This window comes from Saccostrea cucullata, unplaced genomic scaffold, assembly GCF_032062105.1.
Source record: "Saccostrea cucullata isolate Sc308-1 unplaced genomic scaffold, CSIRO_AGI_Scuc_v1 ctg3141, whole genome shotgun sequence".
NCBI lineage: Eukaryota > Metazoa > Mollusca > Bivalvia > Ostreida > Ostreidae > Saccostrea > Saccostrea cuccullata.
In genome coordinates this window covers 12,467-84,555 of record NW_026921677.1, presented here as the reverse complement: position 1 = coordinate 84,555, position 72,089 = coordinate 12,467, and the positions used below count along the sequence as shown (strand labels likewise).

Below are 72,089 nucleotides of genomic sequence, written 5' to 3'. Positions count from 1 at the left end.
TATATTACACTGAATTATGTATATAATATAAAGCAATTTAATGGCATTCAATTTGAAATTTCATCTGAAAAGTAATCCTGATATCTATATAAATAAATGTTTAATTTAATATCACTTCAAAGAAGAGGCAAAGAACACTTTTTCTGAAGGTAGTTTGGGAAAGAAGTAGGACCCTTCATTCATTATAGATCTAAACTCCAACTCAACATGTAATATTCAAACTTCAAGACATTATTATGTTGTTTACAAATGAGGCACTGATAAATTGTAATCTTATTAATGTATTGATTTTAAACCAATCAGCGTGAGAATTTGATTAGTGTCTATTGTTAAGTTTGATTTCAAGAAATAAATATTTGGCCGATTTATTCTAAAAATCCATTGATTATTATATCTATATCTTCATTTAAAGAAATTATATAGTAGGTTAGGTAATAAAACACTTATTTTATGACAACTCGGGAAACAGTCAAACTGTTCCCCTCGTAGTCATGAAATAAGTGTATACTGTGGTACAAAAATTCAAAAACTATGAATGTATAAATGCAGGGCTATCAAAAACAACACTAATATTTTTCTTGTTTCGAATGTATTTAAGTATCGAATCAAGTTCAATCTGATTTAATAGATGACACGGGATGATCGACGTTATTATAGAAATATTCTATATTAAGTATATAAGCTTTTTTTTGTACATTTCAATGATTTTTTCTAAACTAAACAATATAAAAAATATTGCAGTTTATGTGAACTTTTAGTGATATGCTTTATAACATAAATTTCATTGAAATATGATTGCTTTTAAGCTCACCTGAGCCAAAAGTTCAAGTGAGCTAATCTGATCAAAATTTGTCTGTTGTCTGTCGTCGTTGTCGTTGTTGTCTTTGTTGTCGTCGTAAACTTTTCACATTTTCATCTTCTTCTCAAGAACCACTGGGCCAATTTCAACCCAACTTGCAACAAAGTATCCTTGGGTGAAGGGGATTCACGTTTGTTCAAATGAAGGGCCAAGCCCTTTTCCAATGGGAGATAATTATGAATTAGTGAAAAATTAATGGCATGTTTTAAAAATCTTCTTCTCAAGAACCACTACGCCAGGAAAGATGAAACTCATGTGGAAGCATCCTCTGGTAGAGAAGATTCAAGTTTGTTCAAATCATGACCCTCGGGGGTAGGATGGGGCCACAATGGGGGGTCATAGTTTAACATAGGAATACATAAAGAATACCTTTAAAAATCTTCTTCTCAAGAACCACTGGGCCAGGAAAGATGAAACGCAATGTGGAAGCATCCTCTGGTAGTGTAGATTCAAGTTTGTTCAAATCATGACCCCCGGGGGTAGGATGGGGCCACAATGGGGGTCAAAGTTTAACATAGGAATACATAAGGAATATCTTTAAAAATCTTCTTTTCAAGAACCACTGGGCCAGGAAAGATGAAACGCATGTGGAAGCATCCTCTATTAGTGTAAATCTAAGTTTGTTCAAATCATGACTCTCGGGGTAAGATGAGGCCACAATGGAGGGGGGGGGGTCAAAGTTTAACACAGGAATACATAAGGAATATCTTTAAAAATCTTCTTCTCAAGAACCACTGGGCCAGGAAAGATGAAACTCATATGGAAGCATCCTCTATGAGTTTAGATTCAAGTTTGTTCAATTCATGACCCCAGTGGGTAGGATGTGGCCACAATGGGGGGTCAAAGTTTAACACAGGAATACATAAGGAATATCTTTAAAAATCTTCTTCGCAAGAACCACTGGGCCAGGAAAGATGAAACCCATGTGGAATTATCTTCAGGTAGAGTAGATTCAAGTTTGTTCAATTCATGACCCCAGGGGGTAGGGTGGGGCCAAAATGGCCAATCAAAGTTTTACATAGGAATACATGTATATAGGAAAAATCTTTAAAAATCTTCTCCTCAAGAACCACTCGGCCAGGAAAGATGAAACTCATATGAAATCATCCTCAGGTAGTGTAGATTTAGGTTTGTTCAAATCATGACCCCCGGTGGTAGGGTGGTGCCAAAATGGCCGGTCAAAGTTTTACATAAGAATATATTGGAAAAATCATCTTCTCAAGAACCATTGAGACAAGAAAGATGAAACTCATCTGAAATCATCCTCAGGTAGTGTAGATTTGGGTTTGTTCAAATCATGACCCCCGGGGGTAGGCTGGGGCCAAATGGCCGATAATAGATTTAAATAGGAATATATAGGGAAACCTTTTAAAATCTTCTTTTCAAGTACTTCTAAGCCAAGCATAGTGAAATACAAATGTATATAGGGAATCATCCTCAGGTAGTGTACATTCTAGATTGATCAAATCATGACCCCCTGGGGGGTTAAAATTCAAGCCCTCTCCCTGCCCTCAGTAAACTTTCAGTTTTGATCTGATACGTGCTTTTTTCTAGCCAATTGCTCAGGTGAGCGATGTGGCCCCTGGGCCTCTTGTTAATTCTTTTGATATGATTTTCACATCTTTCAGCTTATTTTGTTTGTGCATCCCCTAAAATGGTATTTTTCCTTCTACGAAATTGTATAATTTTTATTAATGAAAACAAAACGCGGCTAGTTTGGATGTTAAATTTCATTTGTGCTTCAGGGTTTTAAAATCAAAGTCTAATTGTAAACATCGCAGATGATAATTATGAAGAAAAAAAATGTAATGGAGAATATTCATCCATTTATTGTATTTCACAGAGAATTTTTTTTAAAATCCGGTCAATATGTATTTTCTTAAATATTTAAATGAAAGAATATTAGATGTTTGCAAATATTCGTCACAGGTAAAAGACTGCAGTTAATATTAATTCATAATAAATGAGAAAAATTTTTTGAAATCATTGACTTCTTGCAATTGAAAGTTAAGAAAACATGTCTATGATAATTGTTGTGACATACTGCATATAAAATATTTAGATAGTTAAAAACCAGTTTTAAGTGTTAGTAAATAAATGTTGTTTTACAATGATGTGTGTAATAATACATCTTAATTAAAATGTCTTTTTACGACAGAAAATTTAGCTTTGAATAAACCAGCATGGCAACAGACTGACTGGCCAGATATTCCTGTAGCCTGGGGAGCTGCGAAGGCTGTAGACGGGCAATATACAAACCGTGGAGTTGGAGGCTATCAGTGTACAATATCAGGTCCAAGTCAGTCAACAGCTGAGTGGAGAGTAGATCTACAGAGAATAGTCAGCATCAGCCACATCAACATTTTCTACAGGACGGATAATTTTCCAAGTAAGTAGAAGAAAAGGGTTTTTTGGTGCGTGATTCTTGAACATGGCTACGTAGTAGGTACAATGTAGTATGTCTGTAACCGTTCCTAACCAAATCCTAGATTGGCACAATTTAACTAAATTGCTTGAAAAAAAGATCTTAATTATATGTAAAACTGTTGACCCTGAGAAGCATAACTCTTTATCTCTTGGATGTTTTTGAGACTGTTTCATGTCCTTGTGGCTCTGCGATCTTTTTCATCTGAATTACAGCTATTTATTTTTTTTTGTTTCAAGGTCCTGGTGCTTTCTACGATCGCTTTGCTGGATTTTTTGTGTACGTTTCTAATACCACAAGAAGGGAGGAAGGCTATCTTTGTTTCCATGAATTACATCAAGTGAACGGTACACCGACAGAGAACCAGACAATTAGCTGCCCTGTACATGGCCGTTATGTTATATATTACAATGAGAGGAGACAGGGTGTTACATGTCCACGTTACTATTCACAATATTCTTATAATGATTTATGTGAATTGGAAATTTATGGTAAGTTATTTATCGACTTTTTTTCACACAAAAAAGTAGTATCATCGACCTTTTATCAAAGAGTCTTGAGCTTGAATATTGTTTGCTTTCTCGATAGAGACCTAGGGTAATTGTGATATGTAATGGTAATGCATAGTAATCATTACATTTTTTCAAAGTATTCCATGTTATGTGTATAATAGATCCATTTTTCATGAACAATTACAAGTATTACTTTACAATAACATCATTTATGACCATTAGTTTTAAATAACAGTATGTTTTAAATCTCTCTTTATTTTTGCATCTGACATAAAAAGGCCTACAAGTAAAGCAATAATTTTGTTTTGCACTTGTGCCGAAGCGATTTTTGTTTAACAGTTAGGAATATCATAAATCTCCGTCACGTGATCAACACAGTCATATGACATCACAAAAATACTTTTAAATAAAACCTGATTAAACTATTATCTCAAGTTGACTGCAATTTCAAACATGGATTACATATTTATATTAAAATCTAGCTCAAAATAAAATGTATATTTTTAAGGCATTTTAAGCCCTCGGACAGCCTTATCATAACTGCGTTCACTTCCAACTTTACTTTTACGAGCAACACATTCATGATTATTTTTCATCTATCCGTTATCAAGTAATCCCATTCCATAATTTCAGAATGTTTCGGGATTTTTCAAAACAAAAACGAACAGCAGACTTCACAAATATAGTTTACTCTAGAACAATTTCACCTGGACTTGGAGATGACACCAGTTCCAACTATAATGTATTTTTGTGTCACCTGCGGAGCAGGGCCGCACTAAGGGATCCCTTTATCCGGCAGTAGTATAAGGCGTCCCGATAGCCCGGAAGTGACGTCATAACCGGAAGTGGCCGGAAGCGGAAGTTGGCTAACCGGAAGTGGACGGAAGTGGGCTAGCGGAAGCGGAAGTGGGGTAGGCGGAAGTGGGTTGCCTAGCGGAAACGGAAGTGGGCGCGGAAATGTCCTAGCCGGAAGCGATGGCCTGGTCAATATCTAGGACATTATGCAAATGAGGTCAAAAATGGTGGATTCTGATTGGTTAAGGAGATAGGTGGGTCAAGGGAGTGCAGCCCCTGGGGGATAGCCGGGTCAAGCGAGTGCAGCCCCTGAGGGGGGATAGCCGGGTCAAGAGAGTGCAGCCCCTGGGGGATAGGGGGGTCAACTCAGTGCAGTCCTTGGGGGATAGGTGGATCAGTAGATAGCTCCTGAATACGGTGTTTACACTATACATTGGTACGTTGGTACTACGTTTTGTTTATGCTAACTGCACAGGTAAATGCGCCGTGTGCAAAACATTTCAAGAATGTCATTATGACGTCACGCTTCACAGTCTAGACAGCCTAACCAGTTCAACCTGGATTTTCTGAAAACAATAACAACCTGGATTTTTTTTACTGAAAAAAATAACAAATAACACACAATACAATAACAAGGGAATTTTATTCAGAATGAAAATACATACGTTTATATACCATTGGGTTGTTTTGGGCCGTGTGCTTCAATAGGTTGGACTTACCTATTGATCCTACTATGTACAATTTTGTACACAGTCTAGTCAGCGAGCTAACCTATGCATTATTACATCATACACTTGTAAAATTAAAGTTTCATTTTCACTTTTGTTTTTAAGAAGTGAACTTAAATTTTTAGAAAATATAGGACTATTTTTTTTTTGTTTTTTCTCTCTTTTTCTATGATGATTGTCATGCTATGAAGCTTTTCTTGTATAAAGCTCAATTTCTCTATGACCACGGAAGTAAACATCCTGATGCATTCTTGTCATGTGAATGTTGAGACCATGTTCATTTTTGAAATCTCCTTTCTGACAAACCTATTCCACAGGTAAGTTTGTCTTATTTTTATTTACATTTCCTATGAAGATCATCTTTGCATTTAATCATGATTTATATGTAAAGTTCTGTTTTGAATGTAACCACCCTTAGGAAAGTGAGACTTGGAAGGAGGAGCCATGCTTACTTCTCTTGTCTTTCAACTTGTCAATACTATGACGTCATTGAGTGAAGTTTCCCGACATCTGTCATTATGAATGAAATGACACGTGTCAATTCAATTCCTAAATGAAAACGTCATTTTCTTCTATGAAACATGTATGAAACATATATTATTATGAGTCTATATTCACATTAAAAACAATAATCCAAGTCACTTTCATACAAGAAAGTCAACATTTCATTCAAGAATTGATTTGACACGTGTCATTTCATTCATAATGACAGATGTCGGGAAACTTCACTCAATGACGTCATAGTATTAACAAGTTGAAAGACATGAGAAGTAAGCATGGCTCCTCCTTCCAAGTCTCTCTTTCCTAAGGGTGGTTACATTCAAAACAGAACTTTACATATAAATCATGATTAAATGCAAAGATGATCTTCATAGGAAATGTAAATAAAAATAAGACAAACTTACCTGTGGAATAGGTTTGTCAGAAAGGAGATTTCAAAAATGAACATGGTCTCAACATTCACATGAGAAGAATGCATCAGGATGTTTACTTCCGTGGTCATAGAGAAATTGAGCTTTATACAAGAAAAGCTTCATAGCATGACAATCATCATAGAAAAAGAGAGAAAAAAACAAAAAGAAATAGTCCTATATTTTCTGAAAATTTAAGTTCACTTCTTAGAAACAAAAGTGAAAATGAAACTTTAATTTTACAAGTGTATGATGTAATAATGCATAGGTAAGCTCGCTGACTAGACTGTGTACAAAACTGTACATAGCAGGATCAATAGGTAAGCCCAACCTATTGAAGCACACGGCCCAAAACAACCCAATGGTATATAAACGTATGTATTTTCATTCTGAATAAAATTCCCTTGTTATTGTATTGTGTGTTATTTGTTATTGTTTTCAGTAAAAAAAATCCAGGTTGTTATTGTTTTCAGAAAATCCAGGTTGAACTGGTTAGGCTGTCTAGACTGTGAAGCGTGACGTCATAATGACATTCTTGAAATGTTTTGCACACGGCGCATTTACCTGTGCAGTTAGCATAAACAAAACGTAGTACCAACGTACCAATGTATAGTGTAAACACCGTATTCAGGAGCTATCTACTGATCCACCTATCCCCCAAGGACTGCACTGAGTTGACCCCCCTATCCCCCAGGGGCTGCACTCTCTTGACCCGGTTATCCCCCCTCAGGGGCTGCACTCGCTTGACCCGGCTATCCCCCAGGGGCTGCACTCCCTTGACCCACCTATCCCCTTAACCAATCAGAATCCACCATTTTTGACCTCATTTGCATAATGTCCTAGATATTGACCAGGCCATCGCTTCCGGCTAGGACATTTCCGCGCCCACTTCCGCCTCCGCTAGGGAACCCACTTCCGCCTACCCCACTTCCGCTTCCGCTAGCCCACTTCCGGTTAGCCCACTTCCGGTTATGACATCACTTCCGGGCTATCGGGTCCCCTTATACTACTTCCGGCATCTGTCTTTCTGTCCGTCTGTCACACCTTGTAGCTCAAGAACTGTAAAAGATATGGACTTGATATTTTGCATATTTATTGCTTGGCACTATATGGAATTTGTAACACTACTGCACTAAAAAAAATGCCGAGAATCCCAAATTTAAAAGAATATAAGACCCTCAAAGGAATAATTTTCTTGAAGTCATCATAAATAATTATATGTGTATTTATCACTTTACATATAAAAATACATGTTTCAAAATATTTTGACCAGTTGTCACTCTAACCGATCCATTTTCGAATCCTGATCCCGATGTTTATAAATAATTTTTTTTAAAATATCGGATTGTATGGGTGCTGAAAATAATCATACAATTTCAAAGAATAGTATTTTGAGATCAAAAACATGTATAAATTTTAATTATCAACACCCACCACTCAAAATTAAATAGTCTTATGTAAAATTAAATTGCTCAGGGTATTCTTTGTTAAGTAGGTCAAAAGTCAAAATCAAAGGAATTGAAAAACTGTTTCTTTCTCATAATGTATTATTAAAGTCAATGTAAATGCTTAAAAGCATAGAATAACTCATTTAAAAATGTCAAAAATATGCTATATATCGGTACTTGTAACTGGTTAGTACAGATTAAAGTATTTATAAGTCTGCAATTATGAATTTATATTAGACTTTTAAAAATGTAGAGCATGTTACTAATGTACCAATTGCAGTTCACAAAGTGACATTGTTTACTGGACGGATAGAAAAGTTTGCTGTATTTCTGATCTGTAACTACAATCATATTTGCAATTTTGTGTGCATATACTGCCTGCCTTTCTTGCTATGTGAGATCAAGTAAGGTATCTATTAAAGAAATATATATAAAAAGCATTATTATAAAGTCTATTTATAGTCCCTATATAATGTATACAAACACAAACAGTTCATAACACTACATATTCACCGGATTTGAGGCCGTATTTACCGGAGGGTCAATGCGCGTGCAGTGGCATTGTGACGTCACAATCAACAACTCAAACAACATTGTAAACAATAGTTGCAACAGCCGAAGCGAGCTTCGTATCTGAGCAGGAAAAATATTATGCAGACCTAATAAAGGATTATTTTTAAACATCTGAACGTCTTTCACAGCGAAACTCGAAAAGGAAAACACGGAGATGACAAATATAATCTGCACATTTTTTTTTCAACGACGGAAGTTCTTTAATGAAAACGGTGTCGTCACTCAGCCTTAAATGTCTTATTTATTCAAAATAAAACAATTATGGACTCTTTTGGTGTTGAATATGGTTTGTTATTCACCAGAAAAATATCCATATTTACCTCGGCTTCGCCTCGGTCAATATCAATATTTTTCTGGTGAATAACAAACCATATTCAACACCAAAAGAGTCCTCAATTGTATAATATTCAAGCTCACATCCATTACACTATACAAATAGGAGCACAGCAAACACTGACCTCCAAAAGATGTGTGTTCAGGTGCCATGGAGGACGGAGCATGCCCTGCTGACCGATCACACCCGCATTGTGCTCCTTGTCAAGATCGAGAAGTAATGGACAAATACGTCCTCAATTCAGTTTATGAATAATGGACTAACAATTGTTATAAAAAAACATCTGTCAGCATTTGATTCGATGATAAAATGCATTTGCTGACAAGGTATCAATTGAACTTACGTAATGATATTTAAACGAGACTGCTGATGTAATTGTTTCATGGACTTGTTTGTCAATATTTTACCTCGTTTTAGAAATTGCACATACGTAGAGCATGCTTTTTTGTATCGAATCAACTAAGAGATATAATCTCCGTATGCAGGTGATGAAGGTATATTGTTGCAAAAGGAAAGTTGACGATTGGAAAGTTAAAGTCATCACCTTTATCATAGAGCTTGTTTGATGAATTACCATTTTCGTCTTTTTCAAGAACAATATCTAAAAAGTATACAGCTGTATCAGACTCTGTGGAATCTTTTATCTCAAGCTCACCAGGATATATCCATTTGACATAAGAATAAAAATAACCACTCTTAACTTACAAAACGTCGTCGATATAACCTTGTCTTTTCATAAAAAAGGGAAAACCTCTGGGCTCATGTCTTATAAAAAAGAAAACTAAATTAAATACACATTTTAAAAAGATTTAAGCAGGTGTTTGGTAAAATGAAAGCCTTCAGTGAATGCAAATATTACAACACAGGGGTGATCTCAACTTCAAAACAAACATATAAAATAGTAATAATAAAAAGAAATCTTAATATATATATCTTGATTTTAGAATTCAATAAAATTTTCATAGTTCGTTGTATACAGTATTTTAACCAAAAAAAGTTTGAACATTTTAAATCCATATTTCAAAAATGTACACATCATTCAAAATTGACCTCTACTTCAAAACAGAGTTAATCTGCAGAGAGAGGCTGTACATTTATTAATCTCAATGTGACAGATAAAGATAATGCTTAGGATTTTCTTCATGTAGAGGTTAAATAATCCCAAAAGACTAATTGCACAGCCAGTTTACAATGGTAACATTCTCAGCAGTTATCTCTCTTTGCCTATTTTAAACATATCGGGTTTGAGATAATTATTTTTATCATTAAAATAAGCTTATTAAAATGTACTTATGATAAGTGCACTGACCTATAATCCAATCGGGATATGAAGGTGTAATCCGTAAGAATACACAAACCTGGCAATCGGATTAAGGACAGTGTAACCTACGAGGATGTTTATGTATTTTCGGACATCGATACAGGAAAGTAACGCAACATTGTAAAAACTAGCTTTAACATTATATTAAGTTTTGCACAATACCAAGACACTTACGATGGGTTATCAAAAAGTTCGTAGACTAGCGTCGTAAAATTAAAATCGCTTTAGGCACACCAATGAATTTTAAAAATATTTAGTTAACATCATCTTTTCTATCTACGAAATAAACCACAAATCATAAATTTTATTTTTAAAAGATGTCATGTTTTTGTAAGCCATGGTTTGTCCAGGCGGCGCAACCTCGAACACGACCTATGTGTAACTGAAACAAACTCTTTTGATATGATCATTTGACATCTACAAATCCCGTTTATTCAGGTATGTGTCGGGAACCACAATTGTTCCACAAAATATGAAATTTTCACTTCATTCTGGAAGTTCTACAAAATATTATGATCGTAAATTTTACATAGAATGTCCAAACAAATGAGGCCTTAAAAATGACGTCAAAAGGGGGGAGGGGTTTCCGTTTCAAACATTCTAATAAGTTTTGCCCCTGAAAAAACTGGTATAGATCTAAAATATGTTGAAACTGTCTACAGAGAAATAATGTGCATCTAGAGTTCTTGTCTTTTAATTTTAAAATAGATTCAGAGAGAAAAGGGATGCACGTTTAATGTCGATTTGCAATCAAGGTGTGACAAATCAATCATGTCATGACGTTGATCATGTGTTTTAGATATTGAACTCCAAAAAGTAATACAGCTGTATATGCCAGCACAATCAAGCGAAGATCTCTTCCAATGTATTAATCCATTTGGAATATTATATTCATTAAAGTCCACTGACATTGTAAAGTCATATAGACAAGGTGGGTTTGGGTCCATACTTAGCTCCAGGGAATCTCATCAAAATAAGTGTATGAGGTAGAAGAAGCGGACATTGAAAAAACAATGACCTTATCGGACGTCATGAAAATAAACGACAACAGCGCCGGGTGATCATATAATGTCATTTTCATTTTATAACAATTTGGCAAATGATGAACGTGTCAGGCTAAAATTTTCAATATTTCTTGATTTTTTGTTGTTTTATGTTCAATATAAATTTTGAAAGAACAGATTAAACACTACTAATTTTATAAGCTTAAGTCCACGAAACTCCTCGTAACTAAAGCTTATGTTTAAATTACAATTTATTTTATAAAGTTCTAGGATTTTGTCCAAATTCATTGAATAACTTGTTTACTTCAATCTGATTAGTTTGTTTCATATATAAATGAGTATTATCTATTGTACATTTATAAAATTACAGTCAAATTTTACTAAGCGCCCACGAAAAAGATTTCAAATACAAATAAATGTCAAATACGAAAAAGTCTGCTTATAACGGGACACAATACGTACCCTTGGGAATTCCAAAAGATTGTTGGAAAACCTGTAATCGAAAAAACCACATAGATATTGTCAATCAGAAACTCAAGCATCTCTTTAATATCATTTTCAAATAACTTGAACGTACATTCATAATTATTTTAACCAAATAATTTTTCAACGAAAAGGTTAGTAAATGCACGCGTTCTATTTGTATTGAATAAAGAAAAAAAGATTACAATGATAATTTAAGAACATACGCAAGGTACCTCACCTACTGATAATTTTTCAAGATATTCTACATTTAAACTTCTAATACTATTAGATGTTCTTAGACAAAAAATCAGCATGTGTTACCAGGTGTTTTGAAAAGATATCAAATTATGAAAAGTTTTGCATTATTTAAAGAAAAATATACAAAAATTATAAAACATGAATTCCAGATTTTTAATAAAAATTTGCTTTAGAAGAGGTGTACAAATCCATATATAAACATTAAAAGTATTGCACATGTGTCCTTCGTTTAGAAGAACTCTTCAGGGAAGAACCCAATATAGTTCAAACTACGTTGCGTATGACCTTAACATGTATAAAAAAATCTGGACCTTTGTTAATTGTGAATAATGGTTGTATATAAAGTTGAAAAGTGATAAGTCTAAAAATAGCCAGAAATCAACGATAGAAAAAATGGATAAAGTATCAAAATCCTGATATTAAATACTAATTATGTGTAACGATCTCAAAACAAACATTTTTATTTGATTTTAAAAGACCGTATTTTAATTTTAATCTATTAAACAATACAAATTATTCGCTTTTTTCATTTTTTTTATATGTGAAATTACTCTGAAGACATTATTATAATGTGTTGTGAGTTTATGTGCAGAATAAATTTCCTCATAAGAAGGAAAGGGAAATGCACAAAATTGTTTTGATAAAATAGCTCGTGTCCATATCAGGAAATGAGCACTTTTAAACATGCTAGTTCTATACATGTTATACATGGTACTAAGTCAAATTAAGAATGATGTACATTGTACTCTTATCTCTATTAAAATATTAGATCATTTTGTTTGATAATTTCAACATTATGAGAGTACCCATTAAAAACACTAAACTGACAGAAAAACCAGAATTGTCGATTTCAAAAAATCGTGCCATGCGATATTTCTTTAAAATGTGTTAAGGACAAACTAACTGATTTGTTGTAAAATATTTTTATCTCTCAAGAATGATTGATGAATTAATTTTAAAATTTAAAACGGATTAAACAGAAAAACCAGGAGTCCTTGTTTAAGACCGATTTCAAAGAAATCATGTCCTACTAAATTTCTACATGTTGTGCAAAGGATAATTTGTAATAGCTTTATCTCAAGAATGTTTAGACACGCATTTATTAACCTTCTTTATGTGACTGTTTTATATGGGGATTAAACATTATATGCATTTTATCATTCATTATTTGCGGTACTATTTTAATTATATGAAGTAAGTTTTACGTAATATCTTGTGCAACTCCCATTGTATGCTGTAGATGATGTCATAACATCATGTACATCTATCATTATATGAAATGTTTTTAACATTATATGCGGTAGTTCTAACATTATATGCGGTAGTTCTAACATTATATGCGGTAGTTCTAACATTATATGCGGTAGTTCTAACATTATATGAGGTAGTTCTAACATTATATGCAGTAACACAGCAATATATTATGTACTTCTCACATTATATACAGTATATTCATCATTGTGTGTAATATTTCTTTATTATGATGATGCTGATCGTTAAATATTAAGTCAGGTTCAGTTAGCATTCTTTTTTGTTTCTCTGTTTTATATAAAAAGACCATTATATTACAATATAAACATTATATTATGAATTTCTAAGAATTCTATTCTTAAGCTTCATAAACCCTCTGCTTCCTTACATAAATTTTTGCTAGATCTTTGATTTTCTAAAAGAAATGTATTTCATAAGTAAAATACATACAATTAAAGCGTAGCTTGCGGAGCATAATTAGAAATGAACATTGCAAATGTATAAAGGGACAAAAAAAAAATACCCAATGATTTTTTCCGAAACTGATATATGCTGTACTAGTCATTATAAGTGACTTATAGTTAAAATATGAAGTAATTTTAATCGGATTCATTTTGAAGCTACACGCATTTCAGTACCCCCAACCTCCTTTCTAGAATATTAAGAGGCAATCCACCGAAACAACCAGGCAGTATTGATTTGATAGTCGGCACACCGAATGTGACGAATATTTGATATTTTATTGAAAACAATATCAATGTAGTCCAAATGAAATAATGTAATCGAAGATTTGTTTGAAAATTGATTATGTAGTTAAATATTCTTTTCTTTCGTGTTCTTGAGTTCCCATATATAAACCATTGGATTCAGGTCAGAAACAGTAATTTTCAATATATTTTTTTTTAACAGGACTATAAATCACGATGAAATAATAAATCTAGAATTATTTCATCTTTCTGTTTCAATAATAAAATCTGAGGGAAAACTTTTGACTCAGTTTTGAATTTCTTACAAAATATATAGACGTTTTTATGAAATTTTGCAATTCAAGAGTTATCCTCAATTGCATCGGTAAATCTTCTAAAGATTTCACAGATTTTCATATGATGGTTTGTTTTTTGGACCTTAAATATGCATAATTTGTTAAGAGACAATATAAAGGCCATATGTTTAGATAAATAAACACTTTATCTCTGAAATCTTGAAGCTGATGCTCATTTCTTATGTGATGCATAATGATTTACTTATCATCCACAGTTGTCACTTTCTTCAAACTCAGTTTTTCATCTCCAAAACATTCATTTTGTTATTTTATCAGTATATATACGTTTAAATATGTAATATATTTCTAAACCAGTGCACAGTCCTCAAAGACCTAACTCTTAATACTTTGAACACTCAGCGATGTGTCTTCTTAGTAACCTGGAACTTGTATTTGCATTATATTTTTTGAAATAAATATCTTCATCAATGAATAATCTTATTGAGCAAATTATAGTAGAATTTTAATTTAAATATTTACATTTACAAATATTTTTTCCTTCCTATTCATTGCATGTGAAAGAACACTTCAATTAATTTCCCCTGTGCATGGATGAGCGTTTTCACCATTTTGACGTCATAAGGACACACTTAACGTCAAAACTATAGATCTAGTACTGTTTTGATTAAAAAATAATCGTTGATTGGAATAACAATGCGTTGCTTCATGATATATGTTGGAGTGAAACATCTATATATGTTCATTTCCTTGTGATTTTTTAAAATTTCAATTCATTTCTCAAGTATATTCCCATAAGCATCTTGATGAGTTTATATATTTTTTATGTACAAATCCTCAGTCCCTCTCTGGACTGAAGTGTGTTGTTTTTTTTCTAATACAATGCACAAAACATTTTACAACAATAATTTACACTATATATGCGACGATGATTTAATGTTTTTATAGTCGATGTCACTGCTGAGAGTGCTCAAGATTATAGGAAAAAACAAAATCCTCTGCAATTGTTTTTTTTTTTATAAAAATATGTTTTCTTGGCATATGTGGTTTTCACCTTATCACGTATATCAAACGCGCTTTTGTTCATCAATTAAGAAATAAGATATCATTTTTAAAGTTTCATTTGGATATGACATGAAGTCGGTCGCGTGATCAAATTCTATAACGCCCAAAGGGCGTTATAGAAGATTTGATCACGTACCGACTTCATGTCATATCCAAATGAAACTTTAAAAATGATATCTTATTTCTTATATTTATATTTTACTTTTTTCCTATAACAATGAAAAATAAGCACTATTTGGAATTGAAATGCGACATAACGCACATGAACGTCATCATATGACGTCAAAGTTAAGACTTTCCAATCGTCTCCTGCATGTCATTGAAAATTTAAAGTCAAAATAATTTATATTGTCATATAAGCAAATGTAAATTTCATTTATACACGTCATTTCAATCACGCCGTCTGAATCCCTATTTGGAAAAAGTAATCTAACGTAGATGAAGAGCGTAAAAAATATCTTAAATAAAATTCTAATTTGAAAATGAGGACATAAACCTCAAGATATAGATTAGATTTATTTTTAATGTAATATATTTCAATGTGATCAGATACACATATAGCTATATTTGTCAAATCGTCAGTAAAATATGTATGTAGACAAAAAAAGTCAACGTTTACCAAAACTCTCAGTCTATCGTTACAACCTTTAATATCTTATTCTTAAACTTCTTTAAAAAAAACAAACCCTTTTGTCATGAGCGAAAACATATCACGCTTTTTAAACATTATTTTTTTTATCACCACATGACTCCATCACGTGACGCCGTGCAATCGCGTCCTTAAAAGCCGAATAAAAACATAGCTTTCTGAGTTGTAGACGTGAACTACCAAAGAAAGTAAGTATTTGTTTTCTTATTTTTGCATTCATTTTTTCTCTATAAAGACTTTGATGTTTTGAACAATAATGTTTCCTTTGTATATACTATAGTAATTCTAATTTCGACAATATTTTAAGAATCTGTCTTAGAACGTAAAAACATTATTCTTAATATACATATTTAAAGAACATTTCTATTAAGTATTGAAAACATCAAAACACCGCGCAAACGGTTACGGATAAATTTTCCATCCATTGCCAAGGTTGTTTTTCATTCTGTTTTGGGGGTTGTGTGACAATTAATCCAAATACATGTTAACGCTTCTTTGATTTTTGATAACCATAATGACAATTGTTTTGTTTAGTTGTTAAAGGTTGATATTATATACTTGTCATTAAAATGGAATATATTTTAGAAATGAATTTAATTTTTGAAGATTCATGAGGTTTTGAACTACGACACTTCACTCCGGCATATTTCATGAAGCGCGTTATGCCTGCGTGAAGCGTCGTAGTTCATGAATCTTCAAAAATTACATTCATCTCTTTTATCCCATGTTTACCCCTTTATCCCGTGGATATGACCCATTGGATAAATTTTTCATATCCCACACTTAAGTGCAGTTATGACCTCACAATGGTATTGCGTTAGCGTGAAGAAATAAAATAAAGTGGAGTGCTATATAAAACAGTGTATAACATCGGTTGTGAAGCATTAAACATGGGATAAAAAGAATCTCCCATGATTTGTAGTTGGATATGATTTTTATCCAACAAGTTGTGTGTTTTATCCCCTCGTCAAGGCTCGGGGATAAAAATCACACAACTCGTTGGATAAAAATTATATCCAACTATAAATCATGGGAGATCCTATATATATTTACATTATTTTTTCAATGACTTTCCATAAATTTACACCGTTCAATTGTTAAAACAAAGCAGTGTGCACTATATTTTTTGACTTTTTGACGTCAAGAGCGGTATTATGACGTAACAATGGAGATATTCATGTTTATCCGTGGTACATATTTAATGTAGTTCATGAGAAAATACCCCCGGTATACTGAATTTTATTTTCAAAAGAATCATATGGGAAAATTATTGGAATGAAAAAATGTTATTTGTTGTAAATAACTTTAAATAATTTTAAACCATGATCCTTATCTAATTTATGTAATGGTCTGAAGATCTCAAGATTTCAATGATTGATTTCAATATATACTGAGGACATATCGGATCACAGGAAAAACAATTAAAAAAAAAAAAAAATTGAAAATGGTTTTCTTTACAAACAAAACAGATTTGCAAATTCATAAGCATGTCCAAGCTGTGTGCCCAAGAAAGATTATCAGATTGAAGGTCGACTGACGTTCCTTTGTTGTCCGCTAACATAAGTCTTTTTAAAAAATATTTTTTGCTCTTTAGACTTTAACACAATGAATAGGCGCATTTTTTTTATAGGAAAAAAATAACTTTCCATTTCCGCTTACACCACTGAATGGAAAACAATTTTATGTTTTCCCCAGTCATCAGAGCATCCTTCCTTCTTCGCCCTTGACCCCATCTCTGGATTTTGTTTTCCAGGGGTTTGTTTTTATTTCCCCGTCAAAAATATGTATGCCGCAGAAATATGGCTGAAATATTGCCGACATGGAGTACAAAAACAATAAGCAATCTTATATATGTATTGTTTATTTTTTTTTTTAGGTCGATCACTGTTTTTTATCTTCATATTACACTAAAACAATCAATTGATCGTTCATAAAATTAGAATGTTTTTTCTACTTTAGTTGTACTTTCCTCCAGTCTCTTGATTTTGAAATCTGTCAATTGGATAATTTATGTGTAATTAGGGTAGATGGGTGGACGGGAAAAGGGGGATGTTGGGTGCGAGGTTAAATCTCCATTTAGAAATGTTTTCTTTACAAAATATACAACATACATCATTACAGTGTGTTCAATATGTACATGTACAATGAAATTTACATTCATTGATTTAACAGCTGTTTAGTGTTTAATTCCCTACTACTTATAAATATTACATCATATATAAAAACTTTTTCATTGCCCCAGCTTAATTAAACCAAATTAAAGAAGGATTTCACTCTTCTTCAAACTCCTATTTTCACATTTCACGTGTTCTACTTGGAAGCGAATTCTTAGTCCATCTGACTCGATCTCTAAGAAGACTTGGAATTTGACATAGCTTCCTTCTTGACTTCTTTGTATTTAATTTTAAAGAAAAGTCAAAATAACCCGTGCACATTCGATAGTCATTCGCTGTATTCATGGTATTCAGCAAATGCAACATATGGCATATGACCTACTTTAAACAAACTGATTTAAATCTTGTCAATGTTGAAATCATGCATTGTTGAATTCTGAAGAAGCATTATCACATCTTCTAAGGAAGCTGAATTGTATAATCTAAGCACTTATGAGCTTTGTATAAAAATATCAATAAAATACATATTTTGTAAAAAGGAACTCGATCCAGACGTCATGCTTACAAATAGTGTTTGTTTTTACCTCCTTTCACTGTTGGAACAAGAGAGTTATTCAAAGGGAGATAATATTTTTATGAAATGCCAGTTTTTTTTAATATTTCAAATGCATTTTATTTTTTAAAATAAAAAACACATATCCAAAAAAAAAAAATAATAATAAATAAATAATCAAGTATGTTTGCCTTCAAAATGTTGTTAATATTTTACAAACCTATCTTGGGATTTTTCATAAAAAGGCACTGAAATTATGGTCATTTAGCCTTTTGATTAAGGATTTAAAAGGCGAGGAAATTAAATTTCTTTAAGATATAAAAAAGGGTGTTAATGATAAAGCAAAATATTTTTTTTATCTTTGATTCACATCTTGTTTCCACATATTAATGCAATTAATCCAACCAGAGTGCATTATTTATTTTGATTTTTGATGTCAAATTAGGAGAAAACTGGCCATTTCAAACATGGGGGTAGCCACAAAATGCGTTAGGGGGTCATAACCTGGAGAATAGGTCGCATCCCAAATTTTTAAATATACCTAATTAATCTTATGCACATTTATGATTTTTTTTATATATATGTTTTATTTTATTAAAATCTGTGATATTCGCCTGAACTGCAACCGAGGTCCTTACAGAAAATGAATTATTATTTTTTAAATATATGCTTGTTCCAATAGACCTCGATGCATTCCTCATTATCTAATTACTGATCAGGTAATTATATTTTTGAAAAATTGACCTGGGAAATCCTTTACTACTACAAACTTCTTTGAATTAGTTTCAGAATAAATTAATACAGGATGAAAATTTAAGGTTAGAAAATGTCCTAATATGGGTCGGATATATGAAATAAGTTTTAAATCGCTTTATACATATACGGTTGCGAAATCGAACTTTCATACAAATATCGTTATAAACTTTGGGATTCATAACATTGTTCCAGCCATTTTTCAAAAGATTTGGGCATACCAATTTCCTAATCTATTCCTCCTTTGTTTATCAGACATGGATGAAACGACTATTTATAAAATGGAAAAGCAACAGAACAATTATAAAGATATTTATATTTATATATATCCTAAACATTTTTTTTCCGCAGAGGTGGAGTTCAAAACTAGACTGAAGATAATTTTATCATGGCAATGAGTCCAGAAGAAGGGGTTAGGAGGCTCACGTCTATCCTAACGAAAATCCACGGACTTCTTGAAATGAAAGAGTATGATGAAGGTCTGAGAGATGAGCTGTCAAAGAAAATTCCGAATTACATGGATATTCTGGAAAATAGGAAAAAAGATATTATTAAGAAGGATAGCAGCATAGTTATAACAGGTGCTTATATTTTATATACATGGTGTTTACTACAAAATTGTATATGTGTTATGCTCCGTTCAAATAGTGTAGCTTATCCTTCAGTCACCTTAATTAATTTAATAATAAAAATCATTACACCTTTAGCAAGACAATTGGTACATTGCTAAGTCATGGCTGACGGTAAGATTTTGCACTCTCAAGAAGTACTCTATAATAACAATTGTGTGTTCAGGTCCTACACTAGTTTGATGATTATCTCTCCAATGGTTCTTGAGAAGAATGTTTGCAAACAATCAGAACAATGAATTTTTTTTTTCAACATCAGAAAAACACTTGAAGGTATTAAAAAGGTATACATCTTTATCTAAAATTCATACATGAAGAAGGTTCGATTAGCCAATGTGAAAACTTGGATTAGGTATAGTCAGGCAGGTAGCAAGGGAGGAGAGGCAGAGGGCTGACTTTACTCCTAATCACTATCTATAGAAAATGTCGTTTGTATTAGAATGGTAAAGGTAACAAAGGTGGCAATTTTCCCCTTTAAAGTCAAACATTTGTTAAACATCAATATAATGTTATTTCTTTTGGAATCCGCGTATAAATAATTATTTAAAGAACATTCTAGATTCCTGTTCTTCATTCTGCAGGAGAAACAAGTGCTGGAAAAACAACATTGATAAATAGTCTGGTTGGGGAAAAGATATTTGTAGCTAGCAATGTAGCAGCTACAGGAAAAATATGTAGAATCCGTAATTCAGAAACATTAGCTTGCAAGTACTACACAAAACAAGATGAAATGAAAAAAGAAGAAAACGCAGAAGATCTAAAGGAGTTGAAGAAAATGATAAAAAGAGGCACAGACGTCGAGTCAATGACTGAGGAGGACAGAAAGGAAATCTACTTTGTCGATGTTTTGCTACCATTTCAAATACTAGAGGTAAGCATTCAACTTAAAATCGATATCACATATTTTCATATAAATCATGTTTGTTTTCAAAAATAGAAACAACATATGGAATATAAAAACTTAAGATTTTTCTAAAATATAAACACTTACATTTATGATCCTGAATTCTCTAAAGCGTATATTAAATTGGTCGTTTCGCCCTGTTTGTTAATTATTCATTAATAACATTAACACACCCAAAACAGGGTAGTGTAATCATTGTAGATACGCCAGGAATTGGAGAAAGTAAAGAACTTGACAAAATCCTGTTGGGTTTTTTACCTGATGCAGTCTCATTTATTTTTGTCGTCAATGCCAGGAATGCCGGAGGGGTTCAGGAAGGAAGGGTGAGTCTTCTTTTCAAATTTCAAAGCTGTCAGTTATACATCATCTCAGACACTTTTTAAAAGTTTTTAATATGTTTGCATTCTTTTAAATAGAATGCTACATTTGAATATTAAAGAACTAAAGAATTTATATGTGGGATCGCTTGAGAGGGAAGAAAGACTTTGGTCGTTTAAAATGTCGACATAAATTCAATAAGTGTAAAAAAAAACATTAATCATGTATATTCCAGGGCAAAGACTGATTATTTAGATCTTCTACAATTAGTTCCTAGAAATTAGTCTCAGTCTACAAAATTACAACATTGATCCAAACATAGCTTTAAATCATGTTCAGTTTTTTGCAAGTCTTATATATTTTTGCAGTTAAAAGACATTCTTAAGTCCATTCTTGATAACCGTGACAAAATGCCTTGCTTTAATTGTAAAGAAGTGCTATTTGTCACAAATCAATGGGATATTGTGGAAGAAGATATTGATGATGATGATGAGGATGAAACAGAGGGCGGGAAGGAGAAAACATGGAGAATAATCAACGAAAAGCTGACAATGTGCTGGCCTGAGATTGATGAGAAAAACATTTTCAGAGTCTCCCTCAAGCAGGTACAAGCCTTCCAAATTTAAAACATGTTTTTCATTTACGAGGACTAACATAATATTGAAAAAAAATGCATGAATGGTAAACTTATTTGACTTATACATATTTAAAAGAAATTTATGTGAACATTCGATATAAAGTTTCTTCGCTTTTTTATGCTAGGGAATTCTAATGAATGTTGAAGACGATTTAACATTATAGAGATACAACTTATTTATACATATTTTTTTTATTTTAATCTGGTCTTTTTTAAGGTAATTAACAAGACAGAAAACGAATATACAAGTGAATATACTCGATTTCGAGAAATCCTTGACAAAAATATTCGAAGGAATGTACACCATCGATTTAGAAATCATTTCAGGTACGGTAAATGTTTTATTTCCTTTCATATTTCAATGTTAAGCATTATTTGCGCTTTTCAAGGTAACAAGACACTAATAATTTTTGATCAATTATTATGCAAAGACACGAAACATATATCTCTTTTAGAGAAGAAATTCTAAACGTGGTAAAGATATAGAGAGAAAAATAAAATCAAATATAAATGTATAGGGATGTCTGGAGTCAATTTAGATACTGGTATTTTAGAGGACTTAACAAAAAAGGGAACTTTCCGTGAGCATGCTTATCAACACATTAGTCCTAATTGGCTTTCAAGAAAGTTTATTGAGTGGTTAACTTGGTGTTACATGTATAAGGACTAAAAGAGAAACGCCTTTAGGAAGATACTCCAAAGATCTAAGGAGGAATAACCTTATGAATTGATAAACAGAGAGAAAGCTTTAAAAGCCTTTTTGTGTATAAGTCGTTGACACTCGTGTGAATTAACAATAATAATAATGTAACATTATATTTTCACCTCTTCTCACATTGGTCCTACTAATCAGGTCATAATTGTATATACGGTACAAAGGACACCTTAGTGAAAGAACCGAAAAAGCATTCCAGTTTGAAAAGTCTACTAAACAGTTTATTTATTTCGTTTTATCAGTTTTTTGGAGGACTTCATGAAACATGCTGAATTAGGATGCCTTGGTCGTTTGGAATTTCTTTCAAAGAGCGAAGAAGACAAACAAAAGGAAATAGAAAATGCCACGGCTAAAACGGATGCCCTTGAGACTGATTGTAAAAAGGTTAGTATGGCTTAATTGTTAATGTTTTGTTTTTAAATTTTATGTAAAATTTTAGTAAAATTGTTAGAATGTGGCCCATAAATATGTTTTTAACTTAATTTAGAAACATAGTGGAGTATGGAAGCGCTGGACAGACATTGATTTGCTTGTTATGACTTATTTGTTATGAATTATTCGTTTTGACTTATTTGTAATAATTTTTCGTTCCTGGTTATAATTTTAAGTGTAATTTAGCTTCGAAGATTGGAGAACGTGTACCTTGGCTAATATTTATTATCAAAATGAGATGTTTTATCATAAATTAATTATTGTGTTTGATTTATTTATTGTAGTTTAAAGAAGCTGGGTAGTCGTAGCCATTTTTAGACTATTTTGATCTCCATTGGAAAAAGAGTTCAATTTAAAGATATAATAGAATGTTAATATTTTAAAGCTAAAATTTATAATAATTTTCTTTACCAAATGATAGTTGACAGTTTAAGATATCTTATCCCAATATTTAAGTTATATCTGGTGGTAAATAAAAAATTAATTAGATGGCCCCCTAGCCTCCTTAACGTCTAATACACTGTTGATCTTATACCAATGACTACTAAATTCTTATCTGTTACTACATGTACCTCCTAAATTTTTGTTATTACTTATTTCTTATTTGTTTATTCTTATTTATTGTTTCGTGATACTTAATTAATTATTAACACTTAATTCTTATTTGTTACTTCCAGTTTGCAGACTGATTGAAAACATAACTACTATATTATCTTATTGTCATTAGTAATAGATTCAAAGGCAAAATATAACATTTTTTTCTTTTCTAAAACTTCACGTAACCTCTTTCACGTTAATGATTAAATAAACGAGCGAAAAGAAATTTATATTAAAAAAGTAACAATTAAATCATAAGAACTAAGTCAAAACAAATCAGATGTAAGTCAATGTCCCTCCAGAGTTTTCGTTGTAATATCAACTACAATTAATCAATTAAAACCATAGTTAAACTACATCTAAACATATCATTTTAGGCCAAGCTACACGTTCTACATAGCTATGCTACACTGAGTTTTTACTAGCAACAGATACATGTAATTCCTAACAATTCAGTCACAACAAACAAGTTATAAAAAAGTCATAACAAGTAAGTCAATATCCCTCCAGGGCTTCCGTAGATGAGAGTTTTTCTTCAAAGGATTTTTTTCTCGAAATTTTACATATAAAAATAATGAAATCTTGCAAAAAAATCAAGAAATTGTTCTTACAGGAAAAAAGATCTACAAATGTTGAAAAATATTAATTAGTAACGGATCGAACCTCATTTTGATATTGAAACTTTAATGTACATCCTGTTAGTCAATTTGTATAGACTCAGGATAAGGTAAATTCAATATCGGAGACAAAAATACCAAAAATATATCAACTAGCATTCCTTGGGATGGGGTTATTCAAAATGTCCCTATTGCTTAGTTCTTTTGTGTATTAGATTTATTATTTAAAGCACACGTAGATAGACAGTCAATTTTCATGTCACGTCTTTAAGACTGACATTTGAAAGGAGTGAACATTGTCTAAACAAAGGAACATATAAAACAAAAACCAATGACTTGTTTTCTTTTAAAATAAAGAATCATTTTTGAAAGAATGTATATTTTTTTATATAATGAAAACACAACTGAGTATTTTGTATGCCATTGAATAAATTGAAAAACTAGTACGATTCATAGTTTGTACATGTAGTTCGTTTTATGTTACGGTTTAAGACATACTTACTCGAACTTATAATTTGTCTTAGACATGTCCAAAAAATGTGCCTAAAACATACTTATGACCCTACTTACGTCTAAAACGTCTTAAAGAGGGACATGAGAATCTACTACTCCACGCAAAGATTGTCCATGACCTAAGGGTATGTCATGACCTTGACCTAAGGTCATTTAGGGAACTTCAAGGTCACTGGAAGAAAAATTTCATAATTCGTGTCCGGTCCACATCTTTTTTATGGATTTGATGGCAGATTCTCATTTCATGCAAAGATTGCCCATGATCTAAGTGTTATGACCTTGATCCAAGTTCATTTGGGGAAGTTCAAGGTCACTGGAAGAAAAATTTCATAATTTGTGTCCGGTCCATTTTTTTCTTATGGATAAATTTGGTAGGATCTCATTTCACACAAAGATTGCCCATGACCCAAGGGTGTATCATGACCTTGACCAAAGTCATTTGAAGAACTTTAAGGTCACTGGAAAAAAAATTCATTATTCATCTTAATACATATCTTTATTTTGGAAAAACTTACCTCTGAAAAAAAAACCCAGTGGGGTGGGGGGATGGGGGTGGGGGGTGGTATTTTGTACGTTTGGACAACTAGTTTTTTTTTTTTTTTTGATTTTTGGAGATCGATCACTGTTTGTTATCTCCATCTTTTTCAATTCAAAATAAAAAAAGATAAGAATCGAAAATCTGCCACCACGAAAACAATTAATTGGCGGCCGCCAGAAAAATTCTTTGTACCTGGCACCTACCGGCTTCCGTACAAGTCTGTAACAATAAAAAATAGAAATTTAATTTGAATAAAAATTTTTGTCGATAATTTTGCAGCTGATTTACAATATGTTTTCTTTAACAGAAAAGTAAGGAATTTCTTGAGGACTGTGATAGAAAAATAGAAGAACTTGCCTTTGAACTTTGGAGTTACCTTAATTTCCATGGAAAGGAGAAGATCTTGAACCCACCTGAATTGCCTCCAATTGAACAAATTTCATATCTTAAACTAGGTACTGAAATACCGAGGAGAATAGAGGCAGGCGTGAGAAGATGGTGCATTGGTAGTGAATGCAAAGAAATAACGGCCGATGCAGAAAGCCGTATGGAATCCTTTGTAAAAGAAATGAGCTTTCGGATCCAGGAAATCAGAGCTGGAATTATTGGAGTCCAGTTATCCGACAATTTTTATGAAGTTGCAGGGGTATCTGCTGCCTTTGGGTTAATGTCATTTTTATTTCCTATAACTTTTGTAGTAAGTGCCTTGATGTCTATCGTTTTTGTTCCTACTTTATTTGTATTTAGCTACTTCTGGGGTACAGAATGGCATACGAAAAAGGTGAATGAAATATATGATAAATGCATCGCAGAAATAAGTCGAGAAGATCTAGAGGAAAAATTTGCTGCGTCCTTTGGTAAAGAGTACAAGAAATCGATCAACAAAATTTTCGGCGAAGAAATGCCGAAAGAAATACGTGCACTACGCTTGACATTGGAAAATCTGGAATCGGAGAGACAGGTATTAAAAGATAAAGAAGCTTCCTTGAGAACCCTTAAAATGGAAATTGAAAGAATCAGACAAGAAATGACTGAAATGGGTGAAAGTCTCTCAGGAATTATCTACCAAGAGGTGTAGTGTACTGAACAGTGAAACATATCCAAAATAGAAAATTTTGTGTCTTTTTCTTATGGGTTTCCGTCCCCAGCCGGAGACCCGTCTTTTATTCTTCTGTTTTTTTTTTCACTTTTATTATCATCTCCTTTTTATATATGTAAATTGTGTAGAACTGTGTTGTTTTAAGAACCATAATAAACAACATCAAAATAGTTCAATTGCTATATTTTTGTATGCGCACTGTTTGAAATAAAAGGTTACTTCCCAATTGACCTTTGACTTGCTTTGCAAATATTTGTGTTTTGAATTTTCACAGGAAGACTTTTGATAATTTAACTTCATACATGTTCATGAATTCATGATACGATACTTTTATATTGTTCGATTCAGTACCCTGAAGATTTTATCAAAAAGATGCCCCAGTTTCTGATTGTCTATTTGGTTCTCTTGGAACTCTTTCTTGTAACAATTGCGTCCCGTTTTTGTTTTGTTTTTTGTTTTTTGTTTTTTTTTGGGGGGGGGCTTCATATGAAGCAGAATTTGTTCAAAATCCTATCCATGATACTTGTTGACTTCAACTCGAAATTTCGATATGGATGACATATTGTCAATATACAATAGTTATTTAAATTCATAATAATATTTTTTATTGCACAATCAGTAATACTGTCTTTTTATTAATTTTCAATCTGCAGTTGAAAATGATAATATGACAAAGTAATACCCTTTTGTGTTTCGGAATTTGGGAAATAGCTCGGATCGTTCACCAGTGACACCCTTTTCTGTTTCCTCTTCTTGTTTTTATTTGGATTATGGACACAGACTTGGGCAGCTTCTCGACCAAATGGATAGATCTGTCTGCTGTGGCTATATACATTAAAAGAAGGCAAGAATAAGCTAACATCCGGCTGGTTATATTCAATAATGAAAAGTCACCAGCCGTTACGCACAGCCTGCTGAACTCAAAAATCTATGATTTTCTTTTTAACCAATCGAAAATAATTTAGGAGATAATGGTTGATGAAAAATTGCATAACAAAAGATCACTTGGTCATTGCTTGTCCACTTAATCTTAAGGTCTTTGTGACGCAACTAATTAAACAAACTTGGCCAGGTAAATAATTCTAGGGACTTCATTAATCCCTTAACATAGAACTTATCAATCATGGAATACATCAAATGGATGCTATAAAGATATTTACGAGGGTTGTCTGGTAAAATCGTGGACAAAGTGTTTTTCTCGAATAATAATTGGTGCACTGAACTGAAATTTTCAGAAAATGTTTATTTATCATATTTAAGTGCATCATATTTTTTTGATAAAACATAGACAATAATAAAGAGTTCATTATGCTTGAATATGCACAGGGTATGGTTCAACGGCGAAGGGTCAATAAACCGAAGGTTTTATTAGAGAATACGAGAGTATTGATTCGAAATAAAACATTTATATAGATAAGATTGGGTTATTCCACAATTATTTCTATTTTCTTTATCAACAATTCAAAGCATTAGGTTAATTTTTGGCAGTTTCCTGAGCATTCGAAATGGGAAAGTGGTAAACACAACGAACGAAAAATGGTGACGTTTGACGACGTTACGGTGCACAGGAGATCAGTTCAGTTTGATTAAGATGGTTTAATAAGACTTTAAATTAATACAGAAGAAAAAAATTAATAAATGAATCAACAGATCTTTAGTAAAGAATTGAAATGGGAGTTTTCTTAGTGAAGTCTTTCTTGATTGAGTCCCTAGGTAGTACAAAACATACGGACAAACTGTTACAGAAAAAGACGCTCTCACTGTTGACCGTCAATTAGGATTTTTTGTATAAGTTGAATGATGGTTGGAATCTTCTCCGTAACTTCATAAATCATCAGAAGATTACACGTTTGTGCCAGATTTGTACCTCAACTGTTTATGGAGACTAAATTAGGTGCATCAATGAAATTTCTAAATTTTAGTGGGACTAATCCAACTTTATTTTTATGGCAAAGATGAAACGTTACGCTGTTTTAGACACTTTGGCGCTATCATCCGTGCGCCGTAATGCGATACAATACATAAAATAAAATCTCATAATTTGTTTATTTACGCATATATCATTTTGAAATTTGCTATAATTATTCAGAAAATATGTACAAAATAGTAGTGAAAAATTCAGAACGCAATGATAATTACTTTTACGCTAGACAACTTGTCCACGATTTTACCGGACAACCCTCGTACAACAAGATTACCCACCAAAAAGCTAGCGAAACCACTGTACATTAGAAAAACGTTTTATTTATCGAACATAGAAACCTTAGTTTTGGCATAACCGATAAAGTAAATTTACATGTGTAATAAATAACATGACACTTCAGAGTTATTAAACAAAAACTTGAATTAAATTATATAAAAAATTCTGAAAACTTTTTTTAGCCAAAAAAAAAACAATTTAATATTTATTGCAATAATTAATTTTACTACGAGGTTTGATATACTAGTAATACAAAATATAAAAAAAAAAATAAAATGTTTTGAATTATTAGAATTAATTACATATTTTAGATAATAAAAAGTATAATGAAAAACAGTAAGTTTTTCTCCATGACAATACAGAACGTGAACTTTTTGCGTTGTGTTCCTTATTAAAACATATTTACAGACAGATAAAAAAAAAGAATAAAAATGATAAAATTATACATGGCATATTATCTAAGATATATACTGTATACAGGGACATTTTCGCCCCCTTACATTTTCGCCGTTTCCGTCCTCTTTATGATTAAACAGAGCTGACTGGAGGAATTTTAAATCGAGCTAAATTTTTGCAAGTGCAAAAGGGCAAAATCGCCACGAAAATAGCCCTGTATATACTTGTAGTATGTACATATTATAAAATAAGATGAGTTAAAAAGATCTCTGTGCATTAATAAGGTAAAGAAATAAAAAAAAATTTCTACAGAACACTTGTTTAAATTATAATGCTATAAATACGCTGATTTTAAAGAAGCCAGAGAATTACAGGTACTATCAAAGAGAGCAACTGATTCCAAAATAAATACTAGTATGCAGTTATAACTTTAAAAAATAGATTATATAATATTTAGTTCGTGCTTTTGGAATATATAGAATTCCAGTAACACTTCATATATCGGAACGATAAATAAAACCTGGTGAGTGAAATTGAAGATTCCAAAGAGTCTGACAAATCTTTTTCATATTTGGATATTTTTCAACGTACTAGAAAAAGGCATTTATTGGAACCTAACATCAAAGAAATGTGGTAATTGTAATGACTTCAACTTTTCAATAGCCAAATTCCCTTACTGTCGCCCACGTCCTGCAGTCTACTATCGAGTCGAGGATTACGAAGCTTATCCTTATGTCGCGTTTTCGAAGCCACTGCGGGACGTGGAGACCGATCCTTCGGATGAGACTTATAAACCAAGATCCCGTGACGCAGTAGGTGTTGTCATGAAAAAGTTCCTCACTGGTCAAAGCCGCTGAGTATCGAGTTTAGGAATAAATATGCAGTCCTCCTCCGGCAAATAGTGGCTCTGAGGTAGTCGTCTTCGCAATTGAGGAATGAATTTGGAAGAATTAATCTATGGCCGCGCGCACTTTTTGAGCGTAATAAAAATAGTTTTTTTCCAATGGGTGGCTCATTGGTCTGTCAATATAAATTTTTTTGGAGAGTTACAGTTCCGCAGCTACACAAATCCATGCTTTTAACAGTTTAATCCTTCACTCAAATATTTTAGATTCACGCAGTACGTGTTTTCAAAAGCATCGGAAAAACGCTGAATTTAAATAAAATATCACTGCGAAATAGCTCTTTAACGATTTACAACAAAAGTTAAAGCGGTGTACACAAAATATGTCATTCGTTTGAATATAAAAATGAAATTTCAATACTCTCTACATATAGATTCTACGGAAACCCTGGAGGGATACCTGTTATGACTTATTTGTTATATCTCTTTTGTTGTGATTTAATTTTAATGAATTATTTGTTGCTGGTTAAAACTAATTGTAACGTATTTATGTAGAATGTGTAGCTTGGCTTAAAATGATATGTTAAGATCTAGTTTAAGTATGGTTTTTAATTGATTAATTTTAGTTTAATATCTTATATAATTTTGGCTTCTTAATTCTCATCTGTTGATATATTTTTTGTTATAATTTAATTGTTATTTGCTAAATGTTATTTCTTGTAACTTAATACTTGTTACTTAATTCTCATTTGTAACTTCCAAATTGCATTATGATTGAACACATGAATATTACTATCATTTTATCTTGTTGTTATTGATAAATACAAAAGGCAAAATATTATTTTTTTTTCTGAAACTACACATAGTATCCATGACTCACGTCACGTTTTGATTTAAATAATCATGTGATGACAAACAGAAAATAGCTTATAGCACAAATAACAATATTATCTATTTGTCCTTGGATATATGATACAGGCAAGTTTGTGTACTGACTACAATTCATAAAAAATTAGTTCAGTTAGAATTAAATATGTCATTCAATAATAAACGTAAGCCAAACAACCACGTTCTCCATGTTAACTTTACACTTCAGCATAAAAAAACTTCCTAATGAATAAGTCATTACAAGTAAAAGTCAATGTCCCTCCAGGGCTTCTGTAGATTTCTTCTGATTTAAGAAATATTTTTAAAAATCAATTTGTAAAGTTAATGTTGTGTCTAGAGTGTAGTAAATACAAATAAAAATAACTTTTAAAATATCTACTGATAAGTTCTTTTACTCTGGTTTCAAGCTGCCAATAGCTTGGTCAAAATTGAATTGTCTTTTCTAGTTTTATATTATAAATAATTTTTATTTCTTTGGAAGCTTTTTCTTAAATAAAAAGTATTGGTTAATAGCAACTCATAATTATTCAAAGATAAATCAACAAGCCGAGGTAACGGGGATAGGGCTGTATCAATATATCGATACGTATCGATATTCAAGAAAAATATCGTATCGAAAAGTTACTTCCAATACGTATCGGACAGACATTTGTCCTTCAAATTCTGTTTAAAAGATGGGAATTTCAATCACCAAAGATTATGATTTACTTTTTTAAATTAAAACCTTCCATAATTATATAATTTCTAAGGAAGTAACACAGTTTTTATACTTATTACAAAATACAAAGATAATTTTTTTTTAACATGTTTATTTTACTGTCATTAAAAGTTTTAATTGAAATGTTATTTTTAAAGACAATGAGACAAGAACTTTAAAATGGGTAATAAAACACTTAATTGTTATAAAATGTATGCATTAAAATGATTTAGAAGCCTTTTCTGATGGACTTGTTTCAGAATCCAATATATCGCATATCGCTTTAAAAAATATTGTATCGTATCGTATCGAAATTTTAGGCTAAACGGGGATCAGGTGTCACAGAGGAGAGAGCCTCCGATGCCGACTAGTAACACCCACCGTTTCCTCCCATTCAGATCGGAATAAAACGGAATAGTCCAGGAATAATTTAGTGAGTAAATTGTGGCCTCACAATTTGTTTGAAAAACGTCAGTCTGCATTAGACTTATCGATAGATTTTAGTTGTTGACAAGATCACAGTATTGACAATAACACTTTACATTGTACAACAAGGCTAATGAAGGATGTGTAAAGGGCATAGTTCTGCTAATCAGTGACCTTTCCAAATCTTTCGGTGACGATTCAGTTGTACCAATGTCCGAATTCCTTTGCTTTAGAAATGTGTTCTTAAGAAAATTGATGTAACCTGTATTTGTGTCTAGGTATGAAAGGATGAAAATGTTTAATTAAGGATCGTTATCCTTCCAATATAGAACTACAGTATGCATGCACATAAAGCTGTATTTTCAGCAACCACAAAAATGGCGAAATTCCTAAAAGCTTTTAATATTCACTTTATACCTATGCTTTTCACTCACTTATTCGACATTATTACATCAATTATAAAATTATTATATGATGAATACATGAAATATATATATATGGTTTCATTAATAGCATGGATAGGAAGACTTTTTGTAAAACACTGAAATATAGTAATATAAAACTTTATGGAGAGTTTTCATATCCGTCGTATATATTTTCCACGAGACCATCCTGTAGTCCATCGTTGTGGTACCCTTCACCTTCGGACTTAAACGCCTTGTTGTTAAATGTATATTTTGGATGTTTGAAATTTATAGTGACGATGTTCCCAGTTTTCTTTGTAAATCTGCAAAAATTAATTCCTTTAATGATTTTTAAAAGTAACAGGAAATTCATGATTATGGAGTTTGCTTTAAGGAAAAAATGTCTTAATACAATTTTTATACTACATCAACAAATATTTAGCTTTATTTATAGAAATTATCTTTTTCATTGTCATTTTAAGGTCATATGCAACGTTTTCTCTCTGTACTGTACAGTATCACATACATCATCTCCCATATTTTCTTAAATTTTTCTTAATTTAAAGCAATAGTACTACCAGATGTCTATATTGAAAGTCTTAAAAATTTATTGTACACAATATGCTCACCTCCACACTAATAAAACCGTGAAGAACACAATATTCAAGACGATCACAGTTATAGTCAATCCAACTAAACCATATATAAAATCAACACCGAAAGGGAATCCTTTGGCTGCAAATTAAAACAAAATTATACAAAAATATTGGTTCTCTCATAAAGCAGAAGTAATGATTGATTTTTTCACATTGAATTAAAGTGATATCCATACAACTGAAACTATTGGATGTATTAACTACATTTATGCTTATATCTGTTTAGAGTTTTTGACGTTCATTCGCAATAGGAAAATCCTTCAAATAAAATCACTTCTTCATACAAATGTACCAATATTTAAAAAAAAACAAGTTCTGGCTTTATCTACATGAAAGGAATTTATTTAATTGAAAACAAGAATGCGAGATATCTTACTTTCTTCGCATGTATCTCCACGGAATCCTTTTTTACATCCGTCATGGCATTTTCCTGTCACGTGATGACAAACACGTGATCTTTTACAGAAGATCCCACACTCCTTTGTGCAATTTTGTCCGTACGTGCCGGGTTCACAGACTACAAATGAAAGGATATATAGAGGATATCTATATTGTGTGATTTGATATTGGCTTTATCCAACGAGTTGAAATGGTGTATATATTCGCGAGGCTTGCCGAGCGAATATACACCATTTCAACGAGTTGGATAAAGCCAATATCAAATCACACAATTATAGATGTTCTATTTATCTCATACGACTTTCATTTTAACAAAACTTTGAGACTTCCGCTGCGAAACTACATGAATGTTTGCTAAATTCAAATTGATGACGTACACTTGATGACGTAGCGCCGTTGATGTTGACATCCCTCGAAAGAAAGTAGATCTTGTTCAAAATTTAGAATTTTTGCTATCTGCGTCTTTGAAAACATTATGTGACAATTGCTGGAGTTTTACATCAAACGGACTTCTGACTGAAAGTTGTAAGGACCATTGGATCATGAAAATGAACTCGTTTGGACGATGACGGTACAAAACGTGATAGGCAAGGCTAGGGGCCTACTGGTAGATTCATTGTTGATCCATGGTAAGTTACGTTTCTAGGTAGGCATACGTAGTATAATATAAGAAAGCATTATTGAAGATGTTAAAGGAATCTTATAACAACAACTTAACTGCTAGGCTTTACTTTCTCCGAAAACGATTTAAAAGGGGGGGGGGGTAACATCCGTCTTCAAGTAGCCAATACAGGTTCCTTGATAAAATAAGACACTTCTTTGACATATATACTAGCCTTTTTCTTGCTTTTAACGATATTATCGCTCTTTATCATTCATTTTATTAGGGCAATAATAGGGATCACAAATAAAAGTTTCAAATAAAATTTTGAAGCGAGGGATCGTGTCAAAACCGGAAGTGCTATTGATAAAGCATCTACCAGTTGATAAAGCACAAGTTTATCCAATGACCTGTATCACCCACACGTGTGAGATAAAAGATTTATATTAACTTGAAAGCTTAGTTTATACCGGTGAGTTAAAGTTGTCATACAAAATCTGAATTAATCATAAATCATGTTAGAAAGGTCGCTATCATAATTGAAACTTGATCCTTGTTACGCATACATAAAAATTTTATCTATATATATTTCGCAAACTATTGCGCATCTCTATTTTATCAATTGGTATATTGTCAATATCAGTTAGCTTTAAAGCAATGAAATTTTAACCGGTATTCCATGCCAAATACCTACAATTTCTGTGAATATAATGCTTAAATAATGTTGATATTTATCTACTGATATTACAGTGATGGATAATGAAACTTGAGCTAAGGAAACAAGATGTGTTTGTGAAACACTGATGCCACCGTATGGCAACATGGCGAAGTTAAACTTTCTCAAAAGCAAATCAAATATGTTGGAATCTAAAATTAGGCTTCTTACAGGAAATACAAACGTTAAACATAAATCCCTAATTCCACCTGTCAAAAGTTATGATCACGGTTAACGTTTATATCAATTGGTCAATCTCCGGGGTCAAGGTCAAAGGGTCAAGGTTGTTGATTACTTAAGAAAAGCCTTATTAGAAAATATTACATATGGGACGTATAAAAGCCCTAGCCCTTACCGTTAAAAAGAAATTGCCAAAGTTAAAGTTTTAAACGTAGGTCAAATCCAAGGTCAAAGGGTCAAAGTTACTGGTATCCAATGAAAGATCTTATGTTACACGGATTACGTAAATTATAAGTATGAAAACCCTTGCCTTTAGAGTTCAAAAGTTTTTCCAAGGATATAGTTTATAAAATGAAGGTCAAGTTCCAAGGTCAATTACAAATGGTCAAAGTTGTTGGTATCAAATAAAAGACCTTGTCACAAGGACTACATATGTGTAGTATGAAATCGCTAGTCTTACATGGGCAAGTTCAAGGTCTTTTTTAAAGTAGGTCAATCTCCAAGGTCAAGGTCAAAAGTTCAAAGGTATCCACTGAAAGGTCTTTTCACGAAGAATACATATGTAAAGTACGAAAGCCCTAGTACCAACCGCTCAAAAGTTAAGGCCAAAGTTTAAGTTTAGAATTTTGGTGTAAAAGTGTGTCAAACTCCAATTTCAAGGTCAAAAGAGGTTAAATTTAGGTGGATAGTAAGAATGGTCTTGTCACAAGGAATATACCTGTGACTACTCCAGCATGCTAGAGGTTCACGGCGAGATACTTTTGACTTGGCGCCGCGTAACCTCTAGCATCCATTATAAAAATTCTCGCCGCTGAAACCCCAAGTGAAAATAAATCATTTTATTAAGAAATAAGGCTTTGTATATTAACGAATGTTACGAAATAATAAAATACTCAATATTTAGGATAAAACTTACACATAAAATACTGTTAACCTCTCGTATTAGCAATAAATCCATTATTTTTTTTAATCGAAGCAGGAATTGAAACAAGTCGTCTGTTTAAAATTCGGAAATGGAATTCAGATAATCGACGAAACGAAAATAGTGTTATGCAACGAAAATTTCGTTTTGTGACAAGCAATCCGCAAAATTAATGTGAAGTCGAATCGAAAGTACTTCTGGTGACAAATTGGAAAAATGACAATTTTCATTAATTAACAATAATGCCCACTGAATAAAATGGATTTTATTATTTCTTGTGACTTTCTTACTCCATGCAAACACGTAAGTACCTGAAAATTACTTGTTAACAGATTATTTCACGCATAATACGTTCCGCCCAAAATCTCAGGCAGAACGAGCTCGTTAGAAAATGGCCTTCGGATGTAAGAGTCCGAGGTATATAAGGAGCGTAGGGACGTTAACCGAGGCTCTTACTCGTAGGAGTAACCTGTGACATGTTAAAGCCATAGCTCCACTAGATCAAAAGTTATGGGCAAGGTTTAAGTTTTGCAGAAAAACAGATAGACAGACAGACAGACGGACGGACACGACAAGAACTATATACCCCCAAACTTAGTTTACGGGGACATAAAAATAAATTATAAAAGAAGTTAAATTCTATTCATTGCAGAACTTTTTAAGTATCAATCCAATTTAAACAAAAGGGAATTACTAAATACCCTATACAGAGGTATATCCATATTATGTTTATGTATATTCCTAAACTGAATCATTTTCTATGGCTAAAAAGTAAAATATCTTACCAAGTAAAATAACTTACCATCTGTACATTTATCTCCACGCATTCCATCTGCGCATCCATTCAGACAAAATCCCGTCACGTGATCGCAGGGTTCTCCGTCTCTACAAAATCCACATTCACCAGAACAGAGATGCCCATGACTACCAGGCCCGCAAGCTGTTTGAAATGGTATAATTGAAGTGTGTTTGACTCAGCGATAAGAAAGTGGATTAAAAGTATTTACTTTATTTCAGACATGCCTGACGTGGTTAACTAATAAAGCTTACTTTCATTGCAGTAATCACCAGTGAAGCCATGGGGACATAAGAAACAGGTGCCCGTTGTTACATTGCAGAGTCCATCTTTACACGTGTTGGGACAATCCACACATTCCCCTTCACTCTGTAGAGTGTCAGGACATCCTGGAGTTTAATTTAAATTTGATTTTTAAACACAAGATATAGAATGAAAACATTAATTTTCTTTTCTTAAAGTTAATACTTCTGCTTCTTTAATAAACATACTTATAGTCATTAGTTTTTAATTCACTGACAAATTAAATGAACTGAATCTGAATTAAAATATACAAGTATGTTAATATCATACATTGATTATATTACATCATATTACATGTATGTTTTTTTAAATAGAAAAATATAGAAAAAATAATTTTAAAGACCGTAAAAAAATAATAGATATATACCGTAAACTTCAACCTCGCACAATTCTAAAATTGCGATATTTGAATAAAATGGCGGATATGTGACTTCCGGATTTCTTTCATTGTAAATGATGACGTATCTGCCCCACGTGTCACACGTAAGAGCCATGACAGGGGTGGGGTATCCCGGTCTCTCCGTAAGCGCGTGATAACATAGCTTGCCTTTATGTCGGTCTGTGACGTTAGATATGTAGAGGTAAAATCCCGCGAATCGTCCTCTGTAATGGGCCTCTGCAAAGAAAGTTATGAAAATTGGGGAGAAATATCAAATTTTCTTTTTCTATTTCTATTTATTTTTTTGAAACATTTTTCTTCTTACAAAAAATTAACAAAATTATACAAATATCAAAATTTTATTTGAAAGGATACCCGGTATGTGTTTTGTATGCATCGAAAAAAGTTGTTACATACCATATATAACAAATAAAGAAAAAAGTTTCACGAGACAATGATTTTTATTCTGATTTGTCATGCCATGAAATCTTTATTCACATGAGTTCGCGTACCTATCAATTATACCGAAATTTTCATTAAATAACAAAATACGTAATACGTATAATGATAACACAAGGAGTGCAACGCATTTTAGGTCACCTGGGAACCCCTCGCTTAATATTAAGGCTCTCGAACAATTAATCTTTAATCGAAAATTATAAAACACAAACCAATCTTTTTGGAAGGGACCATTCTTTATGGTTCTTAATGCATATGATTTCAAACGCATGTTTTACAGCAGCAGCGATGACACTTCTCCTCAACTTCGCTCAAATATCCGTTGTCCGCAACGCCATGACGTGACGTCACAGGCGCGCCCATTTACCCAAAAAGGAACTAAACTGTTTGAAATGCTAATCTAGATGATTGAGGTCATATGCCAAAAGAAACCAGAGACAAGTTAGTAGACATTCAAGAAAATTTAAAATGGGGAGGTACAAGTACAGCTGAAGTATTTGTACTCGTATCTAAACGTAATATCGTTATCTCTAGTTAATTTTGTTTGATGGGGTTTTTTTTGGTTCCTTTTGGGTAAATGGACCGACCGTGAAGTCACGTCATCGCGTCGCGGACAACGGTTGCACTCCTTGTGTTATTATTATAGGTATAACGTATCTTTTTTATTTACCGAAAATTTCGGCAAAATGGATAGGTACGCGAGCTCCTGTGCTTTATTTTATATTTGTCGCTAATTTTTCATAAGATCAAGTTTCCTCTCAAGGAGAAGGGAAATGTCTAATTAGAAGCTCTTTTCTTGTCTTTCTTGAAGATTTTGAAACGATCGTAAAATGTTCTGAGTCTTATTCAAGGATTGCTCCTCTCTGTAGTATATTATGATTTGGTGGTTATGTTCTAACAATTACCCCAGTGTTGTTCTCTGTTATATAAAATGACTTGCTAGTTATATTCCAAATCTCACCCGAGAATTGTTTTGTATGTAGCATAATGACTTGGTGATAATGTTCTAACATTTACCACAGTTTTGTCTTGGCGGTAATTTTCTAAGTCTTACCCCAGTTTTGCTCCTGTCTGCAGTATATTATGACTTGTTTGTATTGCTCTAACACGTACCCCAGTATCCTTCCTCTCTATAGTAAATACTGACTTGATGGTTATGTTTTATGTCTTACCCCAGTGTTGTTCCTCTTTGTAGTATATCCTGACTTGGTGGTTATGTTTTATGTCTTACCCCAGTATCCTTCCTCTCTGTAGTAGATCTTGACTTGGTGGTTATGTTTACTACCCCACCTCTGTTGATTTTTCCGTGAAATCCTGGTTTACGATTGGTTGAAGTCTGTCACGTGAAGGCGGTGGATTACTTGTACCCGGTCAGTTGTAAATCCATACCCGGTCAGTAAATCTACACTCGGTCGATGTATTACGTCACCAACACAAACGTGACGTCATAATAGTCACAGTATAAGCGCGATGAAGCATTTAGCAGCGAAAACCATTTATAAAATACAGATAAAACGTAAATGTTTCATCGGTGGGGTAAATTCGTTACATACTAGTAGTCATTTAGTGACAGAGTATGGGATGATACCTGGTTAGTAAATTTCATACCTGACTCGGCTCCGCCTCGCCAGGTATGAAATTTACTAACCAGGTATCATCCCATACCCTGTCACTAAATGACTATGTAACTAAATAATAATGTCTTACCCCAGTATTGCCCCTCTCTGTAGTAGATCCTGACTTGGTGGTTATGTTTTAAGTCTTACCCCAGTATCCTTCCTCTCTGTAGTAGATCTTGACTTGGTGGTAATGTTTTATGTCTTACCATAGTATCTTTGCTCTCTGTAGTATATCCTGACTTGGTGGATTCCTACAATCTTCTCCAGATCTACGTACCAGGAGGCATTAGTCTTCCCGGTATGAGTTACAGCACATGAATTTTTATTTACGTTGGTCAATCTTTTCCCGTCCACGGCTTTCTCGGCTTCCCAGCCTTTCCGATAAGTCGAGGACTGAACAGCATGTTTCTTTAGAGCTAGATTTTCTGAATGAAAGAGGGGAATATTATACAATTATGGACTCTAGATCTTTTGGTGTTGAGTATGGTTTAATTTTGTTATTCACCAGAAAAATATTCATATTGACCGAGGCGAAGCCGAAGTCATTATGGATATTTTTCTGGTGAATAACAAACCATATTCAACACCAAAAGAGTCCATAAATGTTTTTATTATATAGTCTATTTATAGTCCCTATATAATCTATACAAATGCAAACAGTTCATAACACTACATATGCACGCGCAATGACCCTCCGGTGAATACGGCCTCAAATCCGGTGAATATGTAGTGTTATGAAATGTTTGCGCTTGTATAGATTATATAGGGAATATAAATAAACTATATAATAAATTATTATAGTGAAACGCGTTTACTACATTAATATAGCGAAACGCGTTTATTACATTATTATAGTGAAACGTGTTTATTACATTATTAAAGTGAAAGGCGTTTATTACATTATTATAGTGAAACGAGGTTATAACACTGTGAAAAGGACGGTCGAAAGTTTAATTGTTCCCTTTTACAACTTTCTTGTTTCCCAATGAGTGAAAGAATGCACGGCATGATTCTTTAAACCTCGATTTTCTGAATGAAAGAGGACTAAATTATTAACGTTTACAATGAAACACATTTCTAAAGAAGTGTCAGGAGCAGACTCCCTATCCAAGGTCAAACTGGCTCTCTTGGCTATCCAATGAGTCAACGACATATTTATTTCTGATTTAAAGCTTATAATACTTTTTTTATTCGCAGAAATCTTCTGACCGATTAAAAATGCACCTAATCCAATCATACGTTTTGGAGATGATTTTGCTTGAAACCCGTGTTTTCAGAATATATAAACTGTTTAATGTCTTTTTTCGTTATTAGTATTAATGGGTTAAAATAATCAAATGAATTTTATTAAATTTTGTAAACTTATAAAAAAAATTATTACGTTTTATTATCGATCAAATTTCGGGAAAAACATTCTCGTATATATTCTACTCTTTGAAAATGTTAACCGGTTAGTGTTATCAGATTTTTTTAACACTACACCATATGTTTCATTATTTGGTCCAATAACTGCAATTGAGGAGTCGAATTTTAGAAAAATTATGAAAATACAACAAGTTTGCTCATAAAGATCCAAATTTAAAAAACGTTAAATATTATTTAAACAAACCTTTACTGCAAATGAAAAACACCTCGTAAAACCTAATTTTGTGTGTTAAATTTTTCACTTTTTATATTTATTTCACTATTTAATCAAAACAAAATTTTAAATAACAAATATTAGTCTTTACTTTATACATTCTACGCTTATATACAAAAATACGCATGAAATAATAAAATTGGCGAGCTGACCGTATACGAGAAAAACAAGTTCTTGTGTAGAAAAAACATAATTACAGTACCTTTAGTAACCATTGACATTTTCTAAAAAAGTAATGGAAGCCGTTAACTATTTTGTGAGTGTTTTAATACATTTATCCTACTTTTTAAACTCAAGTTCCTAATCAGCAATTGTATTTTAAACCACTACTTTGAAGTACGTTTGAAAAGCGCACACGTGAGGTATATGAGTCATTTGACTCTGTTATTTCGCGCGATCTCATCAACCTTTTTTCATCAGGGGCAGACTTATTTGTTAATTCATTTAACACTGTAAATTCTCATCAACCTTTTTATGATCGGAATGATTTATTTGTTAGTGTATTATTTATATCGTGTCCTACTCGACTGGATAACAAAATATAGACTGCAAACACAAAAACTAAAACCACCTTACATCGATGTCATTTTTATTCGAGTCAAAAATCTCAAGTGAATTTCTATATTTATGCAACATTGTTGTATAAAATTAAACACTGTCTCACCTATATATAAATGAAAGCAGACAAGTTAAATATTTCTTGTGTTATTTGTCTAATCTTTAAATACGGAGCAGTTAAAAAAAATACATTAAGAAATCTAGACACCATTTCAACGTAAAAGAATTTGTCTGAAGAATTTCTCCTTAAATTTAAGATTGGAATTAACTGCTTTGGAGAATCATTTTAACTTACCCAATTCCTTTGAATCCCCAATGATACAGAAAACAATCAGATACATGTAAACAATAAGCATCATGACGCGAGGTTGTTTTCTGTTTTCTAGAAGCTGAGATAAAAAACAAAAGTTAAATGAATGTAGGTCACTCGCTGCTCTGTAGATTTTTATAAACTGATAAGTGGCACTACAGTGGTGTAAGAGTTAGTTACGACTTGTACTGTACTAAATTGTTAAATTCTATTACGCTTAAAAAAATCTGACAAACATCAATGTTTAGCAATTTATAAATTCATTATATCTATATACCTCCTACATGAAAATTAAGCATGTTGTAGAAATAAATATTAACCCAACACAGTAAAGCGTTTTAGTCGAATGTGTCATTAAAATTATGAAAAAAAATACGGAAGCGTATACGCGTAAGAAACACTCGGAAACATTTCAATTTGTATATTTTACAATCGAATTTGTTAAAATGACATTTTATTCTATAATTGTATACAAAGAACGAACTGCAATGTTTACACATTAGTCTTAAAAAAATTAGACTTAGATCTGTATATGTTTATTAACACATAAATCTCTATAATTTACACTTTATGTGTTGTAGTTGTTCACTTTTTGACGTAAAAATCTGTATTTACCGATTTTAACTTATTTGCCTTTTACGCTTTAATTTTATTTTACCACATGCATGCAAACTATATTAGTATTTGTCTCGCATCTTAGGTCTCTCTGGATTTTTTTTCGAATCGAGAAGTCGCAACTGACGCTAAATTGAAATTACAACACAGATAAGTATAAATATCACTCAAACATGTTTATCTTTTTAAATTTTAATGTCACCATCCTCAGCAAAACGTGAACTCACCTAAAAAATAAAGTAAATATGTACAGATCTGCGAAGTACATATGTAAATACCCGGTGTTTGGTACATGTAGGGGGCTAGGGGCATAAGACATTGTATAACTTATTTATTTAAGTGTTAGAAATTTTATTTCAAGGCATATGGCATAGGCTTGTGAACTCTGGTCTTTTTATAAATTATTGTGTACTTAGTTATATAGGTAAATGTGTGTCATAAATTGATTTTGTAAAATAAGTTTTTTCTAATATGTATACTAAAGGTATTGTGAGCACTCAAGCTTAACCTTCCTCAACTTCCACACCTCCCATACGCTCATAATGTCAACGTGTGGGAGACCCGAAAAAAAAAGTAAAAGGTGCATAATGGCATTACGTTATAAATAATCTCTGATAGTTTCATTAAATTTTATTCAGAGGTAAAGAAGGAATAACGTATAGTGATGGGTACTCTAAAGCGTATCAGACGGACGGACATCCCACTCATTGTATACCCCCTCACTTTTCAAGGTGAAGGTATAATGAAGTTAAGTATCAAAATGTTTAAATAGCTTCCAATAGGATTCAATGACCCTGTCAATCATTTGCATGGTGTTTATTTTTAAGCAATAAAAAATATACCTTAACAAACCATGTATTAGTGAATTATCTGCAGTATACATTATGTATATGTATATCTAGTCTGCTATATTACACGACTTAAAATACATCATTTTCATGCAGAGATAAGTAAATATCAGTCATTCATAAAACATGGCTTGTAATCATGTATATAATTGTCATTGAGTTTCCAATGAATAATTTAAGAGCTCCTCATGCAGCTATTTAAACTCTGACCTAAAAATGCTACATACGATTAAACAAAATAACAGTGTTGTGTCGGCAACCCACCCCCATCCCCCCCACCACACCCCCCACCCACGTCCAGTTCCTCTCTGAAAATTTTAAGGTTGGTTGAAACTTTCGCCCCTTTTCGGTCGATGTATCAGATACTTAAGTTTCTATAAATGTTCTTTTTTAGAATGTTGGTGCAAGAAATATGAGAATAAAAACACGTTTTTGTGGGAAACACGGTCAAGTTCTTAAAGATAACTAAGGTTTAGAGATTGACAAATTAGTGAGAATATGTCTACAAGTACGCGAAAAAAGTTAACAAGGAAGGAAAAAACGTTAATACTTGTTTGTTATTTAAGGCGATTTGCATGTTCCCTAAATAAACGAGGATCAAAAAGTCATTTAAATCACGCCAATAACTGGTAAGCTGTTGGTTTTTGGTAACGAGGTTATTTCAGGTAAATAAGTTTTTGTTAATAACATGGAGCATTTAAATCAATAGATCGATACACCCCGACCCCAGTACACGCCAACAGATAACGACGTTTTGAATATTTGAAATTTAAATGGTCTACTGTACACATACTAACATACCATTAGAGTGAAGTGGATTTCTCGAAACAGGTAATATACGTGTATTTTTTTCCTTTCCAAAGGGAGGGGCTTATACTTGTTAGACTTACTATAAGATTTGTTTTGTTCTTTTGACCAAAATAATCTGTGACTTTTTAAGAACTTAATATTTTTTTCTATAGATTTCAAATAACTTCCTCTTTTTCTAAAATACCAGTTGAGTACACATGTCCGCAAGTACAGATCTAGAACAGTCCCCACTTTGTTTCTTTTTCTTAAATATCACTTATTTTACAAATGATATTTTTGCTTACGTTAATAAAGGGAAAAAAATTCTAAAATGCGATTCAAATGTTTACAAAATCAGAGCTATAAGGAGCATGAGTCTTTATGAATTTGGTTTGTTTGTTTTTACTCAATAAATAGTTTAAAACACCCCGTATTTAGACCCCAGCCTTTCAAGGAATTTTCTATGTTATTACATGTAAATGTTAACAGGTATATGATCTAATTACAAAGTGTCATTCTAATACAATGTAACCTTCACCAGAAACGAGCATTTTAGCAATTGATATGCAATATATTTCATTTAGTACTAGTTAAGGAATTTGGAAGGATGAATTCTGTAAATTCTAATCCGCCTACTCGTTTTTCCTCAATGTTGCGAAAAAGGTTTGCCCGATAGGAGGTTAAATGGTGCCCCGTGTCAAGGATTACAATTACCTTAGCACGATAAAGATTGTTTCTGAGTTTGGCTCTGAGTAGGCTCATTTTACTTTTTCTCGCCGACATCTGGCTGAAATATTACCGAATCGGTTTAGAACATTAATAAATCAATTAATCGAAGATACAAATTAATAAAATACCTGTTTAAGCCGAGAAATGCTTTTTGTCATTTGATTGAATTGATTGTAATCATTTAATGTTTTGATATTACAGGAGGATGACGTAATTGGGCGGAAATGCTACCTGTATCAGCTTCATCTCTTTGTTTCCTTATCATTCAACTCATTCTCATCCGTAAGTATCCTCCCGCCCTTGTCAAAATCTATTAATATATTGACACCTAACTTAATTGATACAACCACCTTAACTTGTTTTGAACATATTTTATTGTATAAACAAAATGACTGGAAACAAGTTCTTTCAACTTACGAGTTCCTCTCCTTAACCTTAACTATTCTGACTTTCATCTGTAAGTTAAAATCGCCTCCTCCAGGATCCCTTTGACATAAATCAAGTGAATTTACTGGTAACTCTCAAATAAAAAAGGCTCCGGATTAGTTTGTATACATATAAGTATCCTCATCTTTTCCACCCATAACACTGACTGAACATAACTACATTCTGTAGACTTTTAAATATCAGGTACAATGTAACTTACATGTAATTGAGTAAATTGACACCCCCTCCTATATCTCCTGGACAACCAACTACAGTAATAATGGATCACTAGAATACAGGTAACATATAAAAGACCCCATCCCACCCCGCTCCATAACACCAATACACTTATGTCCCTTCTGAGTATAGACAGGCCAAATATATATACTTGCTCAATAAAATGTACGTTTCCCAATTTCTATATTACTCATTTTATCACATTTTGACGCATTTCTAGCTTCTGTCTTCAATAGCATAATTTATTTATTATTCATTAAAAAATAGTCATATTACAGAGTTTATTTAAATGTCAGAAAGGACACTTCTGTCCACAAGGTCATTATTTTTTTAAGTTTATTTCTAATTTTATAGATGGTCAGACAGACGTCAGTGATGGTTCGACCAGACAGGACCAACACGAGTGAGTTATTATCTAACGACGAGTGTTAAAAGGATATCAATTATCATTTATTTTGGTAGAAAGGGGAGGGACCGGGTCTAAAAATGTAGAAAAGGTTCATCTGTCATTTAAAATGAGGTGGAGCAATCATTTAGTAGCGATGTTTTCTATATTGTACTATATACATGTACTCCTACATGTATATGATTCACTAAAAAGGCACAACATTTGTCCATAGTTCTTTTAGCTACGAAATCTTTTAAGACATTAAATGTTAATATAAGTAAAAAAAAATACAGTTTAAGCTATTTATATGTATCGAACTTTCAAATTATATGTATGTCAAATGACTGTACATGTAATATTTTCAGTAATTTTGATTCTATTTATTGCCTATAGTTCTTTCAGTACTTTGATTCTTTCTACATTTCAGTACTGAAGTGACAGCTATCATTGTAACCGCCGTGATGTGTGGTCTGGGGCTCATTATCTGTTGTTCAGGGATCATCCTCTGTTGTTACATCAAGTGCTGTACCGGTGGTAAGTGTACAATAAAGGGGCGGATCTATATAGCAAGGGGTGTTACGGTGGTGAGTATACAATATAGGCACGGATACATGTATATAGATTAGCAAGTGCTGAGCTGCATGGAAGTTTGTGTACAATAATGGGAACTGATCTATAGCAAGGGTATTCTCTTTAAAGAAGTGGACAGGCTATCGCCTCGCGATGTAGGCGATAGCCTGTCCACTTCTCTAAAAAGAATATAGCAAGGGTTGCACCGGTGGAAAATATACCATATACATGTAGTGCGGATCTATAACAATTTTTTAATGGTGGGATGAATTTAATGTTTGGGTGGATCTCTTGCAAAAGATGTAAATGGTGGTAAGTGTACAATTAAGGGACGGATCTCTAGCAAGTGCTGCACCAGTGGTATGTGTGGAGGATCCGTAGGAATTTTTGTACCGGTAGTATGTGTACGTAAAAATAAAAAAAATAATAATTCATGTAACCTTCCTCAGAAAATTGAATATAACTTTGAAATCAAATTAATTTTTTGTTACATGAAAATATAAAGGGTATCATTAATTCTACATTTTTGCCATTTAGAGGCGAATATTTATTATATATAGTCAATGTGTGATTATCGGAAGCAAAGCTTCAACGCAGCTTTCTTTCATAAAAAAAAATCCTACTGTCTTTTCATTTAAAAAAAGATGGTTTTCGTTTTCTTTTTATGTTTAATTTTAAAGAAATATCATTTGTCTCATTTATTTGCGAATTTGTGAAAATTTATATAAAAAATAATGATTAAAATTAGTTTCATGTACTTTCAAATTTATCATTTCTCGTATACTTCACTTTCTTTGAATACTCAGTCCAGAATTACTATTAATTATAGAGAAATTTTCTTTTTTAGAGGGCTGCATCATTTGACCACATTGTATGAAGATCACCTTCCACTGTTATTGACTATCGTAATAAATGTTAACTTATTGTCAAACTGACTTTGTTAAATAAAGAAATTAAATCTATACGATTATTATTATTTTTTTAATTTTTGGATTAGACAACATGATATGAGGATGGCTTGTTTGACTTATTCCTGTTCGCTTCTTGGAGATGTACATGGGAGACTTTTTTTTTATTCAGTGGGATGGAGTTGCTTGCTTCTCCCCCCCCCCCCCCCCAAGCCCCTGGACCCGGAGGACCGGTGGTTTCCTGTTGAGGTTTTTTCTTCCCCTTGTCACTGGTTCCGGTTATCTTAAGGTGTTAGGGTGCTGGGCATTCCTACTCTCAGACGGGGCAAGGGTAGTACCTCATGACCAGTTATTGAGGGTTCAAAGGGGAGGAAGGTCCTGGGTATTAGAAAATAAAAAAGTGGTTATCTAGCGTATGCTCTAAAGTCGCAGACTAAGGAATTGATCCTTACATCATGGGTTCGAATCCCCCTGCGGGATGTAGAGACAGGTTCTTCGGATGAGACCGTAAAAACCGAGATCCTATGTCACAGTAAGTAATGGCACAAAAAGATCTTTCACTGTTCAATCATCTTCAGTGATCCTGAAAGCCCAGTACAGATTTAAAACTTGCAGCCCTCCATCGGCAAGTGTTTCAATATGAATAAGAAATTCTGAGAATGGAGTGTTAAATAATCTAACAATTTACAAAATTAACATTTTGAATTAAATTTTACGTGCGCTCTAAATGTTAATGAGGCACCTGGTGTGATGAACGATTTACAGAAATGGAGATGAAATTAAGTTGAACATTTTTATTTAGCACGCAGACACACATAATTTATAAGTTCAATGTAAAACTTTTTCACTTTTCAGAAAACTCTAAAAAAATTAGTGAGGCATTTGCCTCACTTGCCTCAATGGTAGTTACAGTAACGGCCTTGCAATATAACGTAAATTGCGTAAAACTAGCATTCTCAACACTCGTGCTAAGTCTCTTAGTCAAATCGATCGGGATCGAGATACATAAATTATGAAATGAAAATAGAAGCATGGCCAACGGCAGTGAAAAAGGAGATGTTGGAAATTTGAATTAATTTTTAAAAGATTTGGTAAATAAAGTAGGTATTTTTCAGAATTGATAAAAATTGGTACTTTAAATAGATTTAACACGTGAAAGCCGGTTGACAACACAGATGCATGTAGTAAATCAAATTTACTTTAGATAATAATCAAATTAGCAAAAATCAAATTGGCTTTATGGAACACAGCAGAACAGCTGATCATATATTTTCTATAAAATCTATAAATGAGCATTACAAACTCAAAAAGAAAAAAGTTTATGCAGCATTCATTGATCTGAGAAAAGCATTTGATACTATTTGGAGAACAGGTCTATTTTACATACTTCTAAAAAATGGTGTTCCAAAGAAAATTTTCAATGTGATTTATTCTATGTATGCAAGCACCATGAACAAAATAAAGTTTAATGAGGGGTTAAGTGAACCCTTTATATCTGAAAGGGGTGTCAAACAAGGTGATGTATTAAGTCCCTTGCTTTTTAACATTTTCATAAACAAAATTGTTGATGAATTAAACAGTATCAATTCTGATCATGCTGATCCGATATTGGTAAAGGACACAAAAATACACTGTTTGTTATATGCAGATGACTTAGTTTTATTGTCAAGTAGTCCTGATGGTCTACAATGTAGCTTAATACTCTTGATCAAAACTAAAGAAACTAACACATGGTCTATGTGTCTAAAAACTTGTCTTAATAACTTAGGATTTTCTTATTTAACAAATTTTAATATGTCAATGAAACCAGTGCTTGACATTATTAAACAACGCATTCATGATCAAATATTACAAGAACAAAATGCAAATATAATAAACTCCTCAAAACTGTCTTTTTATCAGAACATTTGTCTTGATAATAGACGTGCTCATTATGTTGACAAACTAGAGTCACTACATGATAGATCATTTTTAGCAAAAATTAGGTTAAGTGCACACAACTTAGAAATTGAAAAAGGTAGATATGTTGAAATTAATAAAAATAATAGGATATGTAAAGTATGTCAAAACCTTGATATTGAGGATGAAAAACATTTCATTTTGCTATGTCCAAAATATTAATCACAGAGAAACATATATTCAAAACAAAACTATCTACTTTTCCTAACTTGAACCAAACAATCCATAATAATGACAAATTGTTAAAACTATTGATGAAAACTAGTTGTAAAAAGGTTCTTAAAATATTCTCATCATTTTTATGTCAAATATCTGATATAAGAAAAAATATTTTAGCTATAAATGAGTAACTACATTGAACTGAATCATATGTATGTATTTATATAGTACCGTATAAGTTATTTTAGCGATTTTAAAATGCACGTTTAAGAAGCTAATACATATAAAACGCAATTAATTTTTAGCGATATTTAATTTTAGCGATCTCGGCACCCTCGCTAATAATGCCAAAATTAAATCCTCGCTAAAAATTCTACTTATACGGTATTTTATGAGTACAATACATAATTTGCTACACCAATTGTTTGTATTCTAGCCGATAGATAGGCAGTTATGTTCCACTATATTAACCATGTTCTATGTTATTACTATGTTCTGTATAATTGCGTAAACTTGTGCCAATAAAATATTTGTATTTGTATTCTAATTTGCAAGTTGTCAATGAGAGTACTCAGAGTAAGAAAAAAAAAATCACCACTGATAAACAGATGAATGGACTCGATTTGCGAGATGAAGATGTTTTACATATATATATTTTTGGACATTATGAGGAATATTGTTTTTGAAGTAAAGGATTAAAATAAAGAATCTCATTGTGACATGTATTTTAACAGCCTTGGGATGTAAACCTTGACATTATGAGGACCCTCAGTAAGATCTTAGTGACAGCTGGCGTCGTGAGTGTAGCCAGTACAGCCTACTTATTGTATAAACTCCTCTCCAGCACTGAAGGTAGGTTTATCATTTACTACAATAAAGTTCAAACTTATTCATCGTTAATGTATTTTGATTTAATCACTGTAATAGACCATTATAATCACAGAGTTCTTCCCATATTTCTGCACTGTATCAGAGATTTGCAGAATCTTTCTAGTATAAAGTAGGTTCCTGACAAAAAAATGAACTAAGTGATTCAAATCACATTATAATGGTATTATTATGCACACTGTTATTGTTTTGTCTCTTTTTTCTTTAATATATAAAAAGTCGAAATATTTCCGAACTAATGAAGCTTTCATTTTCAATTAGACGCCTTTTAAATGGTAAAATTTACTCTATTGTATAGTTTAATTCTGTTCCTCTAAGTCAGACAGTAAACTGTGTTCTATATTTCCAGAGGATGACAGTGATGAAGATGAAGAGAAGAGACAGAGTGCCACATCAAAACAAACAATCATAGAACTGGAGGTCCCCGCCAAGGCAGCGGGGGGCATCATCGGCAGACAGGGGTCAAACATAAAAGAGGTACGTACATCTATAAAACCTGATAAAGTAAAACGCACTGATAGTGAACACGTTTATAAAGAATTGTTGCTTTTAGCAATGTGATTTTCTTTCCTCTTGACTTTGAAATATTATAATTTAATTGACTTGTCTTAAACTTATAAGGCCATAATAAATATATTCCTAGATTCTCATCCCTGCCCGCCCCAATTTTTTACTCCCGCCTCGATTTTATTATTTCTATTTTTTCAGAGCTGCCAACCCTTACGATTTTGGCGAAGTCTTATGAAATTAGCGCCTTACGAGTTCTCTTTATATTCTTCCAATTTTGGTTTATAAAGTCTATAATACCTGCATTTTTAGCTCACCTCAACGAAGTTGGGGGGAGCTTATGTGATACCCTCGGCGTCGGCGTCCCGGGTTAAGGTTAAGTTTTTTGGAGCAGTTTTCTTTTTAAGTACTTCTATGTCCTATATTGATTAGACATGCATGGAAGATGTTGCTAGTGTGTTTCATTGTACCAGTCAAAGTTTCAGATGCTGCAATTTCAGCAAAGGAATGACCAGGTTAATGTTTTTGGTGCAGGTTAACATTTTTGGTGCAGTTTTTGGTGTAGGTCTCATTTCCGAGTAACTACAAGCCCTATGTTGACCAAACTTACATGGATGATACATTTTAGGATGCATACTACCAGCCTTGCTTCGGATGCTGTATCTGACCTACATTTTCCGGTTGAGTGAACAGGTTAAAGTTTTTGGTGAAGGTTTCATTTTGAAGATACTTTGAGCCCTATAATGACCAAACTTGCATGGATTTTACATCTTAGGATGTATTCTACTAGACTTGTTTCGGATGCTGAATCTGACCTACATTTTCCCGTTGAGTGAACAGGTTAAAGTTTTTGGTGTAGGTCTCATTTCCAAGTTACTATGAGACATATACTGTATAGGGGGAAAATAACTCGCGGTGTTAATATTCGCTACATTCACGGTGTTGACAAATCCGTGAATTCAAGAAACAGTGAATAAATTTTCAATAATCTCCATGTTTTATTTGGAAATTTGAGAATAGACCACGATAGATTTATATAGGTGTACGTATAGTCCATGGTCATTTCAGTAATTGCGAGTAGTACTGTCACTCAATTAATTTAAATTATCACGCTTTACTTTAATTCAAATCGGCAGATAATAATTTGTGTTTGTTCAAAAGCTGTTTTAATAGCCAATGCTATATGTTTCATCAATCAAAACACGTGGGCTATGGGTTTTGATTACCCGTGCGAAACTAATGTTACCACGTGTATTTGTTACCTGCATTCTCATGAATGAATGCATATTAGTTCATGTAGTTTTTATCGACATTTTGGTTTTAAAAAATCTTTCAAATGTCGAACTTACTGACGAAGGAAGTGTGGAAGGATGTTATTTCGTAGAACTACATAAAAAGTTTTATTTCCGCCCAGTGGTTTTTCGCCGCGTTGTATGGAAGATCTCGAGTGCACATGCACTCATCGTAATAGCATATAGGAAAGTCATTTATCGTTTAGGGACTATCAATAACTGCACTTGTGTAAATTAATTATTTATGAAATCTAACTATTTTATAATAACTTACCCTGTTGTCCGTGAAATAAAGACATAACGCTGATAAATGTCGTTTACATGTAGCTATGGTATGAATTAAATGCAGACAAGGGAAGTAACTTTTATTACATACCAAGTATTCCGCGAATTCAAGAAACCGCGATCGTGTCAGATGAGAGAAAAACGTGAAAATTACAACCCGTGAAATTAATCCCCTATACAGTAATGACCAAACTTACATGGATGATACATCTTAGGATGCATACTACCAGCCTTGCTTCGGATGCTTAAACTGACCTACATTTTCCGGTTGAGTGAACAAGTTAAAGTTTTTGGTGAAGGTTTCATTTCGAAGATACTTTGAGCCCTATAATGACCAAACTTGCATGGATGGTACATCTTAAGATGTATTCTACTGGACTTGCTTCGGATGCTGAATCTGACCTACATTTTCAGGCTGAGTGAACAGGTCAAAGTTTTTGGTGCAGGTTTCATTTCCAAGTTACTATGAGACATATAATGACCAAACTTGCATGAATGGTACATCTTAGGATGCATATTACAAGACCTGCTTCGGATGCTGTATCTGACCTACATTTTCCGGTTGAGTGAACAGGTTAAAATTTTTGGTGCAGGTTTCATTTCCAAGGTAAATGTACTATGAACCCTTTATAGCATGGATGGTACATCTTAGGATGCATACTACCAGACTTGCTTCGGATGCTGAATCTGACCTACATTTTCCGGTTGAGTAAACAGGTTAAAGTTTATGGTGCAGGATTCCAAGTAACTTTGAGCCCTATGATGACCAAACTTGCATGGATGGTACATCTAAGGGTGCATTCTACTAGGCTTGCTTCGGATGCTGAATCTGACCTACATTTTCTTGTTTAGTGGAAAGGTTATTTTTTTTATACAAGTTTCATTTGCAAGTAACTTTAAGCCCTATGTTGACCAAACTTGCATGGATGATACATCTTAGGATGCACACTAATGGACTTGCTTCAGATGCTGAATTCGACATACATTTTCCAGATAATTGACCTCGTAAAAGTTATGGGTGCAAGTCTATCACCAAGAAACTATAAGGCTTATATAATCCAGTTTCACAAATGATGCATCAAGGGATGAAAATTCTCAATCTTGCTTCAGATGCTGGATTTTAATTACATTTTCATGATGAAGAACTAGTTTTTAGTTTTTATATAGGTCTATTCTAAAGTATCAAAATTGCATAAATTTTGCATTTTTGGATGTACACTTTTTGTTGGTTATTTGTGTGACTTAATTTGCCTTACTTAAAGACAACACACGTTGAGGTGAGCTCTGTAATCTCTGATTACCTATGTTTATAACTTGTAGTCTACAGTTTCTACTATTATAATTAAATATAAATAATCCTTACATTGCTTGCTGAGCTACCGTGAACGTTGAGTCATCATACATGTATGAAAATTACTCACTAGTTTATATCATCCTGTACCCTGTCACAAAAAAAATTATGTAACGAATGAACCCCAACCGATGAAACATATACATGTACGTATTATCTGTGGTTTATAAAAACGATTCTGCTACATTCTTCATCATGCTAAATACTATGCCTACAATGACGTCACGTTGTGTAAGTTACATATTACATCGACCGTGTAGTGATTTACCGGTACAATTGACTGGGTATAGGTTATCCACCTCCTTCAAGTGACAGACTTCAACCAATCGTATGCCAGTATTTCGTCAAAAAATCAACACAATTGGGGTAATGACGTTTACGTTAGATAAATACCTGTTGCGTTAGGAGGGGTGGGGGATATCATTGGCAATCAGGTCCTACATTACACTGTCAAGACATATATTTATTGGTGGAACTCAAAAGCATGATGTACAGACAGGGGTCCAACATTATAAAGAGCTTTGTTGCATTTCTGAATAGGTGTTGTTGATAAACATTGGAGCATAATTATAATTATAATATATATAATTATTGATGGGGCTGCTAACTGCAAAACAAAGACTCAACTCGGTCAAGTATACAATTGTACTGGGGCAGATAATTTGAAAAATAAGAGAAACCTGATGAAAATTGAGTATTAAAAAAATCTGATTAAATATAAAGGAAGAGGATTTAAATTAAAGATTATGATGTTATGACGGGTTGGTACATACCATATAAGTAGAATTTTTAGCGAGGATTTAATTTTGGCATTATTAGCGAGGATGCCGAGATCGCTAAAATTGAATATCGCTAAAAATAAAGTGCGTTTTATTTGTAATAGCTTACTGAAAGTGCATTTTAAAATCGCTAAAATAACATCTCGCTAAAAATATATTACCAGTTTTTAAGGACAAATCGCTAAATTTGCGTCTCGCTAAAATTTCCACTTATACGGTAGTCAAATCTTCCATATAGCCTTCAGGCTTTATGGATTTCTTCACATTACCAACCTGTTTTACATCCCAATAAAACTAAGAATGATACTTTATTTCTTGAATAGTTGATAAAATCTGAATGACAGAGCAATCCTGTTTAAGGGTTAAAAATTTTGTTGAGTACAAACTACATGAACCATATTTCAGTTATTAATGATGGCTTTTTTACTTAGATCCAAAAGACTACAGGCACAAGGATAAATTTTAAAGACGAAAACAACCGGGCTAAAGATGAGAATGAGAAGCGTACAATGGTGATCCGGGGGACAGCTGAGTCCGCTCAGAAAGCTGAGCTCATCATCAGGGAGTTTGTGGCCAACATGCCAGTTGTACTCACCGAGCAGATCTTTGTACCTTCCAGTGCTCTGGGCAGGATTATTGGTAGGTTTTCAATTCTTCAAATGATCATGGCTTGGATGTTCTTTGATCCAGAGATCCAGGGGGTAGAAACTCCCCAAACAATTGTGAGTACCAAAGTAATGAACCTGCATTTTCAAAGGACAATTTTGAAAATTAATGAAAGCTTTGTAAAAATAACTAGCTGTCTTTCCATCTTTTTAAGAAATCGTAATTTTCTACATGGGACGTGGCACATGCTCGTTTGTTTAAACATAGAAGATTTATAAACAGAAACTGAAGAGAGAAAGACTAAATCTTTTTTAATTTTGTGAGTTATAAAATATTTAACTCGCAAATTGGATATTTTCATTTTACTCGCATTTTTCGAGTTGTATATAGTGAATTTCGAACCCTCAGATCATTCCAATCCTTGAATTATCTTTGGCTCACTATTTGTTTAAACATGACAATTAGTACATTCAGTAGAAAATCTGTTTATTTTTTTTTCTTTTGTCAGAGGTCACCAACACTACATCTCTATGTAGATACTCCTACACAGATATATGTATTAATTTGTTTTGCTTGTATTAAATTACACCTTTACATGTAACATGATGTCCTTCACTTTCTATTTTAATATTCAGGTAGGGGTGGAGAAACAATCCGAAGCATCTCCAGATCAGCCAACGCAAAGGTGTACATTGACCGGACAAAGGACGAATATAGAGAGGTGGATAGAGAAGTACAGATCACAGGGACGAGGGAACAGATTGACCTAGCCAGGGTAAGGATAGAGATGTGTAGATAGAGTTCCTTTAAACCATGTAAAAGAAGATATTTCTATCACTGAACGTATAAGCCATTAAATTGTTAACGAATTTCAGATACAAAATTGTTTATAAACATTTAATTGTTCGTAGTTTGTTTGTACTACGAACTATTTTCCATTTGAATTTAATGCTATTGGTGTTGTTGAAAATCAATGTTTAGTAGAATAAAAAAAAAAATCATGAAATTTTGAGCAGAGGGATATTTCACCTTAATCTTTTTTTCCACAGACATTAATTGAAGAAAAACTCCAAGAAGAAAAGTTGTTCAGAGCAAAGAAATCTGTAATGGAGGCTAATAGAGAGAAGCGTAGCAAGTTAAAGGTAGACACCGAAGACAAGAAGAGAGAAGCATTACCATTGGATAAAGCAGAGCCAGGTTTAAATCACTCTTATATAACAGCAAATCTCAAACACTGGGTCTCTTATCCTGAAAAAATGTTACTTTTTCTAAAGTTAAATTAAAATATGAAGTGTTAAGGAAACATTGATGTTGAGACATGACATTTTACATACAGGTGACTCTCGATCTCTCGAAGTTCAAGGGACCGCGAGAAAAGTTCGAGAGATCGAGGGGTTCGAGAGATAGAAAGTAAATAAAATCCGGAATTTTCAGTTCCGATCGTCGAAATTCTACTTTTACAGATACCGGAAGTATATGTAAATAATGTCATTTGCACGTTTTTAATCGTATTTTACAGGTAATTTACTTGATTTCAACAACAATGATTGTACTTCGAATAAATAAAAGAATTCCTAAAGATTCGATGTTTATTTGTTCCTATTACATGAAACCCGAATAGCAATTGTTGGTTTGACTATTCCGTGGCTTGATCGGGTCATTCACAAGTGTTCACCAGATTTTTCTCAATCGGTATTCCGTCCTTGAAAAAAGAATTTCTTGTGTAATATTTCCCATACTGGGATTATGTAGACTCTACATAATCATAATGAAAGTTCATAGTCTATGGGGACTTACTGAAACGAACATCCATAAATTAATTTCAAAAATTATTGTCTAGGTTTCAACTAAAAATAAGTTGTAATTTTTTTTTTAATTTACCCTGTGAAAAATAGCCAATTAATTATAACAACACACGGACGACCAACAGGTGAAGTGTCATCTATGTAAACACCCAATTAACGCCTCCATGCCAGCCCATGGCCTTCACGGTTTCCAGGTAAGTCCAGACTGCAGCAATTTTACGCTTGATTGGCGTGCATACACGCGCAAACAAAACTTCGAGAGATAGAGAGTAAAATTCAATGAAATATGTGTAACAGGACCCAGGGTTTGGTTCGAGAGATAGAGAACTTCGAGAGATGGAAGTTCGAGAGATCAGGAGTAAATTTGCTTAATTATATAGAGGAAAAAAACGGGACCAGAGGTTCACTTCGAGAGATAGAGAACTTCGAGAGATTGGAGTTCGAGCCATCGAGAGTCACCTGTAGTACCTTTGCATAAAATTGAGCAAACTGCTTTTAAAATTGCCAAAAATGTTGATTTTTTAGTATAAATTGTGAAAAAAATAGCAACACAATAACAGCCATACAGGAACCCTGAGAAACTATTCACAATGCCTTTAGACCTCTAACCTGCTTTTAAAATTGCACAACATAATAATATCTGTGTAAAATGAATTGTTACAAAGTGATAGCGATCTTCTCCAATAATCAATCATATTTATCAGAGAAACTGTCCAGGAGGTGTTTATCATATTGAATCCTTGTTATTTTCAGTACCTAAGACGCCAACCCACCACACAGAGAACACCTGCTCCTGGCCGAGTGGTAGGGAGTACGTGGAGGTCTACGTCTCCTCCGTCGCCAACCCCTCCACCTTCTTTGTACAGATCCTGACCTCCATGTCTATACAGCTAGACGAGATGGTCAAAGATATGTCACAGTACTACAGTAAAGAAAGAGAGGTAACTCATGTCACAGAACTACAGTAAAGAGAGGTAACTCAAGTCACAGAACCACAGTAAAGAAAGAGAGGTAACTCATGTCACAGTACTACAGTAAAGAAAGGGAGGTAACTCATGTCACAGTACTACAGTAAAGAGAGGTAACTCATGTCACAGTACTACAGTAAAGAAAGAGTGGTAACTCATGTCACAGTACTACAGTAAAGAAAGAGAGGTAACTCATGTCACAGTACTACAGTAAAGAAAGAGAGGTAACTCATGTCACAGAACCACAGTAAAGAAAGAGGGGTAACTCATGTCACAGAAGTACAGTAAAGAAAGGGAGGTAACTCATGTCACAGAACTACAGTAAAGAAAGGGAGGTAACTCATGTCACAGAACTACAGTAAAGAGAGGTAACTCAAGTCACAGAACTACAGTAAAGAAAGAGAGGTAACTCATGTCACAGTACTACAGTAAAGAAAGAGAGGTAACTCATGTCACAGAAGTACAGTAAAGAAAGGGAGGTAACTCATGTCACAGTACTACAGTAAAGAGAGGTAACTCATGTCACAGTACTACAGTAAAGAGAGGTAACTCATGTCACAGAACTACAGTAAAGAGAGGTAACTCATGTCACAGTACTACAGTAAAGAAAGAGGGGTAACTCATGTCACAGTACTACAGTAAAGAGAGGTAACTCATGTCACAGTACTACAGTAAAGAAAGGGAGGTAACTCATGTCACAGAACTACAGTAAAGAGAGGTAACTCAAGTCACAGAACTACAGTTAAGAAAGGGAGGTAACTCATGTCACAGTACTACAGTAAAGAAAGAGAGGTACTACAGTAAAGAAAGGGAGGTAACTCATGTCACAGAAGTACAGTTAAGAAAGGGAGGTAACTCATGTCACAGAACTACAGTAAAGAAAGAGAGGTAACTCATGTCACAGAAGTACAGTAAAGAAAGGGAGGTAACTCAAGTCACAGAACTACAGTAAAGAAAGGGAGGTAACTCATGTCACAGAACTACAGTAAAGAGAGGTAACTCAAGTCACAGAACTACAGTAAAGAAAGAGAGGTAACTCATGTCACAGAAGTACAGTAAAGAAAGGGAGGTAACTCATGTCACTGTACTACAGTAAAGAAAGAGAGGTAATTATTCAAAATTCATGTCAATCAAAGGGGAGTAATTCATGAAACAAAATAGGGTATGTCTTGTCAACAAAAAAGGGTCAGGAGTAATTCATGTCACAGTACTATGGTAAAGATTATCATCTTTCTCAGAACTACTCTAGAGTAACAAAAGTGGGATTTTTTTTTCCAGACAACTGAAGGGAGGTAATTTTTAATTCAGTGCACATTTCAGAACTATCAACTCTCCTACTTCATTTGAGCTGCACCCCCTTAAATAGGCACCATTTTCCACTACAGTGATCACTGTCGGCTTACTTTTCATTTTCTCCTGTAAATTATCTCAATCTCTTCGAAATATTACCAGAATACACTTACAGCTGCTTTTGATCATTTTACTTTTCCTGTAAACATAGATGTATAAGTAACTTTCTCGTAAAATGAGAAGGATTTTATACATGATGAATAGAACACTAACAAGAAGATGATAAATAGAAGAAATTATATCTTGTTCATAACACACACTCACTAGATGATGATAACCTATGATGTTTTAGGTACTTTACTATTACACACAGAAATAATATTTTGACTGTGTTACAGGTTGATCTTGTGAAGCTTGCACAAGTGGGAGATTTGGTGGCTGCACCATTTGACCAGGATACCTCATGGTACAGGGCCAGAGTGTCTGGTTACCAAGGAGATGACCCTGAGCAGCTTGACCTTTTCTACCTTGACTACGGAGACAGCTGTTATCTGTCCAAGAGTAAAGTCCGAGTCTTACAGTAAGTTGTCTAAAGTAATCTGTGTCATGTATTCCAGATTGACAACTATCCAAGTACTTTTGACGTGAAGACAATGTAAACTTTAAGTTCAGTTATTTATCTGGTTCTGTGTGATCAATTATCTCCATCACTAAGCTTAGAATTTTTAAGAAAAAAATACATGTTATGTACATGTATTTTGAAATATTGATTCTATTGTGTTTTTTTTAGCTCACCTGAGCCGAAGGCTCAAGTGAGCTTTTCTGATCACATTTTGTCCGTCGTCCGTCCGTCTGTCTGTCCGTCTGTCCGTCTGTCTGTCCGTCTGTCCGTCTGTAAACTTTTCACATTTTCGACTTCTTCTCAAGAACCACAGGGCCAATTTTGACCAAACTTGGTACAAAGCATCCTTGGGTGAAGGGGAATTTAAATTGTTAAAATGAAGGGACATATCCCCTCGCAAGGGGAGATAATCAAGAAAAGACAAAAATAGGGTTGGGTCATTAAAAAATCTTCTTCTCAAGAACCACTGGGCCAGTAAAGCTGAAACTTATGTGGAAGCATCCTGGGGTAGTGTAGATTCTAAATTGTTCAAATCATGACCCCCGGGGGAAGGGCGGGGCCACAATAGGGTATCAAAGTTTTACATGGAAATATATAGGAAAAATCTTTGAAAATCTTCTTCTCAAGAACCACTGGGCCAGAAAAGCTGAAACTTATGTGGAAGCATCCTGGTATAATGTAGATTCCAAATTGTTCAAATAATGACCCCCGGGGGAAGGGCGGGGCCACAATGGGGAATCAAAGTTTTATATAGAAATATCTAGGAAAAATCTTTGAAAATCTTCTTCTCAAGAACCATTGGGCCAGAAAAGCTGAAACTTATGTGGAAGCATCCTGGTATAATGTAGATTTTAAATTGTTCAAATAATGACCCCCGGGGGAAGGGTGGGGCCTCAATAGGGCATCAAAGTTTTATATAGAAATAGATAGGAAAAATCTTTGAAAATCTTCTTCTCAAGAACCACTGGGCCAGAAAAGCTGAAACTTATGTGGAAGCATCCTGGTGTAGTGTAGATTCTAAATTGTTCAAATCATGACCCCCGGGGGAAGGGCGGGGCCACAATAGGGTATCAAAGTTTTACATAGAAATATAGAGGAAAAATCTTTGAAAATCTTCTTCTCAAGAACCACTGGGCCAGAAAAGCTGAAACTTATGTGGAAGCATCCTGGTATAATGTAGATTCTAAATTGTTTAAATAATGACCCCCGGGGGAAGGGCGGGGCCACAATGGGGAATCAAAGTTTTATATAGAAATATATTTGAAAAATCTTTGAAAATCTTCTTCTCAAGAACCACTGGGCCAGAAAAAGTGAAGCTTATGTGGAAGCATTCTGGGGTAGTGTAGATTCTAAATTGTAGGAATCATGACCCCCGGGGGAAGGGCGGGGCCATTATTGGGAATCAAAGTTTTACATAGAAATATATAGGAAAAATCTTTGAAAATCTTCTTCTCAGGAACCACTGGGCCAAAAAAGCTGAAACTTATGTGCCCATGGAAGGATCATGGGGTAGTGTAGATTTCAAAATGTCTAAATTATGATCAGTGGGGTAGGGTGGGGATGCATTATGTATAACAAGGGGGAAATCTGGTAAAGAACAGAATGGTCAAAGCTTCTCAGGTGAGCGATGTGGCCCATGGGCCTCTTGTTTTAATTGTTAGCCTTGAAAAAATATTTCTGTTAATAAAGTAGAACTAGACATATTATTTATTCTTTAGAAATGTATTGAGATTTAAATTCTAATGTGTTGCACAAATTAAATTGTTACTTTTTTTCTGGAAATGCAGAGTCTTGATTGTACTTGATCTCTTAAACAGTAGTATGTTATGACCTTAATTTGTTGTGTATAGAAAATGTTTGCACTGGCAAAGTGGAAATATGGTACCAATTTTTTTAGGTCGTTTTATAATTTTTTATCTCCTTCAGACCAGACTTCTTAAGAATTCCTTTCCAAGCTGTTGAGTGTGAGATGGCACATGTTTGTCCTACAGGTGAGATATAAATATTCAGTCAAAGAATGGATGGACTTAACTGGCCAGAAAAAATGCCGTAGATTTAAGTTTCATAAAATGTTTATTTTTTCCCATCATATAAACCCCCATTATCTTAACCGTGTATTCATGATACGGATGTGAATTTAAAACGCTTTTTTCGAGGTAAACTAATAAACATCGAAGACATGGTGCCTGAAGTTTTCTTTAATATCAATAGATAATCAGGGTCACGCGTTTTTCATCGTCTGAATGCATAGTCAGCATATGTTTGTCGGCTGTTCTTAAGAAAACTGTAGTTGTATATTGAACAAAATAATGTCATATTAAAAGGAGAAGAGCCGACAAATGTGTGCTGATACTTAATTTAACAAAAAACATATTCGAAACAGACTTCTCGCTTCCATTGTTATGTCTTCGATTGACCTGTTTAATATTACAATTCATCACGTGATGTCTACCTGCGAGTGTACTTGTAAAAACAGTTACATTGTATTCTTCAACCTGACCTCGATCTAAATCATGTCTATTTGCCTGTTTTGTTGCCGTTTTCAGAATTTAGCAAAATAAATATTGTTTTAATTTTGCGTGTCACTGATCACATTTTAAAAATAATTTCATACTGACATCGGTGTTACATGCTTAACATGTTTTTGAATTTCTGGAGAGAGAGAGAGAGAGAGATGTCAACAATGAAGGTGATCGATAGCCCCACCTCCTATAAATATTGATTGTGTGACATAAAAACCACTCTGGGTACATGTCGAATTCTGGAAGACGATACTCATGTATCATTGCTTCAGTTTTGATACATGTGTGACCGCCACTCGGGGAGGGTAGGGGTCCACTTGGAATAAGTAGTGCACCCTATTGCACACACATGCACACCTGGCCTCAACACTGGGTCACGCAGTAACCAAGAGACATGGTTACTGTCCTTGACATGGATTTGTCAAGGAGTAAGACATAAGATAAAATGTCATTACAGTCTTTATTAAAGGAGTAATTTTTAAATTATTTACAATCCAAGACTGGGTCTGCCAGCTGCTCTAGCCCTAGCTCCTAACTCTCTTACTGCTAAACTACTACTCCCGAGATTATCTCTTGTTATTTTTGATAATTAAAGTATAATCTTAGCCTTAAGGTAAATCGAGTGATTATTTGATTTACTCAAGATTCTTTGACATCTGTACAATAGATTTATATGGCCAGGTAAAGTGTTAATTACTATGACACCTACATGTATACTGTCTTCAGGGTCACAAAAGATAATTGCACAGGGGATTAACTAAATTGACTTCAAAAACTATAGATAACAATGTACTAGATGTAGTATTTACAAGCCATCTGCTCAACTTAAAACTATAGGGAAATTTGTATCAATGAATAAAATAGAAAACTGTAGTATAAATAGAAATCTAAATATTGTAATATTCAAAAATATAAAATGTAAATTTTGTAAGACCCCTAACTCTCTGGTTAGTGGCTATACATGACAACAGGGCATTGTTTTGCACAAATGTTCCACCTCATTTAACCAAGTATATGTAGCTATTTCCATTGCTCGTAATCTATTTTGGATTCACTTCATTTTCAGCTTGATAGAGGAGTAGCAAAAAGATCCAAAATAGGGCGTTAAGTCCACCCATTCTTTAACTCGCAAAACTCTTTCAAGAGCAAAATCTCAAAATATATGATACCATGGTTAATCGGCTCTATCAAAAAAATGAAAAAAAAAGATAAGGTAGATTATCATGATTACATGTACCGTATAAGTGGAAATTTTAGCGAGACGCAAATTTAGCGATTTCTTCTTAAAAACTGGTATTTATTTTTAGCGAGAGGTAATTTTAGCGATTTTAAAATGCTCACTATAGAAACTAGTACAAATAACACGCAATTTATTTTTAGCGATATTCAATTTTAGCGATCTCAACAGCCTCGCTAATAATGCCAAAATTAAATCCTCGCTAAAATTTCTACTTATACGGTATTTTGATAGAAATTAAGGAAAAGATTTTACTTGTAAGATACTGTGAAATCACTAATTTTCGTGGGGGTTTGATTTTCGTTGTTTTCGTGGTATGAAGAGACCCACGAATTTATGTCCACGACGAAATGTAATTTTTCATATGCACAACCACTAACAAGTTCTTCATCCACGAAAACAGATCCCCACGAACCAAAATTGTTTCCTCAAACCACGAAAATTTGACCTCACGAAAATATGTGATTTTACAGTAGCAAGTTTTGGCAAAAATATTGTTTTTGATGTTGTCTAATTCAAAAGGTTATGAGTGCAGAATAAGCTCTACTACACTTATAAACCGTGTTGAGAAGTATATATATGAAATGTTTCGTAAAAGGACTAAAAATAAGATTTTAATAATATTTTTTGGAAAAAAAAAAATTCAGAACAATTTAAAATTGCTGTTTGATATCTTTAAAAATTTAATTTTGGTCAATGTATTTAATAGTTATTTAAAACTTTTTAAAAATTGAATAGAACTCCATATTTTTATTTTTTCGTATCATGCATACTTGTACAAAGAACGATAACTCTTCACACTTGGGTAATAACATACAGAAAGAGAAAAGATCTTTAATCAAAGACGTCTCTGCTTTAACTAATAGATCTATATCTATTTCAAGAAAAAATAAACAGAAAAAGTACCAAAAAATCACGGAAAAGCATACTGGAGTAATAATCATTATAAAATCATCTCATTTTAATCATAGTGTTAAATAATTGATTTTTGTCAGAGGATTTAAATAACGTTGATTGATGACGTCACGACTGCATCAAAACAAAAATTAAGAGAATGTGATGACGGCGCTGCTTGTATCCAGATAACTGTGTTAGAGAGAGAAATACTTTTAAAATTGTGATTTATAAGAGAAAAGGAGTATTGATCAGGTGTACTGATTTTAAAGTCGTATGTGTTTTCTTTACTGAAGACAGAAGAAGCTACGTCCTTATGTAAGTCAGGATTTCCTCTGATAATCTTGACAACATCAAAGAATGCAAATATAAGTAATAAACAACGATTATTTAGTAAACATGGCGTGATGAATAGCAATAGCTCTGCTGGCATATTTTCCATGATGCGCTAGCGCGCATCATGGAATATGCCAGCAGAGCAATTGCTATTCATAACGCCATGTTCACTAAATAACGTTGTTTATTTCTTAAATAATACCACAAAATTAATGTTAAATTATCCTTCATACGTTTTTCTTTTTCTTGAAAAAAAAAAATCGGACTATCACCAGCTTAATTGTAAGTTGTTGGTTAATTTTAATACAGTTTAAATATCTAACCAATCAGATAAGGCGAAACAGAATTGTGACTCCAAAACCTTCTCCAAAGCTGCCAATGGAGAAAATTTTATGTATCTGATTAATAAATCGTCCGATTACGGCATATCTAATGCTAATCGCCGGGTTTAGGTAAAGAGAATAGTAAAAGAACATCTCCCAAACAGAGTGCTTGCAAAATTATGATAGGTAACACTAATCATTACCTTGGAAATCTGTCTCGAAGCAGGGGTCCTCCGTTTATTTACAACTTTTGTTTCTTATTTTTATTATATACGGAATAGGGCCATTTTTTAAACGTGAGAAAAAGTACAATCTGCTTGCATATAACGACATATGGATGTGTTTGACAGGGAAATTTTATATTTTTGAGATATTATTCACTCTTACTTTTTTTTCATTAAAAAAAGGGGGGATATTATTCATACTTCAGGTGCCTGTGCCTGTACTCACGTGAATTTTTTGGACTCTGCATGGAGCCCCCTCCCCCATTCATTTTGAAAATTTTGCTAAAGGCTTGTAACAAGCTATTTGGATTGCTATTTTTTAAATGTTGTGATGTTCATCATTACAGCTACGTAGCATTGTTTTTGAAAGGAGGAGCCTTGGCAAAAAACAAAAAAAAAGGAAAAGTGCTCAAACTCGAAAGTCTTTTTTCCTTGTTGGGGGGGCAAACTTTTTTCAATGCCAACTTCTTTCAGTTACAATTTTCTTTTACAACCATAACTTCATTTTCCTATTATCGGCTTCCTGTAGTATCAAGTGGCAGGGGGTGGTTGAATGAACATTCTAATTGTAAAAGCAATGTTGGGAAAAAATGGGGGGACAGCCACCCCATTCCCCCCGTCCCCCTCCCCCCCGTTGCTATAAGTTGTTTAAAGTATATTAATACTGAATGTCTACAAAGCGTATATTTCAATAAATTAGGAAACGGTCACTATGCTGCATAATTTTAATATTCTCCTGAAAGTGAGTAATGTTAATACATTTTTAAAAAGTTGTACGATTACATGTAATGATATTTATTCTAAATTTAATATATGAGTTTTTTTTCCAGTACATGTATTTTATTCAACAAAAGATTGAACTCAATAGCCCTCATCTTATACAATTTTAGGATATTAATTAATGACACTTCTTAGTTGACTTTGAGTATCTCTGACGTTTTGTTAGTATATACTTGTTTGTGTTATACAAGCCTCTGTCTTGTCTTTCTCTGTAGATGGCGACAGCTGGGAGGAGGCGGTCGTGGACAGATTTGAGCAGATGACGTACTCCGCCATGTGGAAAGTCCTGATGGCGCGTCTGGTGGAGATAAAGACTCTGTCTACAGGAGAGAAAATCCACATAGTGGAGCTGGTGGATACAAACGGAGAAAAGGTCAGGGGAAGATCTCTCTAGAGATCATTATGTCAGAATTGTTAATTGAATTTTCGAAGTTTGAGGAAAAAAATATTGTTTTGTGGGAATTTGATTTCGTGGTTTTAAAATGTTTAGTATTAATTCATATAAAAGTTGACATTTCCTGGTGGTTTAAAATTAATGGGTCTCTCCATACCTTGACAAACAACGAAATTTAAATTAAATCCCCAAGAAGATTAGTGATTTGAATTCACATTTACTTTTACTGGGATAAATTACTTTAATTTTTTTTTTTTTCAAGTTTACAGAAATCTTTATTGTGGGGTTTGCTCCTAAAAGTATGCTATAATTTCATGTATTTTAATTATAAAAAGAATTTTTAGCTCACCTGAGCCGAAGGCTCAAGTGAGCTTTTCTGATCACATTTTGTCCGTCGTCCATCCGTCTGTCCGTCTGTAAACTTTTCACATTTTTTACTTCTTCTCAAGAACCACTGGGCCAATTTTGACCAAACTTGATACAAAGCATCCTTGGGTAAAGGGGAATTTAAATTGTTTAAATGAAGGGACATATCCCCTCGCAAGGGGAGATAATCAAGAAAAGACAAAAATAGGGTGGGGTCATTAAAAAATCTTCTTCTCAAGAACCACTGGGCCAGTAAAGCTGAAACTTATGTGGAAGCATCCTGATATAATGTAGATTCTAAATTGTTCAAATCATGACCCCCGAGGGAAGGGCGGGGCCACAATGGGGAATCAAAGTTTTACATAGAAATATATAGGAAAAATCTTTGAAAATCTTCTTCTCAAGAACCACTGGGCCAGAAAAGCTGAAACTTATGTGGAAGCATCCTGGTGTAGTGTAGATTCTAAATTGTTCAAATCATGACCCCCGGGGGAAGGGCGGGGCCACAATAGGGTATCAAAGTTTTACATAGAAATATAGAGGAAAAATCTTTGAAAATCTTCTTCTCAAGAACCACTGGGCCAGAAAAGCTGAAACTTATGTGGAAGCATCCTGGTATAATGTAGATTCTAAATTGTTTAAATAATGACCCCCGGGGGAAGGGCGGGGCCACAATGGGGTCTCAAAGTTTTATATAGAAATATATAGGAAAATTCTCTGAAAATTTTCTTCTCAAGAACCACTGGGCCAGAAAAAGTGAAGCTTATGTGGAAGCATTCTGGGGTAGTGTAAATTCTAAATTGTAGGAATCATGACCCCCGGGGGAAGGCCGGGGCCATTATGGGGAATCAAAGTTTTACATAGAAATATATAGGAAAAATCTTTGAAAATCTTCTTCTCAGGAACCACTGGGCCAAAAAAGCTGAAACATATGTGCCCATGGAAGGATCATGGGGTAGTGTAGATTTCAAAATGTCTAAATTATGAACAGTGGGGTAGGGTGGGGATGCATTATGTATAACAAGGGTGAAATCTGGTAAAGAACAGAATGGTCAAAGCTTCTCAGGTGTGCGATGTGGCCCATGGGCCTCTTGTTTGGGATAATCCTAAGCATAAGGGATAAAGAATATGTATATTAGGAGAGAGACATGATGAGCTTTAGTGAAATTGAGTTTACTCAGGTGACCTATTGCTATCCGTTTTCGTCTGTCGTCGTGCGGTGTGCGTCGTGTTAACATTTGAACATTTTCAGCATCTTCTCTGCAACCACTCAACAAATTTCAAACAATTTTGGCATGAAGCATCTATGGGTGGAGGGGAACAAAAATCATGAATTTCATGGTCCCTGCCCCCCTGGGGCCTGAGGGGTGGGGCAAAAACCACTAAAGTTAGTGCAATCTTTAAAAATCTTCTTCTTTAAGCCTGGATATCAAGCAGTCAAACTGTTGGCATAATTGTAATGAGCATTGAGTCCTCTACCAAAATTATGAAATTCATGGCCCCAGGGTCAGGGGTTCTGGTGCTAGGGCAGGGCTCTTTTGATTTTATAATGAAAATGCATTAACTCTTTGGAAAATCTTCTTCTTTGCTCCTGGGTATTAAATGAACCAACAAAGTACATAGTTATAATGAGCAAGAGTGCCTTTACTAAAATTTTGAATTTTATGGCCCCAAGGCCAGGGGTTCTGGTGTTAGGGCAGGGCTCTATTGATTATATAGTGAAAATGCATTAAATCTTGGTAACCAAACTAAGCAATTGATAGGTGAATAGTCATGCTGAGCAATGATGCCTCTTTCAAAATTGTGAATGCCATATCATCTATCTAAAAACATTAACCAAATTCAATCATTTGAAAGTTGTTGCTGATGCTCAGGTGACCTATAAGGCCCATGGGCCTCTTGTATTAAATAGAAATTTAGAGTTACGAGTGAGATCACATTCATTATAAGCTTATTACAGTAAAACATGTCTTATCCCAATGTTGTGTGTTGCAAAATTGTAGCTAAGATGATCTTAATTCCCTTTCATTTAAATTAAATTGTTCAGTCTGAGAGATCTGTCCAGTTCTTATGGTTGTCTTATTTTGCCTATTCCTTTTGAATTTGTTATGTCCAGATTAAATTGTTTAAACAAGTAGGATATGAAGGTCATTGAGAAATTTTCTGTAAATATGTGATTAGTCAACTGAATACACTGTAGACAAAGTCAAATTAAAACGTAAATCAACAGAAATATGCAACACTTTCCCCATGATCTCTTCATCCATTACCACTCTCAATCCCTCCCTAACAAAGGGCCTATTCAAATACATGTACATGTATGTCTTATTTTTTTACTTAATATTTCAGGATGTTAATGTTGGAAAAAAGTTATGTGAAGAGGGACTGGCCAGGTGGTGTGAAGTCAAGAATTAATCATTGAAGGATAAACCCAGCAGACAGAGGGAAAAAGAGAAGAAGAGAGAGGTGTTAGAAGCCACTAAATAGTGTTTCATTCAATTTTGAATTGCTTTTCATATGATAACTCCTGGGAATATAATTTGGATGCAATAGGGGTAAAAAAAATCATTAGATTACATTGTATATTGGAGAAAAATCTTTCAAGAAAAGCAAAGCCATGATTAGTCATATTGATAGTGACATATTCTCAGATAGTGTAGATTCATGTTTGTTCAAAGCTTGACCCCATGGTGGAGAAATATTCTCAGAAGTCATGTTTAAGCTGAACACCACTGGTAAATAGGCATACATGTTTCTATGATATGATCACCAAGGTATAGTGTAAATTCCTTATTTTGCATGACTACAAACTCTTGCCAAAAAAATTTTAAGTGGAAAATAGCGAGAAAATAATTTGCAAGAAATTTTACATGAATGTTAGCACCATAAAAATAAAGGTAGTAACTTTATTTCACAAGTGGCACTTCTCTCAAAATTATGTGATAATTAATTCCTAGTGTATGTTTTGGAATCTACAGAACTCTTTGCAATCATTACACCTGACAGCTTTCTTGCTACTGGTATTGGTGTTGAATGGGGACTCATGTTTGTGCTGGTTATCTAGCATTACCTTTGTTTACATTTTATTGCAGTTGCGTTTACATGCATTTGTGTTTGTTTGTATATAGCACTGATCTGTGCAAATATTGTAAAATCTTAGGTATTGTATTACTTTCCAGCATTAGTACAAGTATACAGTTATTTTTACTTAAGAGTGCTGTTTAGCATACATCCTTCCACACCGGCGTTGACTGATTACACTTGACAGTGACTACATTGGCTCCTTTATATAGGGATCTACTGATTTAGTGAGAATCCATTCAAAAATGGTGGACACATTCCTTTTACGAAACATGTTCAGTTTTAAGCCCCATTCACATGGAAGTATTTAGTGTATAGACTTCTGTTTGTTGAAATAATGACCCCTAGGTTGTAGGATGTGGCTTCAGCTATAAAAAAAATAATGACGCCTGGGGTAGGATGGGGTCACCGTAAAAATAAATAATTAACTTGAAGATGAAATAAAAAAAGTGTTAATAAAGAACAGCAGAGCCATATTGACATGTCAATGTTTTGACCAAAGGGCCTTTTGTTAAGATAAGATCTGTCACCCTCAATATCAAGGTTGTCTGACTTTTTTTTCCTCAATTGTTTTTCATATCTGATGAAATTGTGAATCTCAAGTTTCATATATTGTCAAATACATACGTATTTTTGTCAAAGTTCCAGTTAGAAATCAGAACTATTAAGGGCATTTTCGTTTCAGCAGAATTTTTTTGACATACTATTTTAATATCTTGTATGCTTACATGTACATGTAACTTCATTGGCATCTAGTCATTACATGTATGTAGTTTGCTAGTTAGTCAGAATGTATGTTTGTAAATAAACTCCAGACCTAACAGGTCGTTCATCTTCTTATTCGATGTACTGAGGTATTTGTATTCCCGGCTATAATTAAGACTTGCTAATCCTTCACCCATATACACTGAGAATTGAACACTTGTTTATATTCTGTTTTACTGTGAATACGAACCCAGGCAACCCATTTTACTGTTTTCTGTGCTTCTTTCACTGTCCAGTCCGACACTGTGTGTATTTCCATATTCAATTTGAAGGTTTCACTGATATGTTATATTGTTTCAAGTACTATGCATTGAATTTTCATTCACCATTACATTGATGGTTGATGATCAAAATCCTATATTTTGCTGTATGTCATATTGAAAGCATTGATTTTTTTTTCATTAGTTTCTCACTTATGAATTTCACAGGTAGTAATGTCTGTTTATGTGTCCTTATCTAATACAAGATGCTTGTACTTCATGGAATGAATTGTATCTTTAATTGTTTTATGAGAACTTGTGAGTAGTGTCCTTGTTTTATTTGGATAGTACATTCTTCGAAACATGTGGTCCAATGGACACATGTATTTGACGTTCTTTAATTACGTTTATACTTGACGTGAAAACTTTTTTTCTGAAATGTTTGTATAATGAATTCATCATGTCGTCATTCATGTCTAAAGTATTGCTTGGGTATTTCTTCAAGGAGATTGAGTCATGCTCAGAACTTGCATTATATGCAAATATTAACACCGTGTCTGTGAGTGACAGAGCCAATCAAATTCAGTTTAAAGATTTTTTTTCATATTCAGTATGTACCCAAGTGGATTTATCTTTTGATTAATCATCGAATTTTTTTGTATAGCCAGGGCTACTATTAAGTTTTGGATACTGTTTTATTAAAAGAAAATAAAATCTATACAGGCGTTTATTCTATGTATACATGTACATGTAAGGTTGTCATTTAGTTGAAATTGTTGTCTATCTATTTCCCTAACGAAATACTATAGTTAAGTATAGTTTGTTTTAGTTAATCATAGTAAATCAAAGTGTCAAAGTGATCACCATAATAAAGCAAACTTTTTTACCACCGTAAATAAACGTTTTCATACCAATCACGGTGGTAAATCAAAGTATTTATAGTTATCAATTTAGTTAATCAAAGTGTACTATACGTATTACGTATACTATGGTAACTAAAGTGTCAAAGCTATCACTATATTAAATTAAAGTTTTCATATTTATCACTATAGTTAACTATAGCTACATGTAACTACATGTATAGTAAGCTATAGTTAACTATATATATTTTTTGCGATCGATAGATCCAGGGCGTATATTGTTTTTATCCTGTCTGTCTGTCTGTCTGTTTGGTTGGTTGTTTGTTTGTCTCGAAATTTAACCTTCACCATAACTTTTGAACCATGAGAGTTGGAAACTTAATATTTAGTAAGCATACTCCACTAATTAACTTCTTTTAAATAACACCAAGGTTAATGACCTTGTGACCTTAACTGTGGCCTATATCCTAAAAATAACTTTTTTTCTGCAAACTTTAACCTTCGCCATAACTTTGGAACCATGAAAGATAGAGACTTTATACATGTATTTGGTATGCATACTCCGCTAATCAAGTTCCTCTAAATGACACCAAGATCAGTGACCTTGTCACCTTGACTGTGAACTACATGCTAAAGATAGCTTTTTTAACCCTCACTATAACTTTTGATCCATGAGAG

General features: G+C 33.4%; 4 protein-coding genes across 4 annotated transcripts in view; 3 read left to right on the top strand and 1 right to left on the bottom strand.

Annotated features, from left to right (window-relative positions):
• Positions 1-6,717, top strand: part of LOC134260547 (uncharacterized) — a 9,210-nt gene extending 2,493 nt beyond the window's left edge. Inside the window, exons 2-4 of the mRNA XM_062743097.1 lie at positions 3,018-3,248; positions 3,524-3,775; positions 6,704-6,717. Of these exons, the coding sequence (XP_062599081.1) occupies positions 3,018-3,248; positions 3,524-3,775; positions 6,704-6,717 (497 nt within the window). The remainder of the gene's footprint in view (positions 1-3,017; positions 3,249-3,523; positions 3,776-6,703) is intronic.
• Positions 6,718-15,707: 8,990 nt separating this feature from the next.
• Positions 15,708-26,177, top strand: LOC134260545 (uncharacterized). Its single transcript, XM_062743096.1, has 8 exons — positions 15,708-15,786; positions 19,370-19,599; positions 20,229-20,518; positions 20,734-20,874; positions 21,238-21,474; positions 21,724-21,833; positions 22,464-22,605; positions 25,226-26,177. The coding sequence occupies exons 2-8, from the start codon at positions 19,407-19,409 to the stop codon at positions 25,994-25,996; spliced, it is 1,884 nt and encodes a 627-aa protein (XP_062599080.1). The 5' UTR covers positions 15,708-15,786; positions 19,370-19,406; the 3' UTR covers positions 25,997-26,177.
• Positions 26,178-31,975: 5,798 nt separating this feature from the next.
• LOC134260543 (uncharacterized) lies at positions 31,976-41,551 on the bottom strand. The gene is made up of 8 exons (XM_062743095.1): positions 41,394-41,551; positions 39,108-39,326; positions 36,812-37,060; positions 36,396-36,530; positions 36,148-36,285; positions 32,905-33,045; positions 32,502-32,607; positions 31,976-32,195 (listed from the first exon to the last, which is right to left on the bottom strand). The coding sequence occupies exons 1-8, from the start codon at positions 41,455-41,457 to the stop codon at positions 32,033-32,035; spliced, it is 1,215 nt and encodes a 404-aa protein (XP_062599079.1). The 5' UTR covers positions 41,458-41,551; the 3' UTR covers positions 31,976-32,032.
• Positions 41,552-49,767: 8,216 nt separating this feature from the next.
• On the top strand, positions 49,768-69,022 carry LOC134260542 (tudor and KH domain-containing protein-like). Its single transcript, XM_062743094.1, has 10 exons — positions 49,768-49,888; positions 50,274-50,401; positions 54,570-54,781; positions 55,384-55,519; positions 55,794-55,941; positions 57,303-57,490; positions 59,206-59,387; positions 61,356-61,420; positions 65,961-66,118; positions 68,855-69,022. The coding sequence occupies exons 1-10, from the start codon at positions 49,795-49,797 to the stop codon at positions 68,918-68,920; spliced, it is 1,377 nt and encodes a 458-aa protein (XP_062599078.1). The 5' UTR covers positions 49,768-49,794; the 3' UTR covers positions 68,921-69,022.
• Positions 69,023-72,089: the final 3,067 nt, after the last annotated feature.

What these genes read in the sequence shown, in the direction of transcription:
- LOC134260545 (XM_062743096.1), top strand. Translation starts at nt 19,407, where the DNA reads ATGGCAATGAGTCCAGAAGAAGGGGTTAGGAGGCTCACGTCTATCCTA. An exon ending in TACCATTTCAAATACTAGAG is followed by an intron (nt 20,519 to 20,733) that starts GTAAGCATTCAA and finishes CACCCAAAACAG; the next exon opens with GGTAGTGTAATCATTGTAGA. An exon ending in TCAGAGTCTCCCTCAAGCAG is followed by an intron (nt 21,475 to 21,723) that starts GTACAAGCCTTC and finishes GTCTTTTTTAAG; the next exon opens with GTAATTAACAAGACAGAAAA.
- LOC134260543 (XM_062743095.1), bottom strand. Translation starts at nt 41,457, where the DNA reads ATGATGCTTATTGTTTACATGTATCTGATTGTTTTCTGTATCATTGGG. An exon ending in CAGAGAGCAAAGATACTATG is followed by an intron (nt 37,061 to 39,107) that starts GTAAGACATAAA and finishes CTTTCTTTGCAG; the next exon opens with AGGCCCATTACAGAGGACGA. An exon ending in TGGAGATAAATGTACAGATG is followed by an intron (nt 33,046 to 36,147) that starts GTAAGTTATTTT and finishes TTTCATTTGTAG; the next exon opens with TCTGTGAACCCGGCACGTAC.
- LOC134260542 (XM_062743094.1), top strand. Translation starts at nt 49,795, where the DNA reads ATGAGGACCCTCAGTAAGATCTTAGTGACAGCTGGCGTCGTGAGTGTA. An exon ending in ATTGGATAAAGCAGAGCCAG is followed by an intron (nt 55,942 to 57,302) that starts GTTTAAATCACT and finishes TGTTATTTTCAG; the next exon opens with TACCTAAGACGCCAACCCAC. An exon ending in AGTAAAGTCCGAGTCTTACA is followed by an intron (nt 59,388 to 61,355) that starts GTAAGTTGTCTA and finishes TATCTCCTTCAG; the next exon opens with ACCAGACTTCTTAAGAATTC.